This window comes from Netta rufina (assembly GCF_964035555.1).
Source record: "Netta rufina genome assembly, chromosome: 9".
NCBI classification, from domain to species: domain Eukaryota; kingdom Metazoa; phylum Chordata; class Aves; order Anseriformes; family Anatidae; genus Netta; species Netta rufina.
In genome coordinates, this window is record NC_140132.1 from 8,540,252 (window position 1) to 8,595,849 (window position 55,598).

The window sequence follows — 55,598 nt, forward strand, 5'->3', positions numbered from 1 at the left end:
TCCCACCAGCCTGACCTAGTGACTGACTGGGGATGGGAGTTGGAGGTGTATTTGCTGCAAATGGAAGGAAGAAAACCCAATTTTCTACACCTTCTGCCTTGAAACTAAAGATTTGTGTGTCAAGCTTTCTCTGCTGCTTACCAGAAGTACTGAGAGATTTCCGTCCCTATTCCCCCAGCTGGCATCCTGGGTTTGTGTCTTTTCTCATTGATGAGAGCAGAGTGCTCTGTGGACTGTTGGATGGGAGAAAAATGAGGTACGGTAGCGTTTCTCGTACAGAAAGCTGTATGCCAGGAAGAGCAGAGCTAAAACAACTTTTATTATTATTATATTTTTTTTAAGGTAGGGCCAAGTCTATGCCCAGCAGTTGTGAATGTAGTAGAAAGCAGGATAAGCTGGTGGATTTTGTAGAGTAAGGCACAGGAGGAATTTCTGCCCCTCTGCTTCTGTTCTGGACACTTCCTTGCCCTGGAGCTGCAAGCAGTGTCATTTAAGATAAGCATTATTACTGCAGTTAGCCATCGGTGTCTCGTGTTCTGCATGTTCAGTGTCTGGATGTGGCTGGAAGTGCTCCTGTCGGCAGAAGCTCGGGACCATACTGTCTCAGTCTGCCCCTTATCTCTGCGTGAGCTGAAACTTGCAATCCTGATGCAAGCTGTACCCACGCAGTGGGGTGCGGGGAGGATTAATGGTTCTAAATATTGGACAATGACAAGTCAGCACTGTGTGCTAGTGGTGTGAGTCAACTTTGAATCCTTGCCAAAGATGGCTTTTGCAAACAAAATTTAGCACTAATTTGTCAATGGGTTAGTTTGTAATATGATGTAAAGCACTCAGTCATATAATGAATCCTTCTGGATTGAAAGAAAAATGCCCATAATTACTTTTATTATAAATAAATACTATGGTTAAGTGGACAAAATCGATGTAGGGTATTTCTGTGTTTTACCACTGACAGTTCGCTGCATTCCTTACTACCTGTGTCTGCCTGGGAGGACGAGAGGGGTTTGATGAAGATTTTATGTTTTTTTTTTTTTTTTTTTTCTCCTAATTTTGTCGCCTTAACAAAACCATCAGCATTTGTTCTTCACTCCTTGCTGTGCGAGTGTCTCAGTGAGCCCTGCATCCAGCCAGGTAGCGCCCCGCTGTTTCTGCAGCTCAGAGAGCCTGTGCATCCACAGCCCTCCCGGGCAGCTCTGCTCCCTGCTGCTCCCCAAATGCAGCCAAACGGCACCAGGCCAGCATTGGCGGCACAACAGCAGCTCTCTACTCCCTCTCCCCCTTCTCTTCTGCGTGCAATGCTCTGCTTTTTTTTTTCAGATTATTGTCCCCATGACAAAGATGATCCATCTGTTTTCTGCTTTCTGGGGTCGAGACCAGGTTGAGGCCAGGGCAGCTGTGTTCCCCCAGCTTTCCCCAAGTGCCCCCCTCTCCCTGCGCCTTCCCTTCGCGTCCCTTTCCTGCAGCCTGTGCACGGGGCTGACCCAGCCTCAGGGGCACCTGCGGTCAGCAGCGGGGGGAAGAAACCTGCCAAGTTTGAAGGAAATGAGGGCAGGTGCCCCCTGCCCTTGCACTTCTGCCTCTTCCACGGGGTTCCTGCGGGTGCACCTGGCTGGTGGCGTCGTGTCCCCTCTGCTCTGCGGTGGCATCCCCTGCCCGAGGCTGCCACCAGCGCTGGGATCACACCAGCAGGACTCCAGCGGGGCAGGGGCCGGCTCCCCGGGGCGGTCTGCACCGCACCGAGCATCTCACGAAGCTTTGGGCCGAAGCTCCCAGCCTGGGGGGGGCCGAGGGAGGGAAGGAAAGGACCGGGGGCGGGCTGGGCGCGGGGCTGCGGGCGGTGCCGGCGCCTCCCCGGGGCGGTGCCGACAGCGGCGGCGGCGGCGGCGGCGGCGGGGCCATGGTGAAGATCGGCGTCCAGCAGCCGCCCGCGGCGCTCAAGCCCGAGCAGGAGAAGGAGAAGGCGGCGGGGGGCGATGGGGCGCCGGGCGCCGTGCTGCTGCCGCCGGGCACCGTGAGTGCGGGGGGCTGCGGGGAGCCGGGGGCGGTGGGTGGCCTCGGGAACGCTTTGCTGTTCGGGGACCCCCCCCCGCTCGGCAGGTCAGGGTCTGATCTACGCCCCTCCCGAGTTTGGGGTTTGCTCCGAGGGGCGCGCTGAGGGTGGTGGTGGCGTGCGGGTGCTTGGTGAGGTCCCGGAGGGTGGGGAGGGGACGGTGTGAAGCTGAGAGGCTTCGTGGATGAGGGGCATCGGGGCGCGTCCCTCTGGTCCGGGCTTCTGCTTGGGGGAATGTGGTTGGGGTCTGGCGGTCACAGCCGGGTTTCACGCCGTATCAGCTCGGGAGGCTCAGGGTTGGCATGGAGAGGAGGTGATGGGAACGCGGCGGCTGGTGCTGGAGCAGGATGAGATGCAAGGGCTGAGAGCGCAGGCAGCTCTCTTTGGATGCTTTGCAGGCTCCGGGGTGGGAATTGATGAGCAGAAGTTGGGTTTGCTGGCTTCAGGCAGGGGGTGTCAGAGAGGACAAGGGGCAGAGGCGTCAGGGCAGCCCCAGCAGATGCTGAGAGCGGCCGAGGCCCAGGGCAGGAACCCCTCCAGCCCCAGCCGTGTGCGGCTGGTGCCCCTCTCCAGGAGGGAGCGGTCGCTGCTGGATGGTGTGGCCGCTGTCCTGCCCGGCCAGGGCTGAGCATTTCTGGAAGGTCTCTCCTGCCGGTAACCCCCAGCTGCCAAGCTCCTCTGTGAGGTCAGACCTGCCAGGGTAGGCAATGCTTTGGGTAAGGGTGAAGACTCCAACCAGAGAGCTGGGCCAAGTCCGTCTTGTTCCAGAGGTTTGATATCAGAGGATGAGGTTTGAACAGCACTTCTGGATTCCTCTTAAATGCTTCACACTACGCACGCGGTTGGATCATTTACAGAGCCCCAGTATCTCACTGACCCAAAATCCCCAGGAGGGGCTGTGGCTGTGCTGTGTTGCTGCAGCACCGCAGAGCATTCCTCCTCATGTGCCTTGCCAGGGGAGCAGCAGTTACCTGCCCCAGAGAGCCAATTGCAGGATTGCCAGCAGGCTGCTCAGCTGTAGGCAGGGTTCAGGGAGTCACCTCCATCACAGCGACCTCTCCCATCACGCGCTGGTGTGCTCCAGCACGCTTGCCTGTGCTGTCAGGGTCTGAATGTGCTCAGTCTGTCGCCGTTGCACCTATTAATGTAGCTCCTAGAAGCTCTCTGGAGACCTGTAATGGGGAACGTGGCCAACTGTGTTCTCAGTGATTTCCAGACTAGGTCTTTTCTTGTTACAAACAAAAGAAGGTGGTAGGTTTCTTCCCACCTTTGATGTCTAGCTCTGAAAAGGCAGCCTGAAAGTTGAATGTCACGCTGGACCTCGAGCTCACGCAGCCAACAAACCAGCTCCCTGCAGCTGGGAACTTGGTCTTTCTGCTGATCCTGCACAAGCTCAGGCAGGATCTGGCTCCTTCTCACAAGCAGTGTGCAAACAGCAGTTTAAAACCAGTAAAATAAAAAAAAAAGTAGCAGTAGCTTATTTCCATTGTGAGTGCTGCCAGATCCCAGCAATCAAAATTACCCTGATTCAGGTCCTGCTGGATGAATGGAATTGTTTTAAGTAGCAAATTATATATTTGGGGTTCTTGTCATTTCCTTGAGCGTTTCTCTGACTCCTGGGGAGCACTGTGTTGTTCTTTTAAGCCCACAAGAGCTACAAAGGAACGTAAAAATATGAATTTAAAACAAAGGCTTTTCAACAGTTTCTTAATTCCAGCAAATGGGCTTGTGAGGAAATCAGCATCAGAGCATGACAGCAGAGCAGGAGCAGGTTGCGGTGAGTTGGTGTAACAGGAGGGTGTTCGGGGAGCACAGCCACTGACAAGGTGGCCCCCTCCTGATGTTATTTTTCAGGGTATTTATGCCTCTGGTTTCTTCAGTAGTGGTCTTTTGGGTGTAGTTTGCGCAGAGCTGGACCGAGAGGGTGTTGCTCTGTGAAACATCTGACCTGCGAGGCTGATCTCTCAGGAGTCAGGCTTTCTAGCCATGCTCTCTCCTGCTGCCAATAATTCCTGTCTGTGTGTGCCTCGCTCTAGCTGCCTCGCAGCAAAATGGCATTGGTGACATGCAAACAAGATGCTCTGCATTCCTTTCCTCTTTGATCTCACAACTTCAATCCCAATGATAGGAGCGGGAGCTGGGAAATGATTCAGCGGCAGCTTCCACAGCCTGTGAATTTTGGCAGGTGCTTCGTAAATGCAAAGATGCGGCAGGCAGGAAGATGTCTGTGGTACTAACGTGTCCTGAAAAGTGGTAGGTGAGGAGCCCTGACAGCAAGCTTGCACGTGATGAGCCTTGTGTTTCTCTGCTGTGCAGCTCCCTTTGAATTGGAAAGAACGTGCAATCTGGACTCAGCCAGAAAATCCATGTGATTTTGAGGCAACTGCAACATTTTAAGGGCTTATACCAGAAACTGTCCTGCTGCCATTAGTAGAAGCTGGGAGGACATAGCAGCCTCAAGCAGACGGCAGTCTGAGGTTATGCAGTCAGTAAAATAATTTGTTGTATTTATTGGAAAATATTTTCTTGGATGCAAAATAGTATTCAGTGAGTTTTAATTGAACTCCAGATTTAGAGTCTGGAGTGGAAATACATATATCTGCTGTATCATTAAACGCTCTGGGATACACGCTCCATGTGTTTGTGATTCATTGTATTTCATTAAAGTTTTCTGCTTCGTGAGGGGTGAATGATAAGAGCTGGAGGGAAGAGAGTTCTCTCACCCCCCTCGTTCCATACGTAACAGACCAGCTGCTCAGCTCTGTGCCAAGACCCCTGCTGAACGTGCCTCCCTGCCGACCCGAGGGCAGCATCTCTCACAGCAAGCACAACACCACAGGCTCGGGGCCCGTGGGGACCAGGGCAGTTTGCTGAGGATGAGATGTCTGTGTGCATCAGGGCATGCTTAAAGCTTTGGGGAGAGGAAGCAGAAAGCCAAACCTGTTGTTGTGAGTCTGGAAAAGGCTGTGCTGAGACAGTGCATGCAGTCCTTCATCTTCTGCTTGCTGGGAAGGTGAATGTGGAGGGAAGGACAGTATTTTTGCTCAGGCCCTGGCTGCTAGCTTTGCCTGGTGGGAGCAGAGGGCTTGGTGACCGAGGCAGGAGGGAGGGCAGAGCTCTCCCTGCCTGCAGATACTGTCGAGCCCATGGGAACACCTTGGCAGCAGGTCAAAGCGTGAGGGTTTGAGGGGCTTTCCGGGATGCACGCAGCAATGCCCTGTGGGTGTGATTGATGTTTCACTGTTGGCTTCAGTCACAGATAGCTTTGATTTAATGCCTTTCATCTCATCTGCATTCCCTGAGACTCTTCCTTTTGGTGGGCCCTTCCTGTTAGTCTGGGAGGCAGAAAATGCTGCTCACAGGGACTGGTTTGCTGCCCACAGCAGGAGCCCTCCAACCCTTCTGTCTGTCTGTGTGGTCTCTCTGTAGGCCGTACATCAACCCAACTATCTAGTGGGGTTTCTCAGCCTCCTTGCAGCGGGGCTGCCCCAGCTTGCACCCTGGTGTCTTGGGATATTTCTGGCCTTTCCCAAGCCCTCCTGGATCCACGTGGGCTGAAAGGATTGTTGTCGCTTCATCTCCGTTTGCCATGGTTTGGGGGTGGTGGGGACTGAATTGGAAATACATCTCTGGACCCCTACAGGATCTGCTGTAGTGAAATGTGAGACTTCAGGCATTAATATTTGATAATCCAGCTGAGCATGACAAAGGATCTGGCTAAAACTGGAAGGGGAGATTAAGAGAGGGAATAACTGCTTCTAGCAGAAAAGTTATAAATGGGACTGAAATTGGAAACACAGAGCTCTCTTTCACCAAAGACGTGTAGACTGTAGAGCTGCAGATGGAGAAACATGTAGTCTCCGTCTCGAGATGTGTATTCTCCCAAAGCTAGAAGAGAGCCGAAGCCAGCTCAGCTTTGCATGTAGGTGCTCTCGGTGTGGAAAGAAGCTGTTGTACTTACCTGTTTTGGGCACAGTCAAGTCTTTGGAAAAAAACACAGAAAACTAAGAAACATCTTTGAAAAGAAGCAGATTTGAAAGGAACAAATGAACATTTGCCAAATGCAAGCAAGTGGCAGCTTCTCTGTATAAGCTGCGCGTAAAAATACTGTACTGCTGTAGTCTGCTGGTAGTTGTTGTGTATCACTGCTCTCCTGTACAGCAGTAAGCACTAACTGCACAGCTGGAGAGACAACTTCTAAAGAAGCAGTTGTTCTTGCATGTGTATTTGCGATTCCTGCTTTTGTGCTACCAAATCTTTGCTTATTAATGGGTTTACAGGAGGTGGAAAATGCATTTTCACTTCTGAGTTGGTGTTTTCTTCCCAGTTGATGTGTGAGAACATAAACATGTATATTTAATACCAGTGTTACCTTTTGAGGGAGGACAGTGAGGTAGAGGCTGTTTTTTTGCTTTTTTGTTGTTGTTGTTTGTTTAACACATCCCTTTAGATATACTTTGCAGAGTTTTCTTCCTTGCTGCTGTGGCCACCCACTGAAGTCAGATTAAACAATAAAGCTGAGAAGGGCAAATTTGTCTTCTCTCTGTCTTGCTATTGTTAAACTAGGCACCATGTCTTTGTGGTGAATTTTCAAGTGTAGGACTGACTGTCAGGGTTTTCCTATGCTGCTCTGGGGGGAAGAGGTGAGCGCTGTTAACATTTCCGAAAGGGAGCTGTGATTTCATTTCATGTTGTGACACTGATTTTCAGGGTACGGCAAGTGTTGTAACCTGAAATCCAGTTCTTTGTTACTGTGTTCAGCTGGTCCAGCTCATAAGCATCTTGGGCACAGCCACGTCTTCCTTTCTGCTGCCCTTTCTTGAGAATCAGCCACCTCCAGCTGGAGGCTGAGGTAGATAACCAGGGACAGACATGGCTTAATTTGCCCCAACCAGGTAGCAGGGTTTAGCTTGCCTTTGGGGACATCCAAAATGGCTAATTTGCTCATGGTTGTCTCCCCCTGCTTGTTTTATGTTTGAGCAGCTGTACAATGTTAGTGTGGGAAGTGCTGAGTATGTGGCTGTCAGGATGGAAGCCTGTCCACACGAGCGCGTGGGCCCGCTGTCCGGCCGTGTGGCGGCTCCTCGCTTTGGTGGCATGTGTGGCGCGTTAGGAGGTGTCTTACTCCGCAGACTTGGATTTTATACCCACTTGGCACCAGCCTGAGCATACACATGAGACTAACCCTTTGTAATTATCCCCAAGAGCTGTTCCCTGAGTGCAGCGAGCCCCAAGGCAGAGGCGCTTCCCCGCGGTGTGCAGGTGACGGGAGGGGGCAGAGCCATGCCGACATGGCGGCGGCCAGGCTCATGGCCTGCGTCCCCCAGAGCTGCACATCCCGGCTGGCAGCCAGCAGGCTGCCTTCGTGGGCGAGGAGGAGGAAGGCCCGGCTATGCTGAGAACAAGCTGAAAGCTGTTGGCACCTCCTGGTCTCAGTTTCTCAATGTTTTTAAGTGTTTTTGATGTCGGTCAGAGGTCTTAGAAGGAGTCAGGTGTTGGCCCACCTGCATGTGTCTTCACCTTTGAATCAAGTCTCTCTCTTTAACTCTGCCAACCCCTGGATTTACGAGCTTTCTGTACTCCTAAAGCAGCCCTCTGCTTCGCTCTTGCTTGAGCTGCCTTTTGTCTTTAATTACTCTGGTTAGGTTTTAGACCCAGTGCCAAAGCTTTGCCTGTTTTCTGCTCCTGAGGAAAATCCCCTTCCCTTTAACTCCTCACTCCTGGCTTTCACCTGGCCGTGCTTGCTCCTCCCTGCTCCCAGGTGAGGTGTGCTGAGGTGCCCCAGAGGCTGCAGCGGCAGGGCTGCTGGGGATGCTGCCGCGGCTCAGTGACGCAGGGCTGGCTTTCCCCAGTGTCACCATGAGCGGCTGCAGCTCCTGTTGATCTCTGGAAATCAGGCTGTGTTTACCCAAATCCATATTTCGGCAGTCAGACTGTTAAACAGGTTGGGACATTTTTTGCCTCTTTGTCACCACTGTTTATTTTTGCTCTGTCTGCCTGTCGCTTCAGTGTGACACTTGGGTCTCTAGCTAAGTGCCTTGTAAGAACAGCCTTGTTTTTACAACAGGCTTTGTTGGCTCTGCTAATGCCCTGAATGGTTTTACTCCCAGGAAATAGAAGAGGGAGGCTGGAAAACCTCCAGCTGGAAGTTGTGGTGCCTCTGCCAAAAAACAAAATACAGAGAAATGAATTCCTCATTCCTGCGCAAAGAGGGGAGACTAAACAGCCCCTTACTTCAAAAATCAGATGGAAAAGGGAGAAAAGAGAAGGTTTATGTCTCTCTTGCTGACGGAGGAGAAGGAAAATATGATCGTTGGGTGCTTAGGAGCTCTCACATGCTAGGCTGCATTTTTAACATCCTACTGGCTTTGTCGTATAGCAACAACAGTGTGGTTTTTAATTAGCCAGTGGTTGTTTTTGATATTCTAATTTCCAGTGCTGCAGAGTGACTCCTGAGGCAGGTGGCTTTGTTGCTAGTCATGTGCGGTGGTATCGTTTAAAGATGTGATTAGATTCATTTATTGCAACCTTTTTGCCTTCAGCTGTGATAGTCTCTTAATTACAGCCTTTTTTTTTTTTTTTTTTTTTTTTTATCCCCCTCTGGTTTTCAGGCATCAGTTGTCTTCTCCGTGGAAATGCTGCTGCATGGCCCTGCACAAGCACTGCTCAAATACAGCATGCAGAAGTTGCCTTGGAAACTGTGTGCCATATATATATGTGTGTGTGTGTGTATGCATGCACACGCTATTTTCTTTTCTGATCTAAAGTCTCGGGAGGGCCCGTCAGTCTGTAAGGAGCGTCCCGTTCTGTTCTGTTCCAGGTCCCAGGATTGTTCAGAGCTGCCACTGCTGGTGCTGCACACTGACCCCTGTGGTTCTCTTTCAGGGCACTGATCTCCACATAGTGTCACCTGGTATTTCTCCTCACTTCACTCCCTCTCCTCCCTCCAAGCGTAAATGCTTTTGAAGACAAGAGTCTCTAATAATTTTTTAAAAAAAATTTTGGGGAGGTCATCTGGCAGAGAAGCCCTTTTTGGGACATGAGAGATGCTTACATGCATACAGGGTGCAAATTACCTTTGCTGCGATGATTTACCTCTTTGACCCTCTCTCCCTTCTTGTCTTCCACCTTCCTTTCCTTGTACATTGTCTCTCCCTTTCTGTTCTCCAGGCTCTGGCTTGGTCAGGGCTTGACTCCAGTCCCAAGCCCTGGCCAACCATTCCTACTTGCTCTGCTCATTCCTGGGAGCTGCTCAGCACTAGCCGCCCTGGGTCTGAGTGTCTCCACGTGGGAGCAGTTGTCTCTGGGAGGCAGGTCTACGTCTCCTTGCCCCACCAAACTCTGCTGCTTACCATGTGAGACAGCGGCAGAAAGTGCCCAGCAGCTGCATGTGGGGTGCTGCCCGCAGGGTGACTTTGCTTTGCTTGCAGGAAGAACGGGCTGCTTTGGTGGGGTTCACTTTCCTGAGAGGTTTTGATGCTCAAAGCCAGGTCTGGCGACAGGTCGGTCCCTATCAGCTGACACCCACTGTGGCAGCACTGCAGTTTACCAGCAATCAGCTCTGATTTTCTCAGTCTGAAGTCAGTGGAGGTGTTTTAACTGCAGGTCCTTACATTCTGTGAAGCAGTACCACGTACATGGGACTTCATATGCTGTAGGTAGAGACCTTGAACTTATTTTTCATTTTTCTATTTTGGCCTTTGGTTGCCAAAAAGTACTAACCAGCTAGATCAGTTAGATTTTCTGATGTGGATTTCTGAGGGTTTGAGCATGCTTCCTTTGAGGAAGCCACAACTACCCATGTCAATGGCTGTAATTACGTAAGCACATCTTCCACATCAAGAGCTCAGGCAACTTCCTTAAAACAAGCAGCCTCCTAGAGATGGCTGATATTTTTTTACTGCCTTTCAGATAGAGCTCCTCTCAAAACTGGATCCCGTTGAGTATTTACTCTGCATCATATTTCTCTCCTCACTTGTCAGTCATCAAAATCACATCTACTATTTTTAGTCGCCCCAAGCTTCTTTGCCTGTTGGGGGTGTGTATTAAGACACTTGCCAAACTTTGTCTCCTGCTCATCAGGCCCTGCTATGTCTAACATGAAAGATTTGAAGTCTGTGTGATTCCTAAACGCAGGGGAAAATGGTTCATGGAAAACTCAACAAATGCATCCTTTAATCAACTAGCTGTGTACAAGCAAATCTGGCTTTAGGCTTATTTGGATGTTATGTTATTGATACAAATATATGTGCTTATTTTACACTCATGTCAAGTTACATAAAAATGGGGGAAGAACACCTCAAATCTTAGAGCAACCAGAGGGGGAAAGACTGAGAGAAGTGATGGCTGTGATGTTTCTCTATCTAAGTAATTAGATGTCATTCTGGAGGGAAATGGAGTAGAGAAAGCTGATAAGCTCTGAAAAGCTGCATGCCCTTAACTCTTTTCCTGGAGAAGCTGCTATATTGTTTTGATCTCCTGGCAGCGGCTGACGAAGGGAGGCAGACAGAGCTGCTTCAAAAGCTGAAGAAACAGGAAAAGGGCATGAGCTGAGCCCATCCCTGCAGAGGCGGTGTGCGAGTCAGGAAGGAGCAAGGCATGACATGACACCTTTAATTTCCGCACTTTGTCATCTTCAGCAAGATGCTGGTGAGGAAGAGAGATTGAATCAAGTACCTATTTTTCATAAGCCTGTACTGTATTTGTAAGGCGTATCAAAGATGACACCTCATCAAGTTCTTGCTATCAGCTTGCGCTAGGATTGTGTTTCCAGTGGCCCAGGACCTTCAAGGACTTGTATATATATATTTTTAAAGTTCTTCAAGAAGATGGAAGATACCAGGCCACATCACTCCCATCTGCACAGGCCTTCCTTTAAGAAAGACTCCCGTGTGGATGTCAGTCCCCTGCGCGGGCTGGGGAGGGATGCGAAGAGCAGGCGAGGTGCTGCTGAAGCCCAGTCGCTGGCACTTGGGAGCAAGAGGCAGTGAGCAGTTTCCAGCCCAGAGCAAATGCTCACGGGCTGCCACCTTCCCTGGCTATGGAGGGCTGGAGCTGCTGCTGACCTCCTGGCTCGGAGCTTGACCCCAGGCTCTTCTTGACCCCATCCCTGCAGAGCTGGGGAGCCAGAGGGGTTTTGCTCAGCTGTGAGAGCCCTCGGCAGTGCCCCACAGGCACGATGGTTTCTCTTCATCGTGTCCTCAGCAAGCCCTGAAATTCTGAAGAAAATCCTGAAAGACTGAATTAGGACATATTTTTGTTCCCAGACTAATTTCAAGCCTCCTCTACCAAACGCTCTCTAGCACAACCTCACCTCCTCCCGTCTGGGTATCTGCTGCCTGTGCTCTGCTCCTGCTCTGTCCCTGCAAGCTGGCAGGGCGCTGAAGCGTATCGAATACCCTGTTTTATCCAAGAAAATGAATTCCTTTTTATATTCCAGTGTCCTGCCTGCTGCCGAGTGCTGGTCTGAGCATCTGCAAAGCGATCACGCCTGCACACTGAAGCCGACTCAGCGCATCTGGGTATTCAAGCTCGCATGCTGGAGCTGTCTCTGTCTCTCGCCCGGTGGGATGAAGTATTAGCAGGACAATGCCTGGCAGAAAACCAAGGCACGCAGGCGCTCTCCTTGAGAGATGGATGCTTTCCCCATATGGAGGAAGAGCGAGCTGTGCCTTTCCCTCGGGCCACATGGGGAAGGAGCTCTGCCAACTCCCACACACAGGCCGCGGGCCGTGGCCCCCTCTTGTTGCCCTGAAATACCTGTCCCTGCCTCTGCCCAGGGATGGTTTTGACCCCAGCCTTTCCGATTCTCTTGACCAAAAGAAACCGTATGTGCTTGAGGCAGAAGATCAGCGGGGTGGCTTGTTGCAAGAGGAGCATCTGGCTAACGAATTCTGACAAAATGTTAAACATCTGGTGAGCGCTGTTAGTGCTTTTGTGTGTTAATATTGTGATTTTTGCCCTCAGTGAAAACACGTGTCTCAAAGGCATTCTTTGCTCTCCAGGAGAACTGTGCTGCTGAGTCTTGTTTCACGTCCCCACTGCCAAAATTGAAGGGGGTCGGCAGTGCTGCTAGATCTGCAAAACCCCCAGTGCTGCGTGAGCGCGGCGTGCCCTTCTGTCGGCCCGCTGGTGGCCCGGGCCTTCACGGCAGGGTGCCTTCCCTGCAGCTTGCTGCTGGGACAGGCTGGTTCCCTTTATAACAAGGGCAGCATAAGGGAAAACCGCTCCCATGCCGGGGAGCCAGGCACTCCTACGGCAAGAATGGATGGAAACCAACTGCGATGAATTTTCTGTTTTTGAAATATTCCCGTTTCTGCGGCAGGGAGAGGCTGTCCTGTGGGAAAGGACGTATGCTGCACCGCAGGGAGGGAGCGGCCTAGGGAAGAAGCCTCCTGGATTCTTCCAGCCTGGTGAAGCTTCCTTATCTCAAACGAAATGCTGCTAGAGCAGGTTGGGCAGAGCTCCTTCCACCATCTGTCGGCACCGAAATGCCTCCAGCCCAAAGCTCAGCTGCCGGCTGATGTGTGGTTGGTTGCTTTTTAGTTATGGCTCATGCATAGTGACAAAGGCCGGTGGCCTTTAGGTCTGGAAGGAGAAGTACATTTCAGTGAAGGTTTGTGCTGGTGATTTCTGCACATTGTATTGCAGGGCTGTGGTTAATTGTTCCCCTTGGACTGCATGACACCATTTTGAACCTCATTGCCTTCACTGATGCTCCATCAGAAAAGTAACTGTTGAGTTGGTTTTTTTCTCTCTTATACTTTGAGGGTTTTTTTTTTTTCACCTTGGTATTTCCTAGCTTCTCCCAAGGCAAAGCCCTGAGTAGCTTCTCCCAGCTTCTCCCAGATACGAAGCTCGGGTGATTCTCCCTAAGCCACGAAGGCTTTGCAAGGAGCCAAACCCATCTCCTACTGCAGCGAGGGCTGAGATGTCTCACTGTGTTCCTGGCTGTGCAAAGAGCACAGACCTGCTTAGCAAATGGCAAACCAGCAAGGGCTTATTTTTCCCTCCCTGCCATTCTTCAGACAATTTTTTTCTTTTTAGAGGGCTCCTCTCAACCCTCTCCCCAGGCTCACTGGGGAGTGAGCACTTGCAGCTCCTCGAGGCAGCAACCAGCGCGTTATCCATCACGGGAACCCGGCGCCTTTTGGATGTGCTGCTCTTACTGAGCATTAAGCGTTTTCTCTGCTGTGTTTCAGTGGTTAGTAGCAGGAGAGCTTTTTGTTCCTTTTCACCCCCCGTGTCCGCACGCCTTCTCTGATGGCAAGTATCTGGGGAAATCTGTTGTTGTGAAATACTTGACATACAGCATGACTTTCCCATCCGAGCAGTTCATGGCAGAGAGCCTTTAAACAGAATTGTGATTTGATTTTTCTTTTCTTCATGGCTTGTCACAGTTGCCACCCCTCGTCTGTAGGAGGAGGGGGAGGGAATAAGAGGAGATGAACTTCAGATGCTTTATTTTTCAGTTCGCTCATCCTGTTGTTTGCTGGAGGAGTGGCCACAACCTAGTTAAACACTGATCCTTCAGTGTAGGGAGCTGGCAGAGTTGCTACAGGTCTTTCCAAAGCTGGGATGAAGAGGAAATAAATAGAGATTAATTTCTTCTGGAGGTGTGCTAGAGCTGCAGCTTTCCTAGAGCTCTTTGGTCAGAGGCCTTGGGGCTTCAGCTCCTGCACCACCACCCTGTGAGCCTTGGCCATGCTACCCTGGAGAAGCTACCTCCTCCTCTGCTGTTGTCATGGGTATATTAGTGATGCATCTCAGACATGAGAGGCTGTTGTTTTCTTTCAGATCTGTTCCTCCAGCTTGCATCAATCTCCAGCTAGCCATGGTGAGAGTGTTTTTCTAATCAAACGCCTCAGATCACAGACTGTGGAGAGGGAGATGAGCTGCAGGAGCCCTCCCTGGCGTCGCTCCTCTGTCTGCTTGCTCATCTGAGGGTAGCTTTCCAATTTTCTGGGTGGAAACTGGGGCATCTGTGAACGGATTTCTTTCGTATGCTTCTGAAAGCCCTTACATCCTCCTGCTTAAGTTTTCAGAGAGTTATTTTGGCAGGAAAAACAAGAGCCTTGTGGGCTGGGATGCATGCTTCCCAGGAGGTAGCCCTGCCATCGCACTGCCCTCCTGTTTGAAGGGTGTAACAGGGTGAGCTGACTCCTGCCTGCAGTCAGACAGCACTCTGAAAAAAGCAGGTATCTTTTCTTTTGATCCTTGGACCAGCCTGCGTGTTCCTGGAAGGTGTGACAGAGTCTGCCTGACAATGAGGCGATCAGCGCAGCTGTTTGGGTAGGCTCACCCCACCAGGGAGGTACCAGCAGGTACTTCTCTCACCAGTCGTTTCCACATCAAAAATTTCCCCTGAAGAATGCTGCAACGGTATCAGTATATCAGCAACAACAGCAACAAAAAAAGAGTAAAAATACAAAAGCAATGTACTTTTATCCAGCAGCCATCCAATTGTAACTTCTGCATCCCTGTTCCTTCTTCCTGATAGCCTTTTTCTGATTGATCCTTATCACTGCTGAAACAAAGCTGGATTTTGTTCTGAGCCGTTTGTAGGAACCAGGTCATACATGTGTGTTTGTATGTTCACACGTATCCTTATATATGTGTATATACATGTGTATATATATATATATATAGGGTGGCAAGAGAGGAAAATGCATAAAAAGTGTTTTACTCTTGCTGGAGTGCTGCTAGGTGTGAAGTCAAGTTAAAGGACACTGCCCTCGTTCTTCAGTTGCACTTCAGAAGCTCACGCGTGGCCTCTACATGAAATATTGCTGATTTTCTGCTCTCTCTTGCAGCAGCTGACCGATGCTCTCATTTTTGCCTTGCAGGAGGAGCAGGCTCCTGCGGTGCAGAGCCGGAGGTCATCGCTCAGCGGGGTGTGCTACCTGACCATGGGTCTCCTCGTACTGCTCCTCGGCTTGGTCTTCGCTTCGATGTATGTCTACAGATACTTCTTCATCACCCAGGTATGGGTGAGCGAGGAAGGGCTGCTGGCTCCTTGACCCAGAGCAAGCAGACAAGCTGCTTCAACCTTTGGTTTGCTGCTGCTGTTTCTGCCTTTGTGTGGTGGTGATTCAGGAGCCAGTGTTTCTGGGCCCCGCAGATGGGCATGTCTGAAGCAGTGGGTTCAGACTCACCTCCATCCTGACCGTCAGGAAGGGCCTTCTGGAAATCCTCCTTTTCTCCTCCTTTGTGTTTTGTTTTTTAACTCGTATAAAAATATCCTGCAAGTTCTGCTTTGTGAACCCAACATTACTGTGGTCTGCGGTCAGCCAGCTTTCAAGCATGACTGGCTGTGAGGGTTGAGCAGGCCCTGGAGAGAGCAGGGGGGACAGGCAAGACAAAACAGCTTTTTGCAATGTTTTGTTGTTCTTTTTTCTTAGGCTCTAGCACAGAGAAACTGTAGGCATAACAAAAATAGGTGCTGCTATTAATAAAGCAAGCAGTGAATAGAAAAGTGAGCAGGAGACGGTGTGGCAGGTGGGCCTACAGCCTCTGTTAAATTCAGCACCTTTTCCTTCATTCAGGCTCTGCATAGCCTGGCCTGGTAGAGGCACCGGGCTTGCAGCATTGTGGATTTGAGTAACAAGGGTCAGAGCATGGGGCCTGGGACACGGTAGAGCTGCTTTTTAAGTAGGAAACTGCTGAGCTCTGTGGCTTGCTGAGTGTTTAGCTAAGAAAGCCTAGAGCATTGATTTGCACTGAAGACCTCATTCTGCTGTGGAGCAGCTCTTAGTGAGTGAGCTCTCCCAGGACTGCCGGCTGCATTCAGCTCTGCAGCCAGCACTTATCCACTCAGCAATACAGGCTTTTTATACACTTCCTTCCTCCATATATGTTCGTGCTGTCAAATTAATTTGCAGTCCTTGTTTTCAGATACATCAATTCTTTATTACCTGTGCTCATTTATATCTGGTCTGGAATCCCTGTGGCAACAGTAGGGCTGCTCACCCCTCCCACACACCAGTATGAATATGATGGGCCCATACGCAGGGATTTTGGTGCAGGCATTTGTTTATGACTGGGTGGCAGCCACTGGTGTTGAGGGCTGGTTTATCACTGGGTGAGGGACAGTGTTTGGTCCATCAACCAGTTGATAACCTACCCTCGATGCGTGCTGAGTGGCACTGGGAAATGTCAGCTGCTCAATTTGGGGCTGCCTGTTGTTACCCCACTGCCTGCCTGTGATACCAAATGAAAGCTTTTGTGCCATTACATGGCAGAGCTCCTTCAACATAGTCAGAGATGGTCCGGGGACCAAGGTGATGGAGCCTTTATGCTCCAGGTCCCCAATGGCTGCAATTTGTCTCCGTGATGCTAGTGCTCAGACTTAATTGCTCACCCTAGGGTAGCTCTCTTACCTGTAGTTTGTGCTTCTGGAGTCCCAGAGGGCAGCAGCTCCTGATGCTGTCTTGGTGCATTTGCCACAGACGAGCTACAAGTGCCTTTAGAAGTGATGCTTGGCTTGCTTTAAGCTTACATGCCTTATACAGAAAAATGCAGTTGCCAGAAGCTCTATCTACAAAAGAATCTGAACAGGCTAGTCATGAAATTTAAGAGCCTACTGACAGAAATTTTACCTTTCTGAATTGCTCTATATGAAATCCCACAAGGGATCCTTTCTTCCCTTTGGACTTGGCTAGCAGAAAGGGAGACATGGTCATTTCACAAGGGTGTTTTGCGCTCCCTTCATCGAGAATTTTGCCAACAGATTTTGAAATATTCTTATGTGCTTGTTTGATAAGTATTTTTACCCAGTTTGGGGACTTTTTTTTTCTGTGTTGGCTCTCGTCGTTAATGGGGTGTGGGGTGTACGTGTGTTCTGTCTCCAACCAGATCTCATCCCCACAGCTTCCCCGCGAGAGTGTGTTTCACTGCGGCGTCCTTTACGAAGACTCGCTGTACTCCCCGTTCAAGGGGCAGCTGGAGCTGCATGAAGACGTCAAGATTTACATCGAGGAGAACTACGAGCAGATCAATGTCCCAGTGCCACAGTTCGGGGGGAGTGACCCTGCAGATATCATCCATGATTTCCAGAGAGTAAGGCGCTCTTTCTGAGCATAGCATGGAGCTGAGCTGGGGGGCTTCAGCACAGTTCTCATGGCCTAGCACTATTGCTGTTGTCGCATATCTGTACGATGATCTTGTTTTTGAGCTCTCCTCCTTCTCAAGGCCCTGCCTGAGCTTTTCCAACCTGCTCGTCTTGCATGTTAGGCCTTGCTAGGGAGGTCCTCGGGCAGGTTTGTTGCTTAAAAGAATTTCCTGTCTTCCCTGAATTTTTCTTTTGGCTGTTTAATGTCAGTGGGAGGTTGGTGCTCACTGAAGTCAGGAGGCAGCAGGAGGGCCTTTCCTGTGAGCTGGTGGGATGTGCCAGTGTGGCTGGGCGTTGGGCATGGGGTTGGAGGGTATTTCTGGTGGAAATGCAGGACAGCTGCTGGCACAGCCTTCAGGGGCGAGTCGGGTGCCTGCAGCCACGTGAGGAGAGGTGGTGAAGTGCATGGAGAGGGGAGGGAAAATACAGAAGAGAAATGGAAACTAATGTTCACCAGGAGTGCTTCCGACAACGAGCAGAACCAAGGGCTTCTCCAGGGCAGGTTGAGGGTGCTTCAGCCTGGAGTGCTCCTGTTTTGCTTTTTTGCCCTGCTCCTCACTTCAGCCTCTTTTCAGCTACTTTCACAGCCATATTTTATTGAGAAGGGCTCAATTCCTTAATCTCTCTGCTTGGAACACAGGGTCTGACAGCTTATCATGACATAACGCTGGATAAATGCTACGTCATCGAGCTGAACACCACTATCGTGATGCCTCCACGCAACCTGTGGGAGCTGCTGGTTAACGTGAAGGTACAGCTGCAGTACTGCTTTACTTTGTGTGCTTTCCTTGAGTTTGCTCCTGGGTGCTGGTTAGAATCTCTTGGGAAACAAAAAGCAGTGTCTGTGGAAGTAAGCCTTGGCTCTGACAGAGCTGAGTCCTCATGTAGAGGGAAAGCTTCAGGGGCTGCAGCTGAAATGTGAATTCTGCAGACAGCACGGTAACACTGGCATGATGGATGAACCTGACCAGGGTAGCCCAGAGAAGCAGCAGATTCCTTTCCCCTGGTGCTTACTGATAGGAGTCAAAGTGGGGAGAAAATTACCCTCTTCTCACTCTTGCTGCTGTGTTTTGCCATTTGCAGAGCTCTCGGTACCCTGCGGGGAGCACCAGGCCTTCTGCTGTTACCCCTTTGGGGGTGGAATCTGTGCTGCTTCCCTCGCCATGCTGAGGGCTGAAGCACAGCGCTTGGTCTGATGCAGCTTTGTGCACAGCAGGCATTAATTGGGTCTAGTACCAGCAGTTTTGTTCAGTTCAGAAGCCCGTTCTGGTGTGTTGCAGTGACTGAAAACAGCCTTAAAATAGAGCGCTATTTAATCTTAACAGCAGGAAAAAAAAAAAAAAAGAAACAACAGGATTTTTAAGGCTGAAGAAGATAAAGCAAAGCACTGAGTTTAGCTCTCAAACTCCCTTCCAAGACAGCCTGTGTAGAAGAAAAACAGTGCAAGTCTTTCTCTAATTCCCTTCAGTCAGTGCTGCTGCATGCAGTGTGATGAACTTTGCAGGGTTAAGCTGAGAGGTGAAAGGCTGGGCTTGAGAGATGCCTGATCTCCCATAAATGTCAAACCCCCAGCTTGTTTCTCAGCAGTCCTCACAATTTCGTGCACTCTGCCCATCTGTTAAGTGTGCTGGGAACACCACTGGGGCACAACACACGGTTATTTACCGTCTCTCCAAACCAGCCACTGTGGCAGGTGACCAGTCCCTTGGGCAAAGGGAAATGGAAAAGAGAGGAAATGGAAAAGAGCAGACCCTTAGCAGAAAACTAGGAGGTTGGAAATGCTGGTCATGTTCTAAAATAACGGCTATAAAATTACAGGAAGTGAAAATGATCCTTTGTCTTTATCAGAAATTGAATTAAAAAGGGGGATAAAAATATGGTTAAAGTGGTCTCATGACCATTATGACCTTAATTCTTTAAAAAGAGTGTAAAAGCAGATGTGGGTTTAAATAACTGATTATTGGGACGGACACATGTCCAATCTGTCTGTGCACTTTAGAGTCACTGTTTTCAAGCGCTTAGCTTGCTCTTGAGCTCACAAGAAGCTTCTCATTGTGAGGACAGTGAAGCAGGGGAACAGGCTGCACACAGAGGTTGTGCTACCTCCATCAAGGGGTAAAAAACAAAACCAAGACTGGATATAGCCTCGAGAAACTTGGCCCGATCCCGTAGCTGCCCCTGCTTTGAGCAGGAGGTTGGACCAGACTCTTCCTGCGCTCCCTTCCCAGCTGAATTATCCTGTGAGCCGTGGCAGCAGCCTGTGTCAGGCAGAGAGGGCATGTTTCTCCTTTTCATTGCCTAACGAGGTGCCCTGTGCTGCACGTGCCTTGTGCCTGCTCTGTGCTCCCAGCTGCGTGCAGCCAAAGCTGTGCCAGACCCTGCTCAGGTTTCAGCCCTGCAGTCACCTCTACGCCTTACTGGGCCTCTCCTCTCTCAGCTTTTGGCCTGCAAATGGCAGTCGTGCTGCTTCTTGCAGGCTTACACGTGGATATGTGTAATGGCTCAGTGAACAGGGCTGTGTGAGTATCCGAGAGAAGAGGAGGGAGGGATGCTCCCGCTGTGCGGCAGCAGGAAGCTGGAGATGACCCAGTTAAATGATGGATGATCCACATCTTTTGTAGAGCCCAAGACTAATTTCCCTATGGAGATGCTCAGAGCTCTACTTTTCTTGAAACCGTTAGCAGAGAATTGAAGGTAACATACTTTTTGCACAGTCCTGTGATGGAGGAGCAACAGTTCCTGACCATTTCAGCTCCCCCAGCTATTTAAACCTAAAACAATGAACATAGTGGGTTGCACGCGTGTGTGTCTGTTTCTAAGATCTCTTGCCTTGTCAAGGATGTGACAAATCCTGAGCCCCAATCTCACGCGTTAACATGACAGCTTGTGTCAGTAACTGCACGTATCATGTGCCCTCTCCTGCACTCTCCCGCTGAGAATCAATAATTGAATTTCTTGTGGAACTGTTGTGTTGGTGTAATACAGACTTCCACTAATAGCCTAGCGCCCCAGCGCTGGAGGAGAGCTTTATTGATCCAGAAGGCTGTGCCAGCCCAACAGCACGGCGCTAACTTAGGGCAGTGTGTTTCCAGGTGTGTCTCTGTGGAGATAACCAGCCCTGTTGTGGAAATTGAAGAGATGAAGTTTGAAATGGCGCTGCTGTTGCTTGCTTTTTCCCCTGCTTGTATTTATATTGGTCCCTTTTTGCGGATCTGCTGATTCTTTTATTCCTTTGACTCGTCTTAAGCAAGTGGGACCATAAATGAGTCTATGCTTCATGGCCTGGTTAGCATGTGGCTTGCTCAGAAGTGGTCCCCACCCCAAGCTGGACTTGTAGCACAGCTCCCTATTGCCCTTGTGGTGCCCAGGCAGTGGTGAAATGCCCTGAGCACCTGGGCCCCTCCACTCTGCTGCCTTCACGAGGTCAGGCACAGCTTGCAGAGTCTTTGCTGCCGAGCCAGATCTCTTTCCTGCAGCAAAAGAGGTGGCCTCCATCCCTGGGAGCTCCATCCCAGCTCCTCCATTTCCTCTCTCCCATTTTTTTGTAGCTCCTGGTGGCTCTCTCCTACATTTCACCTACCAAGCACCCCACTTACCACCCTGGTCTTCAAAGCCACCTCAACCTCAGCAGCAGGGAGATGGGGTGTGTGTCTGTGGTCATTGCTAGTCTCCGTCCCCATTACTGCAGGCTGTCAGGGCAGGAGGTCACTGGGGCTGTGATGAATGGGTCACACAGGAGGGGGAATTGCAGGAAAGTTGGGAATCTGTTGGAATCTCAGCAGGGCTGGGGCTGGGGGATTTTGTCTTTTGAAGCAGAAGTAAAATCCACATTTTCAGTGGAGCTTCTGGTGTTTCACCTGAGCCTGGATCCCCCTCCAGATGGGTTTGCCATGCTCTTAGAGTTACAGCTTTGCACGCCCTCCTGTAAAACTGGGTTTAGTTTCTAACAGGGTCAGTCCTACACTGGCTTTACCCCCTGTCTGAGTATTCAGCTTTTGAAGCTAATCTGTTTCGCGTGCCCTGTGCTAGTAGCAAGGGAGAGTTGAATGCAAGGACAGGTGAGCACGTTACCCAGCCTCGCTCAGTGCAGCTGGAGCCTTCAGGCAGCGAGTTCCCCCTGGTGCGGCCATCGTTGGCACTCCCTGTGAACCAGGGCTTTGTTAACAGATCGCTGGTCATGCTTTTTTTTTGTGTGTGTGTGTGGAAACTGTCATTTCAGAAAGGGACGTACCTGCCTCAGACGTACATCATCCAGGAGGAGATGATCGCAACGGAGCACGTCCATGACATGGAGCAGCTCGGCTCCTTCATCTACCGCCTCTGCAGCGGCAAGGAGACCTACCGGCTGAAGCGGCGGAGCGCCAGGAGACGTAAGAGCCCAGCAGCTTTCAGCCACCCTAACTCGCCTTCCCCCTTCATCCCAGTCATTATTTCTGCTCTAACAGCCGTGCTGGCCTCCTTGTGGCAAGAGGGGAGGTTTCCCTGTGGGTGTAAGCACACAGATTGTTTTGAGGTGTTCCCCATTTAGTTCAGCTGAACCCCAGCCTGTGATGGTGCTGCTGCAAATGGGTGCTGGCTGCTGCTGCAAGTGTTTCTATTGCTGTTTCTCTCACCCTAATCGAAACATTAATAAAGATGCTTGCAGGAGCTAGCACTTCATTTACATGTGGACTCCTGGGGCTGAACTAATAGCAGTACTGTGGGGAACGGTCTGGAAAATTTCCCTAATGTAGATACCTGCTTCAGTGGCAGCTATTCAGAGCAGATTAGGTCTGCAAATTGCCTTTAATTAATTAAGCTCTCAATAATATGGAAAAAGTTGTGAGGAGGGAACAATAGACTACCTTAAAATGACTTCATGAAATCTTATGTATGTACCTTACATACAAATGCTAATGTCTTGCAAAAAACTCCGTAGTTTCAGTATCTGTAGTTACTTGTTTTCAGATACTGGCACATTTAAAGCCTCACCTGAAACAGCTTAAGGACACGGGGAGCATTCCTTGTTCTCCAGAGAGGCTGAAGCCATGGCAGGATCAGTGAGCCCGATGATTCAAACAGCCAGAGGAGGATGATTTTAAGCCTTCCTTGACTGCGATCAGGGCTGTGCTCTGTACCAGCCTGTGACTTCTGCTGGTTTTGTGAGGCTTTCTGGTCTGTGAGATAACACTGAGATGCTGTCAGCTGAAATCAGCTGTTTCCCTGTGGCTTCTCCAGCTCATGGCAGCTCTTATTGCAGGGCTAAGGCCTAGATAATGTGGTTATTCTTCCAAAGAAGAGATTATGCTGCTTTTCATACAGGCTGTGTTGTTCCTGCATTTCAGTGTTCAGTGGTTGCATCCCATCTGCTTTCCTTCCCCCACTTACTGCAGCTCTTGTAAACTAACATTTGTTGAGTTTTCTCCCCATCTCTCTCTCTTTTATTCCCTTGTAGGTATCAGTCGACGTGAGGCTGGGAACTGTCATCGTATTCGTCACTTTGAAAACACTTTTGTGGTTGAAACTGTTATCTGCAAAAAATCATGAGGCTGCTGTCCTGTTGTAACCTTCCTTGGCTTTGCTTGCACACACATGCTCTCAGCCCTCTTTTTAGACATGGTAATGTGTCTTACTTTTTTTTAATTTTTATTTTTACTCCTTCCCTTGCTTGTGAAGCTCTAACCTCTTGGGTCCATCGTGGCCTCACAGCTGATTATCTTTTTCTCCCTCCTGCCTACCTGAGACATTTCACTGGGCTTAAATTTACACAGTGGTCACAGCCTGGGAGTGAATGCAGCCTCTTCCGTGCCACAGGATGGAAATCTCTTTTGGGAGCAGGCTTGGGGTAGAAGGGATGGCCAAGAAATAGGATGCTGGAAACAGGTGCTCTTTTCCTGGCTGAGCAATTTCCTGCTGGCAGTGTTCTGAACCTGCCTTGGCACCAGGACAGAAGGTGTGTGACAGGAGGAGGGCTACCAGTTTGATGCTGACGTAACTACCAGAAATATGGAATCAGATGCCCTTAGGGAGAGAACAGATGTTACGCTACAAACAGTGACTCGGAAAACTCAGCAGAGGGAGATTTCTGCCCAAACTGTGCTTTGGTACTCCCAGCTTGCTGCTTGCTGTCCTCCTGAAGGCCAGGTTATCAAACAGAGAAAGCAGCCTGCCCGTGCTGCCCCTGTTAGTACTCGTTGCCACATGGCAGTCTGCTCCTGAGCCTGGCATGGCTTGGCACACCCCTTGGAGCAGCGTGGGGTGCCCTGGGGTGAGCCCCTGGAGGGTGGGTATGCGGGGCTGGTGTGGGGTGGCAGCAACATGGAGATCATAGTGCTGCTTGGGGGCCACAGAGCGGGGAGGCTGCGTAGCCACATGCAAGGCTGCGTAGCCTTACTGTCTCTTTGCAGAAGAGGCTGCCATGCCTGTGTGCAAAGTGGTGTCAGCAGCAGAGTTGGTAGTTACTGGCGAGTACAGAAGCACATTTTTTTGTTTGTGCTGAGAGAGAGTTTTCTTGTATAACTCCTCCGATGAAGGCTGTTTTGATAGTAATTCCTGTAGCCCTACTGTATATCACATCATCTGAGGGCATCATTTTAGTACAGATATTGATACAAGGAAAGATTCAGTGCATCGATATGCTGCAGGGAAATTGTGTGAACAAAATTGCATTTCTATTGATCATTGGAGAGAAGAATTGCAGAGTAATTCAATATTCTTCCCTCTGATCCATAAATATAGTTAAAACTAATTAGGTTCTTAAAATGCAGGCAGTTTTTTGGCTTGAAAGAACAGCATGAAGTTCAGCTTGGCACATTCTTGTTAATTGGTTTCCAGCAAATCTGGACTTGTTCATCTGTTGAAATGAGCTTGTTGTTTTAGAAAGGGGAAGGATAAAGTAAATGCAAGTACAATCATTAATTCAGCAGGACCAAAAAGTGAATATATTTTAGAGTAAAACTTCTAATAGTAATACTGTGAGCTAGTTACATGAAAACAAAACAGTATCTCAAAGTAGTCATCTAAAACAAGAGGAATTAGTATGTCCTTAGAGGCTGAGAGTTTATTTTTTCGTATAAATGTAGAGTCAACCATAAATATTAAATTTTAACAGGTATAGGAGGAGATGTTGGTCTCCTGCTTTAAGCTGGATGTAAAACGAAGAACTGCATGTACTTCATGCAGGTTGGTAAGGAAAGTTTCCTACTGCCAGAAGGTATTTGCTTTTTTATAGTACAGCTGTGTTTTTCCAAATATAACTTGCTATCAGCCCTAGCCTTTCCTTGCGAAGTGCATGAAGAGCAAGTCAGAGAATTGGTTTGCTTGGTGGAAGTACCACAAACTGGTAAATTTAAGCCCTGTGTTTCTCTTTGTTTCTGGGCACCTAAGCCTGCACTCAGGTGAGCACACAGACCTTTTCCCCCTTCCTTCTGATTCTGCATGAATTAACTGGTCATTGAATATGCTAACTCTGTGCAATCCCGCAGCTGTAAGGACAAGCCCTGGTTCTTTACGATGAACTGACACGTTCGCTGTTTCATAGGGTGAGAATGCAGTTGTCTAGAAAGAAAACACAAAATGCTTTGTATATTTTGTCTGGTAGGACTCTTACCTTTTAGGAAACATCCATGGGATAATAAAATCTTTTACCTCTGATATGTGAAGTGTGTGTTTGTTGAGAATGAAAGCACATCCCCTCCGTGAAGCTATTGCCCATGCCCCGAGGTGTGGAGGCTCTCCCCAGGGCGATGGGATTGCTGTGCAGGGATGCATCCAAGCTGCCAGAGCCTGCCCATACCTGCAGGCTTGAGGGCTTCCTCCTTGCCATGCCAAATTCAGCCAGGCAGGACTCTTCTGAGCTGTCTGCCCCGCTTCCATCCTGGTGAAGAAATGTCTAAACAGTGTTCCTGAGCTGGAACATTGGAGCTCTTTCCAAAATCAGTCTCTAGTCAATCAGTAAGGAAGTCAACGTAAGGCATTTTGCTTGTTGCAGTCTTTGTATTTACTTCTTCAGTACCTGGATGCCTTTTCCATTGTTGGGGTTCTGTGGAAGAGTTTTGTGTTCTACAATAATTGTGTTTGCCAAAGCCTGTTCTGCAGCTAAACCTAGTAATTTGGCCTGATGCAAAGATGGAAACACCATAGCTTGCAAAGGTGTTTTTTTGGAGTAGTATCTGACAAATACACTGTTCCTCTGTGTCCATGCCTCAGAAAATTCCTGTGGCTCTTCCAGAGGAGAGAGCAATGAGGAGAAAGCTGTGACCTGGATTGAGCGCTGTCATGAGATTGTTTACTGTGAAAATGAAAATGTGTTGCTCTAAGAAATAAATGCTGAGGAGATGATTTCAGTATGCACCCCTTAGGACCATCTGTCACAACATTAGAACAAGAAATGGGCATATTCTGGCTGTTGATGACCAGTGCCTGGAATACCCTTCATCATTGCTTCTGATTTCTTTCTTTTGCATCTAGCTAAACATTGGAAGAATAACAGAGGTAGTTATGTAAGATCTGCCCCTACCATGAATTTTAAATTCATTTGTTTCGACCATGTGTGACTACAAGTTTACAGAATAACTGCCTCTACACTATAATTTTAACCAGTCTCCCTGTCATGTAGCATGAGCAGCCCATCCTAACACCCTTGAGTGCATTCCTTGGAAGTACATTTGGATACGGCTGGGACAGTTAGTTGGGTCTGGGGGTGAAATCCTGCAAAGCTTGCTTCAGTGTTTTTATCCAGCCCCCTCTCCTCAACATGAAGAGCTGATGCACTATTTCACAGAATTTCACAGAATTTCTAGGTTGGAAGAGACCTCAAGATCATCGAGTCCAACCTCTGACCTTACGCTAACAGTCCTCCACTAACCCATATCACTGAGCTCTACATCTAAATGTCTTTTAAAGACCTCCAGGGATGGTGACTCCACCACTTCCCTGGGCAGCCTGTTCCAATGTCTAAAAACCCTTTCGGTAAAGAAGTTCTTCCTAACATCCAACCTAAAACTCCCCTGGCTCAACTTAAGCCCATTCCCCCTCGTCCTGTCACCAGGCACGTGGGAGAACAGACCAACCCCCACCTCGCTACAGCCTCCCTTGAGGTACCTGTAGAGAGCGATAAGGTCGCCCCTGAGCCTCCTCTTCTCCGGGTTGATGCCACATCAAGCTTAAAAAAAAAAAAAAAAAAAAAAAAGCCTCTTCTCACTCCTGTGCATACTTACGTACCTAAATTAGGATGTCCAAGTTGTTCCTGAACATTTTGCTCCTGTTCTGAATTCCAGCCAGGATGTTATACAAGTAAGTGTGGACACTGTCACAGCTTCCCAGGGCAGCTTCCCAGGGAAAAAGGATACACAGGCATGTTTGGACAGCTGTATAATCTCATCAAATGTAGCTTCCCAAACTAACGTCTCAGGTAACTGCCCGTTTCTTGACCTTCTGGTAAGTACAATTTGTGATGGTGGCTTTCAAGTCCTGGTGAAGGCAATGAGGTGCTGGAGCTCAATCAGAGGGAAGGTTTTCTGGGTTACATGTACAGAAAGCTAAGTTCCAGTGGAGAGAGGCCCTCACAAATATTGGCTGAATGTATTCAGATTAAAAGAAAATGGAGAAGTCCATTATTTTCTATCTAGTATCCAGCCTTACTCTTAGTAGGGCCAAATGAGACTGGAAAGGGATCTGGAGCTTGAGGTGGTGTTTGGACCATCCAACTTGTCATACTGAAACTGGAGCCTTTGCTCTAGAGGGTAAGGGTATTTCTAGAGGGTGATTTTTCCATGTTCAGTTTAAGAGTTCGCTCATACTGTAGCCTCCTAAATTAGTGTGAATGCCCCCATGTAGCAGGTATTTTTATGACTGGTATCTTACAAAACAAGACTGGCTTCAGGACAGGGCGATACTGCCTGTTGCTTTTCCTGTCAGCTATGTAACAGCTCCATGTACACAGAACATTTCTGTTTCTCTGCAAGAGGACTAGAACTGATTGCTCTGATGTGCAATAGGCTCTCTGACTTGTGCCTGCAGCTAAGGAGGTAAGTGCTGAGCAGCCGTGTACCCCCGCCTGCTGGCTTGGGGCTGCTGCTTCCAGTGTCTCTGTTGGTATTCATGGAAAATCTTGTTTTAGGCCAGAGCCACCCCCTCAGCAGCTCCAGGTGATCATTAAGTGGCTTTCCCCATCCACGTAAGTCTCCTTTTGTATAGCCCCTCTTCCAAGAGAAGGCTATTCCAAGGGGTGCCGTGTGGTGCCCACCACAGGGGATGGTCCCCAAGAAGTGTCTCTTGTTGAAACACCTGCAAAACAGAGTGCTGCAGTGCAGCCCAGAGCCTCATCCTCACAACCGGTTTGCACTGGGAGGAAATGGGAGGATGCTGCAGAGCTGATAAAACATGCAAGGCAGCGCTGAACTGGACTGATTATATATGCTTATATGCCCCTGTTGTAGGCAGGTCACGTCAGAGGACAGGCTGGAGCAGAGTGTGTTAGTCAAGCAGGAAGAGCATGTGGTCTATAGATTCTGTAGTTGCTGACATTTTAACTCCTTCAGTCTTGCTGAACCCTTAAATGGGTGGGGATCAACAATCCAGAATCAGCTGTTCCCTTAAAATGGCTGAGAATATTTGCTCTGGGAATATTATCATTCATAGTGAATGTGGGATGTGTTTGTGCCAACTCTAATTAACCATTCTTGCTAGCACAAAGATGTTCTCCAGTGGACGCCAGGATGTTGTTCTATTCATTTGGATTAATTAATCTAAAAGGCCAACTATGTAATTTCATACTTGAGCTTTTAGATCTGTATTTGAGCTGAAATCATGTCATGCAATGATTGAAATATTCTCATAGTCTGACCAGAGAAAGAAGCTTCAAAACGAAGAACAACTGATTGGAGGATGTTGAAGAAAACCTCTCAAATTAAAATTCACTGTCTTCTAAAGAAATTTCCCCAGGATGTCACTCTGTTCTTCTATCTGTTATTCATGGAACAACTACTTTTTAGTCTTGCTGTTCTGCAGGCTTTGTTCTCCTTTCTTTTAAGGAGGTAACAGCAAATAAAGGCTTTGGCTCAGGCCCCAGCTACTTCTTACTGTTTTCAGATGGTGGTATTGCGATTGCCCCTGCTAGAACAAAAGTCACTCCACATGGGCTATTCTCCCTTCTCCATAAATTGGTGTATGTTAAAACTTAGAGAAACAGATGTGAGTTGACTGGCTTTGACACTGTGGATGCCTTCTGGAAACACCCTTGCTTCACGCATGGCTCTGTGTTGGGTTTTGAGTGCTGAAAGCAGCAGCTTCAGTCAGTAATTTGTATGGGTTGGCTGAGTCCAGTGTGGTCTCCAAATGGACTCATTGCTTTCTAGGTCAAATCTCTCTCAGTACAGCCGACCTCTGCGTTGTTGTTAGACATTCTACAGATAAACAGTGGAGGTCACTGCAGCATGCTTGTGTAACCTGCCTGAGCCCAGGATCCACGGAGGACATGGAGGCCCATAGAGCAAGTTCTGCCTCTCTCCCTGTTTTGGTCACTTTGATCTGTGTAGGTGAGGACCTGTCTCAAGGCTGCCTCTCAATTCCACCCTGGGTGTGCGCATGTGGGGTGTCAGGGGGAAGCACCGGTGAATCGCCTGGTAACAGCACTTGGATGGGTGTTTGGCAGTATTTGGAAAGAGGGTGTTTAAAACTGATGCCCATCTGCCACTCTGAGGAAAATGAGCACTACCGAAGTGCAGGCCCCTTTGAAACATGCGGCAGGTTTGCAGTAAGCATTTCAGACTATCCCTCTCTGGGCTCTATAGCAGCTTAAAAAAAAAAATTCAATTAAGATGTCATGGATATAAATGTTCTCTCTTCCTCCCCACCACAGTACTTTAGTGTCAGCCCATGAAATGGACCAGCAAATAGCAAAACAAACCACACTGCCTTTACAACTGCAGGTACCAAATAACAAATCTGCTGGCTGAGATGTTGAGTGGGGAGAAGGAAGCACGTCGCTTCGGTAATGAGGTTTACAAAGGAAATGCACTTTGATTGCATCCAGTACTTCGGATGAAGTTGTTTAATTGCACTAAATGCACTAAAGGGTAAATATTTGGCATTAATCTCCTTGACGATTTGAACTCATTCAGCATGGAGCGTAGCTGTTTCTGCAATGCTGCCTCTCCCCAGAGCAGGACTTTGTGCTCACCCATAAGAAATAACTGGGTCTTTAAATCTTCAGTTTGCTTTTTGCCCCCCAGTTTTTCATCAGCCACAAGTGCTCAGCTATCTTTGCATAACTGGAAGAGCCAAGGAGCTGGGCTGAGGGCATAAATCAGCATGTCATTAGCACCCCAAACAGCCCCGGCACCTGCAGGTTTCCTGGTCACCCTGCAGCCTGGCCATGACTGCCATACTGAAGGAAGGTGGGGGCTGGAAGCCATGCGCCAGCCTCCCAGTGCTCCAATCTTCACAGAATCACAGAATTTCTAGGTTGGAAGAGACCTCAAGATCATCGAGTCCAACCTCTGACCTAATGCTAGCAGTCCCCACTAAACCATATCCCTAAGCTCTACATCTAAACGTCTTTTGAAGACTTCCAGGAATGGTGACTCCACCACTTCCCTGGGCAGCCTGTTCCAATGCCTCACAACCCTTTCAGTAAAGAAGTTCTTCCTAACATCTAATCTAAAACTCCCCTGGCTCAACTTAAGCCCATTCCCCCTCGTCCTGTCACCAGGCACGTGGGAGAACAGACCAACCCCCACCTCGCTACAGCCTCCTTTAAGGTACCTATAGAGAGCAATAAGGTCGCCCCTGAGCCTCCTTTTCTCTAGGCTGAACAAGCCCAGCTCCCTCAGCCGCTCCTCGTAGGACTTGTTCTCCAGGCCCCTCACCAGCTTCCTCGCCCTTCTCTGGACCCGCTCAAGCACCTCGATGTCCTTCTTGTAGCGAGGGGCCCAAAACTGAACACAGTACTCGAGGTGCGGCCTCACCAGAGCCGAGTACAGGGGGACGATCACCTCCCTAGCCCTGCTGGTCACACTGTTCCTGATACAAGCCAGGATGCCGTTGGCCTTCTTGGCCACCTGAGCACACTGCTGGCTCATATTCAGCCAACTATCAACCATCACTCCCAGGTCCTTCTCTGCCTGGCAGCTCTCCAACCATTCCTCTCCCAGCCTGTAGCTCTGCTTGGGGTTATTGCGCCCCAGGTGGAGGACCCGGCACTTGGCCTTGTTGAACTTCATGCAGTTGACCTCAGCCCATCGGTGCAGCCTATCCAGATCCTCCTGCAGAGCTTTCCTACCCTCAAGCAGATCGACACATGCACCTAACTTGGTGTCATCTGCAAACTTACTGAGGCTGCACTTGATGCCCTCGTCCAGATCATCGATGAAGATATTAAAGAGGACCGGCCCCAGCACCGAGCCCTGGGGGACGCCACTAGTGACTGGCCTCCAACTGGACTTGGCTCCATTCACCACGACTCTTTGGGCCCGGCTATCCAGCCAGTTTCTAACCCAACGAAGCGTGCGCCAGTCCAAGCCAAGAGCAGCCAGTTTCTTGAGGAGAATGCTGTGGGAGACGGTGTCAAAAGCCTTGCTGAAGTCAAGGTAGACAACATCCACAGCCTTTCCCTCATCCACCCAGCGCGTCACTTTGTCATAGAAGGAGATCAGGTTCGTCAAGCAGGATCTGCCTTTCATAAACCCATGCTGACTGGGCCTGATCGCCTGCTTGCCCTGCAAGTGCTGCGTGATGACTCTCAGGAGGATCTGCTCCATGAGCTTCCCTGGCACTGAGGTCAAACTGACAGGCCTGTAGTTTCCCGGGTCTGCTCTCCAGCCCTTCTTGTAGATGGGCGTCACGTTTGCTATCCGCCAGTCAACTAGGACCTCCCCCAATAGCCAGGACTGCTGATAAATGATGGACAGTGGCTTGGCCAGCTCCTCTGCCAGTTCTCTCAGTACCCTTATCTTCCTCACTTGTGGTTTTGAAACCGCCTGTGTAAATGTTCACCCAAGCATGAAGTAAGTGGGGAAGTTAAAAACAAGTAATTCAGTGCCAAAGGCTGCCTCCTTTCCTCACAGAAACACAGCCTTGGTGGGTGTGTTTTGTCATGGGAGCCGCAAGTGTTTCTGTGCAAAATCCTCCCTTGAGGATCCTTTAGAAAGTTTTTTAATGTGTTTTTTTGTTGTTGTTTGTTTGTTTGTTTGTTTTTGATTGAAACTGTTCTTAAATTTTGCACATAGCTTTGAGGAGAATGAAGAGAAATTCTTTGCTGTCCGTATTTAGAAGAAACCCACTGTCCGCCATGCTGAGGTGTGGTCTGCCCGGGGCCTGTCCCTTGTCAGGCACCTGGGACTCCCTGTGGAGGCAAGATCCCAAATGTTGAGTTGTATTTAGGAAAGTATTTCAGAATTGTTCTTTTCTAGGGAGAGGATGATACGGCATTGCTGGTTTTCATGATTTTTTTTGTTGTTTTGAACAAACTGGCTATGGCAGAGGGCAGCATGAAGAGGAAGGGCTGATGTTGTAGTGTGCTTTCAGGGGGTGTACAGCACCATGCAGGGTGACATTTCTTTGTTGTTTGTCACTGCTTTGTCACTTGCCACTGCTTTGTCATTTTCAAAAATGTGGTTAAAGCAGCAGCTCGCCCTTGTCAGAGTGAAATGCTGTGTGGCAGTGGGTGCTGGGTGTGACTTGCTGTGCCCTGACGTCAGTGGTGTAATTTACAGTTTGTAGGGGAAAAAAAAGAAAAAAGTCTTATGTCATCAGGGCTTAACATGGAAAAAAACCTGCAAAGCCAGGAAGAGAAATACATGCAAAATGCATGATTTATTCAAAGCACTGTCACTGCATTTTGTCACTTGACATTTTCTCTCTGTGCCAGTTCAAGGGCAGGAGTATTTCCCCACTGATTTACCAGTGCTTTGAGAAAGGCTGTGAATGCTCTCAGCCTCTGTGGCGGGTTGCTCGTCAGCTGGCCCTCATCAGCCCCTGCAGCCACCACGGGATGCTGCCTCAGCCCTCCACAGTTTCCCTCAACCAGCACTCCCTGCACTGGGGCAAGGGTGCTGCTGCCAAGTTCTCCCAAAGCAGCTTTTCAGAGCTGGGCAACTGCCAAGGAGAACTGCTGTTATTTACTACTGCTGTGCTTTTTACCTCATTTCTCTTTTCTTCTTTCTTCTATTCTTTTTAAAATTTCGTTCTCCTTTAACAGTTTAGTAACAGATGATGAAAATCGGCCTCATCTGAGCATATGAATAGGAGTTTAGTGACAAAAAGAAAGAGCAAATCTGACACTTGCTTTGGTTGCATCTACCAGCTCCCACCTAGGGCTGCAAAAGCAAATCCCAAAACGCTCTGAGGTTTTGTTTACAGTTTAAAGAGTAGCTGATGTTTCTTGAAAAAAACTTCAGCCCAAAAGGGTTCTGCTGCTTTATCTCTAACTTTCCTTTATTTCTTCTTCATTGCTCTTCCTAACAAATGCTATTTGTATGAAAACAATACCTTTTGTTTATCAGGAGCTGATCCATCTCTACTACTTATTCCTCATTTGGACATTGACCATTAGAGTCTACCCATGGAGTGCAATTGGGTATTCAATCAGAGCCTCCAGACTCTAATCGTCTGGGATACTGGTTGCATTTCCACAGCTTCTGATTATGATATAGAAAAGGGGCACTAACTTCAGGTGGATTAAGTATGCAGCAGAAGTTGAGGGAACACGGTTGTAATGAGAGTGGGGTGCACTAATACACAAAATGTAAGTTTCATCAGTGAATTACCTGTCCAACAGAGATGTTGCCCCAGCATCTCTCCAAGAGGGCAAATATATCTGTTTAAGAACTAAAATGTGCCCGTGCTGTTTGCAGCCATGCTTGTAACCCTGCCTCTTCCCAGGAAGCTATGAATTGCAGAGCCATGGATGCTTGATCTGCTGCCTGTTCACTCCAGGAGGCTGCCTGCTGGAGGATGTTTGTCACATGTAATAGGCTTGCAGCGCCTCTTCTTCATCTCATTGAAACTGGGAAACTTGCCTGTTGATACTTTTCTCTGACTTCATTAACAGTCAAAATGTTACAAGACTTCTAGGTGTACTCAAGTTGATCTGCAAAGTTCTTCCATTCCCCCAGCTCCTTCAGGATGACCTTCAAGCTTTGCTACTTTGACCTTTTTTTATTTATCTAAGAAAATAATTTGTACCATGGACAGTTTTGCCAAAACTTCGGTAAGTGAATGTGACCTACATGGTTCTGTTTGTATCTGTGTTTAATGGACATGTAAACACTAGGTATGAGCTGGACCATAGACCTAATGTGACTTGTAAGAGTGTTGAAAATAAGGTTCTTGTGTGTATGCAGCTGAGTTCTGGAGAAACAACCACTTCATCTGATGCAAACAAAATACTTTTTGTTTAGCATGAACGTTTAGTATGGAGACTGGCTGCCTTGTTGTGCAAGTTGGACAAGCTGGTAGACTAAATGTCCAAATATTTACCCACAGGATCAGATTTTTGATAGTCAAAAAGCAGGAGTGAGATTTGGGACAACTTTTAAAGGTGTTTTTTAATAGGCATATGTGGGGATCCCAAGGCAAGTGACCCAGGCTGATTTAAGAGAGCAAAACCACATAATAGCATAGCATGAAATATAAAAACAATGTGAATGCTGTGATTATGTCCCGGAATGAAGTCTAGGGTAAGATTCAGTGCTACTGCATGATTTCTGCCTTGTTGTTCCAAAACAACCTAACATATTATTTCTGTCTCTCTATTTTTTGTTGCAAAAGTGGGGGGTATTAAACATCTCTCTGTTGTTGTGGAGTATAGAGCTAAATTTTGTCTTGCAGTTATTGCATGGAGTGCTTTATGAACACAAATGGCATTCCAGCCCATTATGTTACTTCAGCCTACTCCTCTTAACACGTTTTGCTTGTTTGTTTTTTCCCTGAAGAATCACAAGGCAAAATGCGTCAGATTTAAATTGTACGACCTAGCTCCTTTCTTATGATTTTTGCATTATTTTCTGTCATTGATCTGGATGCTCTCACTGGTGAAATAAGAGACTGCCTGTCTCTTCCCTGCAGTCCTGGCTGGGGCAGACCCAACCCTTTCTAAGTGGCAGTGGTGGGGGCAAGGGCACAGAGCAGCTGGGACGGATGTCGTTGGATGTGCATGCACAATGCACTCTGGCTGTTGCTCGAGGGGAACTGTTTAGAATCCTCAGTAGGTCTGTGCCTCCTGGGCAGCTGCAGGCAGGAGTGGCTGCAAGAGCCTGAGCTCAGAGTGAGAAATGTATTTCAGAGCTCAGCCTTTCTTTTGTCTTCTCACTACTCACATAAAATGGCCCGCATAAACATATTTATTATTAATACCAAGTTATTTTGCTCTTGATGATGGAAACCTATCTGCACAGGTTTATAGCCTCTCTAACCTTGGTCTGTTGAAAGTCCTGGTCAATTATTTTTGCCCCTCTTCCAGCTGTGATGTTTTTGAGCCACTGCACTTCCTATTGTCATGAATAAAGTTGGACTGGTCTCTGCCGTCTTCAATTTCTCATGCTTTTCTAAGCTCCTCTTTAAACTACATAAAGCTATTTCAAGTAGTGTCCTTCATTGTCTCAGTTACTGTGGCTGGCCGAGTGGGCCAGGTTAGGTGCTGCTCTCTGGGAGATGGCTCTACTTGTAGTCTGTCCTGGTTTCAGTTAGAACAGAGTTAATTTTCTTCCTAGTAGCTGGTGGAATGCTGTGTTTTGGCTTAGGATGAGAAGAGTGCTGATAACACCCCGATGTTTTAATTGTTGCAGAGCAGTGCTTACACCAAGCCAAGGACGTCTCAGCTTCTTGCTCTGTCCTGCCAACAGGCAGGCTAGGGGTGCAGTAAGAGCTGGGAGGGGACAGACCCAGGACAGGTGACCCAAACTAGCCAAAGGGGTATTCCATCCCATCTGGTGTCATGCTAAACAATATATAGGGGTGGCTAGCTGGGGGAGGGGCGCTGGACTGCTCGGGGTTAGGCTGGGCATCGGTCAGCGGGTGGTGAGCAATTGCATTGTGCATCACTTGTTTGTACATATTATTAGTCGTAGTACTATTATCATCATTGTATTATTATTGTTGTTATTATTATTATTATTGTTATTGTTGTTGTTGTTATTATTATTTTCCTGTCTTATTAAACTGTCTTTATCTCAACTCACGGGCTTCACTTTCTGTTTCTCTCCCCCGTCCCAGAGAGGGAGGGGGGAGGGTGAGCGAACGGCTGCGTGGTGTTTAGCTGCCGGCCGGGTTAAACCACGACATAGTCACAAAGTTAACACTGACAGGGAATGGTCAGGTTTGCATTGATGCACTCTGAAGTGCGTTCTAAACTGGATTTCCTGGGTTTGCAGTGCTTAGTTTTGGATTAACAATCAACTGCCATGTTTATAGCTCTAAAATGCTAATATTTGCTCTCAGGTATAATCCCAGTTTAATGCCTGGGATTTTTTTTTATTTTTATTTTTTTGGTCTTGGAATAGAGAGAAGGATTAAAAGGAATTTGTAGCATAAAGCAGATGAGACGTTTTATGTCCTTTAGTGTCTGTTAATGGCACTGATTCAGCTTTTCCTCCTGGGAAACATTTGTGATTCTTCGTAGAGTTTTGGCTGTATTGATATCCCAGAGCAATTGTTTTGTCATGTTAGAAAATGTGTTAAATGTCATTCTTGTGGAGTGACAGAGTATAAAATTTGGAATAAGAGGAATGATTGAGATGCAAGGAAGGACAGACAGAGACATAGTAGGTGTGCTTTACCTTCTGTAGTAGCTAAGAGGCACCTATTCACTGGAGTTTGTTGCCAGAGGTTTCTCAGCCAGCAAACTCAGTGGAGGGAAAAGTCTTTGTTGTTCTAGAGAATTCAGTGCCTCTAAATTCTGGAGTTAAAGACAGAAATGTAAAAGGGAAGGAAGTATTAAGACACTGAGAAGACACCAAGCGAAGTGGTGTGGTTGGTACAGCAGAAGGAAGGGATGCCAACCAAAGGGACCTGGACAAGCTTGAGAAGTGGGCCCACGTGAACCTAATGAGGTTCAACAAGTCAAAACGCAGGGTGCTGCACCTGGGCTGGGGCAATCTCAGTCATGAGGACTGAGAGAGCTTCCTCCAGAGAGCTGGGGCTGTTCGGCCTGGAGAAGAGAAGGCCTTGGGGTGACCTCATTGCAGCTTTTGAATACTTAAAGGGGGCTTATAAAAAAGGTGGAGAGCAACTTTTTGCTTGGGCAGATAATGACAGGAGAAGGGGGGATAGATTTAAACTAAAAGAGGGGAGATTTAGATGAGATGTTAGGAGGAAAATCTTCAGGCAGAGGGTGGTGAGGCCCTAGAACAGGTTGCCCAGAGAGGCTGTGGATGCCCCATCCCTGGAGGTGTTCAAGGCCAGGTTAGATGAGGCCCTGAGCAACCTGGTCTAGTGGGTGGCGTCCCTGCCTATGGCAGGGGGTTGGAACTGGGCGATCTTTGGGGTCCCTTCCAACTTAGGCAATTCTTTAATTCTATGATGAGACAGGGCTGAGTAAGGCAGGCTGCTGCACTCAGCTGCATTGTAGTTTGCACACTGGCCAGCTGCAAATCCAGGAGCAAGCTGCAGGGATCACATCTGAAAGGCAGAGCATCCTCCCACTGAAACCAGGCTCGGCCAGGCTTCTGTATGTCTGTCTCCATCATGGTAGTCAGCAATGGGAGTGCTCTTGTCACTGTGTCATGGCACTCAGGACATTACTGTATCCTCAGGGGACTTCTATCCCCAGTGAATGCAGTTGATGTAGACAGCACACACACAGCTTTGCTGTGTAGGGATGTAACTGTGGAGTGAGGTGGGGCGTGATTTCTGCCTGTGCTCTTTCATACAATTTTGCTTTCAAAGCAAAGTGAGCTATTTCACACTTCTCCTCTGAGAGAGGGGTTTCTCAGATGCCTTCTCCCTAGCATCTAGTGTGCTGTATGTTCATCTTTGTCTCATGGTGATTTCTTTCTGCAGAGAAAACAGGACAATTTTAACCCACTTCACTGTCAACAGAAATGTTAAAACCACTTTGAGAGGAGTGTATGCATGCAAAACTTTCTGACCACAGATGTGTCATTGCTCATGGCAAATATTTTGTTCCTTTCACCGTATGTGGATAAATCACAAAAAGCAGTAGTGAAATCTGTAGGGCATACTGCATGTCTGGAAGCTGGGCTGATCCTTTCTTTTGGGGAGATAAAATCTTTGGCTGGGATTTTCTCGCTTACGTGCAAATATTGGTGTTTTTCTAATAAATATTTTTCTTTCCTTACCAAAACAGATACTTCCTGAGCCTGAAGCACAAGCTAATAGCTGTATTACAAGGAAAGTTTAGAAGGCAGAGGACAGATGCCCAGAGCTGGTAGACACCTAAATTAAAGCCTGACTTCTTTCCCAGGTGAGTAAGGCTGCAGGAGATAGGACATTTTGCTCACTTAAGTACGAAATATCAAATCTGCTGAAACACAGTGTCCAGCCTCTTAGTGAGACATACAAATGAGTGAGTAAGAAAGTTACCCGTGAGTATAAACCGTATGAATGTCTGCAAGACAGGTGTCTCAGCAAGAAATCTGGAAGCCTCAAACTGTGTTTTGTGAAAGGCCTCTCAAATATAATAACTGGTCTGCAAAACTGTATGTAAGCAGGAGTTGTACTGACCTCTGTAGATACATCTGGGTGGTAATATTAGGAAAGGAAAGCAATTATTTCAATTAAGACAAATACTGAAATAAGAGGAGATGGGTGGGAGCTGTCACCCCCATGTCCGGGTGGAAGAGGCGTGAGGTGCTGGGCGAGGTGGGCCCAAAAGGTGGGGCAATCCACAGCAGGATTCATCCCAGCTTACCAGGTGCTTCCTTCTAGCTTGAATTCCAGGGATTTGGGCAAAGTCCCTCAACAGAGCAGCTTCACCTGCCCATCCTGCGACCCACTATGCTTTCAGTGCTGGTTTAAGCCCTTCCCCTTTCACTATCCAAACGCAGAGTGAAGTGCAAGTGGGGATAAAAAACGCTGTGCAACAGGTCTCCCTTCCCCACTCTCATTCTTGCTAAATAAACTAACGATTTTTGGCAAAGAACTGTACATGTTAGGAATAAATCCTCAGTTCTTAGGGTTGAATTAATTCCAAACAAATCCTGGATTTTGCGCTCTTTTTCCCTCAGATAAATCATTAGCAGTATTCTGGAAAGCCTGTGATGGCTTTAGATTGCAGGTTTTCAGATTTTTTTCCTTTTATTTCTTAGCAGTGTGTGTCTTCAATATCCTGCTGGTGCAAATGGAAGTCTCTGCAGATTTCTTACCAGATACCCAGTGTCATGATTTGGATATAAAGCTCTACAGATGAATAAGCTGTTACAGCTACCCACCATAGCAAAGGGAAAGGATCAGAGCATACCTGATTTGAGATGGAAAGAGGTTGTTCAGAGGCCTGGAAGATCCAGTTGAGACCTCTAGAATGGAAAATGTTGCCTTTGCAGAACTGTAATTTCCCCCCAGAAATCTAGAATGGAAGTTGTCACCTTACCCTGGTAGTCAGTGCTTCCACAGAGCTGGCAGGGGCACCGTGAGTCATGTGCAGAGGCAGGGAACTCAGACAGGCAGTGGCTGGCTCTGTACTGGCTGTGGGAAGACAACAGCTCTTGCATTCCTCTTTATTTTAGGGGGGAAGAAATCAATACAGAAACTTATAGGATGGGGCTTGGGAGAAGAAGAAATGCCACAGGCACTTTTAACTTGTCCATACAGTTTTAACTATTCTTAATTTGGTCAAAATCTCTTCTGTGCAGCGTGTTATTGCCGAGGGTGATAGCCAAGAAGCCAAAAACTTCTGCATTCAATATTAATCTGTGTTGTCCACAGCACTTTAAGTGAAATTACTGTTAAAGTTACTTTGTGATCTGTGGGACCAAGAACAACAAATGAATAGGAGCAGGCATAGCAGGAAATGGGGGGGGGGGGGGAAGAAAGCTGATCAACAGAGGAAACAAAACTACAGGTCAGATTTTAGTCTCAGTTACAGCAGTGTAAGCCCAAAGTAATGTCAGTAAAACTAATAGAGATGCCCCAGGCTATAGAGATGCAATTGAAATTGGTTTCCTCATATACTTTGGCATTTTCTACATTGTGAGGTGCTGAAAATATCTCTGTTCTTGTGTTCAGTCATTATCAGTTAAAGTGGAGGACCTCTTGGCATAGCCCACTGATTTTCTTCTATTTCTGAGCACTATTTTCTTCTATTATGCACTTACTCTTCTTCTAAAAGGACTCTGAAATTTCAATAGTAAAACCTTTGTGTCCATTGAAGTGCAGTTTGTTAAGGGGTAAGTTATGAACAAGAAGGTGATAAGGATTCAGTATCTGCTAGCAGAGAATCTAGCCAGATTTTCTGAATTTACTGGGGTAGTCAAGGGAAGTGGAAAGTATTATGGAGAGAGACTTCTTGCTGCAGTATCCTGGTTGGTTTTATTTTCATGCACTTGGACATAACGAGGACATGCACCCTCAGAAGCATGACTTACATGCCGAACATCAAAAAGATGCTTGCGCTTATGTTTATGTCAGGTTCTTGTTTCTCTGTTCAACAACTGGATTTCTTTGGTGCAATCTCACACATAGATGTACCAGCTTCAGAATATTCCACTTCTATACTCTGGGGTCTCCCAATACCAAGCTGCCAGCTCGGGGAAGAAATCAACACACGCTTTGTGCATAATCCTTCTCACAAGCGTACAGAGAAAAGACAGCTCTAAGGCTGGGATTAATAGCCCTGCCTAGAAGATATATTGCAAGGATCCAGCACAATGTGAGTATGAAAACTAATTGCTTTGGTTGTCATCATCCTCATCCCTTGGGAAGGGGGCTGTTGGCTTCCGGAATAGCACCAGGGGCAGCGGTAGCAGCTGCCTCTCTCAGGCTGGGAGCACGTTGTCATTAGGTTTATCTGGGTACCTGTGAGCACTGATAAGAAGTAACTGACTGATGTGTGAGGCAACTGCCAGTGGATTATTTTTTATTGCCTTGTTTGATTGGGAAGTGGTAGTGCTTAGCTTCCTCTGAGGTCTGAAAGGTTGCTTTCCCTGGGGTGCAACGGTGCAGGCTGCTGCTCTGGGGGTCAGAGCTACTCTTATCTTACTCCCCAGCAAAGTGGGGGTTGTTTCTTCAGATTCATGTGTTTGCTGCTACACTGGGCTCAGGCTTTTTATTGCATACTCTTGTTTGGTTTGGCTCTGTTCATGAAACTAGTTTTGTAGTCAAGCAGGAAGGAACAAATACGTGAAAAGTCTGCAAGGAGAGGAGCTGGTGAGGAAATCTGGAACTGGGATAGTCTGTAAATCTGGGCTTCCTGGTACTTGGGGTCATTGCAATATTAGAAGTGCAAAGTGGTGGAGGCAGGGTTTGTACAAAAAGGATTCCACTTTGTGCAGCAAGTCAGCCATTGGAAGAACGGCACAGAGGTCTTGCTGTGCCCATGTTAACCTAAAACTGCCTTTGGATTAGAGTTACAATCACATTTTTAAAATAACACGCAAATCTAAAACTGGCATGCATGTGTGTGTGTGAATGTAAGCAATGTGATCAGGGCAGGAGAGGCAACAAAATTTAGTTGGCAGCCTTTTGCCATAACTCCAAATCTGTTTCTTTGCAACCCAAGTCTGTAGTTACTGAAGGCTTGTGGGGGTTACAGGTGTGGTGTGGACAGGGAGGGTGAAAAATGCTACCATTTATAAGACAACTCTTCCCCCCACCCCAAATAAAGAGGAATAAAATCCAAAGAGATATGCATAACCGTTTATGGGAAAAAATCCGTTTCTGTTTTCCAGAAATGCCAACATAAAACATTATGGATGGGAAGGAAATAAGTTAGGATCAGCCTCATGGGAACGGAGTTCATTCTTTTTTTCTTTCTTTTTTTTTTATTTTTTTGTGAAATATTTTCAAATTTGGATATTTAAATAATTTAGATAAGTAGTTCAGGATCCTGTTTTCGTGAAAGCATCTCCAAATGTAGCATGTGGATCAAAGTTTTTTCTGGCTGTTCTTTCACTCTTTTGTAACGGGCTTTCCAAGGACTCCTTTAAAACAAAATAATAACAGACCCCATCCAGACAGCAGTTCAGGTTTGCCCAGCAAAGGGTGATTTGAAGGATGTCTCGTAGCTTTGGCTGAGAAGCGATGTGCATGATGCCATTCTTCACCAAAAAGTACAGGAAGAATGTCACATGGTAAGGTGTGAAACAGACCAAAAACGTGATGCAGTTTGCCACTACTATCTTCTCTGCTCTGGTGGCATACGTGTGGGGGTTGTCTGGTTTCCTGCGCTTTCTCAGACACCTGACGATCTGAACGGTGCAGAAGGCCATGGCTGTCATGCTGCCAAAGAAGGTGGTCTGCAGGGCGCTGAACAGGGCTGTGTTTTCCCATGTGCTTTTGGAGAAGTTGTGGAAGCAGGATGAGATGTTGTGGCCCTCTTCATGCAGTTGGAAAGTAGAGACAGTTCCAGCTGAGACCCCCAGGCAGATGACAGCGCAGACCACAGCAGCTTTCTTGGTGGATCGCAGGGTGGGAGCTATGAAAGGGTGCCCGATAGCAATGTAGCGATCTATGCAGATGCAGAGGGAGATGAGGATGCTGCCATACATGTTTACAAAGTAAAGACTCTCCAAGATGGAGCAAAACACAGACCCCAGTTTCCACGTGTTTGGATTGTGATAGGAAATGATTTTAAATGGAAGAGTGAACAGCAGCAAAGTATCCAGGAAGATGAGGGCTATCATGTAGACTGTAGCTTCTGACAGCTTCTTAGCCTTGAAAAACAGGAACGACAATGCCATCACGTTGAACAGCAATCCCAGGGTAAACGTGGGAGTGTACATGATCAGCTGGAACAGTTCTACTTCGGGGCTGATGTTGTTGGTACTGTTGTAATCCATATCTCCAGGCATACTGCAAGAGAAGAAAGTCACCTTCACCACGAGGAAGAATGAAGATCACATTTAAGACCTGGTACAAAGGCCAGTGAGGTCTGTAGGTGTCTACAGACCTGGAGATGCTTTTTTCATCTCGGGCTGGTGCGTGCTGAATTGCAGCTCCCAGTAACGTGGAATTACTGTGCCCAAGGGATCTTAGAGCAAGGTTGTAGCTCAAGGAGAAGCAAGGCTTCTTGGGGTCCAAGCCCTGCTTGCACTACCACCCACTACCCTGAACTAGGGTAGGCAGAGTATGGAAGTGTCTGCACCATCCCCACGGAACGGTGAGATCCCTGTGCAAACACAGGGCACCAGCCCCTCCTTTCAGGATTACATGGACTAAAGAAATGGAGGCAATTAGCCACATCAGGTTTCTGGGATCAAGCTATCACAAGAGACCCTGGGGAGCCGAGAGCACAAGGGTTCCTTGTATTTATTAATGTGAAGAACTCGAACAGTTATAGCTAACCTGCAGAGGTTAAGTCTTCAGAAGAAAAATGAGCCTTAAGAACCCAAGCATTTGCTTAAGTCAGCCAGACTTACCACAGCTGATAAACTGCTGTCTGCTGAAATAGAGGTGGCAGCAAAAGTGCAGAGATTTTCCCTCCTCCACAAAGAGGGGACTAAAAATGTTGAGGTAGACACAGCTGAGCAGGGGTCACAAAGTAATTTTTTCTTTTAGAGGAAGGGTGCTGGTTTGATCCTGCCCTCAGATTCTGCTGATAAGGACCACGAAGGCTCTCATTGGTTTCTGCAGTCCTGGTCTCAGCTAGAATCACTTACAAATGCAAATACAAGGGAATACCCAGTTCTTTGTTAGCCATTTCTCTCACAGCAAGTGTAACCTGTAAATAAATCCTTTTAAAGATCTTTCTGCTAGTGCTCAGAAATCACCTTCATCTGGTGCTCCATAGCTGTTATTACTTTGACCTGGTGCCTTTCCTACAGGAGTTACTGATTTTGATGGTTTTTTTTTTTTTTTTTTTTTTTTTTTTTTTTTTTAATTTCAGATTAGGAAACCTGTCATCAGCTGTGCAGTAAAAGCTCCTGTTCTGCAGATCAAGTCACTTCCTTGATATTTCAGAGGTAAGCTCTCCTGTGCTCTGCTTTGGGAGAAAGATCAGCATAGGGAAAATGTAGTTCTTGGATAAAAACTAGCAATTAGAAAGCAAGAGGAGGTTGGCAGTTTGCTCCTTGAGGACACACTGATGCCAAGTATATGATTCTGTAAGCTTGCTAGTTTATGCTATAGAAATGAGAAAACCAGTGCCAGAAACACAGCCTGATGAGGAGAACAGGCTGCTGGTAGGGCTGCAGGAAAGCACACCTCTGCTGGGGTCAGACACAGGGGTCTGCAGGCTGTGTGTTGCTGCAGCAGGCGCAGGGTTTATTCAGGCTGCCTGCCCAGGTGTGCAGCCCCAGCTGGCAGTGCTGCTGGCTGCGTAAAGCACTCCATGGCCCCCTTCATGGCAGGGCACCACTGCCTGTAAAGCACGGGGGGACATGGCTCAGAGGAGCAGCAGCCCCATCAGTTGCGCCTGCTCTGCCGCCGTCTGTAAGGGACTGAGGTAAGTTTGAGGGGAAATGAAGAAAATCCCTTGGCCAAATAAAAAAGTACAGGAAAGCCTGCGCCTGGGGGCATCTGAGTGGCTGGAAGGGAGAAGCATCCCCAGAGATGTTCAGCCCTCCTGCAGCCCTGAGGCTTGGGGTTTCACTGGGAGCTGTGCTGGGTCACTGAGCCTTCAGATTCAGGTGGGGTCCCTTCATTGCCCCTGTAGGAGATTTCATTAGTCCTTTTTTTCCTTCATTCCTTTTATTTCAGCTTCCTACCAAGGTTTTTACTTAAGAAAAATTTAGTTATGATAAAAAGGCATTTCATAGTCTGTCATGTTGGTTTCTAAACAAAAGAAGAAAATGGATAGCTCTGTTCATTCTTAAAAAAAAAAAAAAAAAAGTCAATACGCTATAAGGAAACCAAATTATGTAAAATATTTAATTTCCAGATCTTGTAGCAAGAAGAAAAGAAAGCTTATGAGGTAAGGTTTCCCTACAGTGAAATACTATCTCTGGTCATCTTACCTTTGGGCTTTCTCTAGCACTGTAGCACAGTTCCGGGACTTTTTCTCCTTCTTGGCTTGTAGTGTGCTTGAGTCTCATGTGTTCTTTGAAGGCTGTGGAGTGAGCTGCATGCAAAATGACATTCAGTGCTGATGTTAGAAAGCGTGACGAGCTGCTGCTTTTCATGTCATCACGCTTCCGTTACAGCAATGGTTTCCCCACGCTGGCTGCATGGATGTGCTGTGTACGCAGTGTGTCACACACAGCTCATATAAGGATGTAAACAGAATGCTTTGCGGGGCTCGCGTCTCCGTGAGTCACCCATTCAGAACAGTTTCTGGTAACAGAGAAAGGAATTCTGGCCCTGCAGACCTTTGTGATTCTTTTTTTACAAACAGGATTTTATGTGTTATGTGTAACATCTGCGAGTAGTGTTAGCTGTTAAAATGTTTGTGCTTTAAGCTGAGCCCTGAGCTATCGCTGTCAATTTCTCTTACTTTTCACAATACCGGAATGGAAAAAGAGATTGTCGATTTCAGTGGTGATTTGATATGTTCATTTTCAATTGGTGTTTAAGAAGAAGAAGAAGAAAAAAACCCAAACATTTACTCTTAAATCTGTTTATACTGATAGCAGGGAATGTACCTACGGAGAGTGTCAGGTGCTGCTTTTGTTCAGAGGCAACAGGAAAAAGGTTTATTTTTTTTTTTTGCCTGTTGTATGTATTTTTGCAATCTTACCAAAGATGGAAAGAAGGGCTAAAGGGGTAATTTTGCTTGGTCTTCTGCCTATCCCTTAAATATCAGAACTAAGGATTGTCTTGGCTGAAAAAAACTGTGCATTTTCTGGGGAAGAGGGGAAAAAAAATAGTACCTTGGGGTTTCTGCGTGGTATTTTAGTTGATATGACTCAAGGTTTAAAAAAAAAAGAAAAAAAAAGAGGAGGAGGGAGGGGAGGGGGGCGGTGGTGAAAAGTAACTTATCTTGTCCTCAACTGGGTTTCACTTCTATTAATCCCACTGTGGTCTTGTAACACTGCATTTTGGATATTTAAAAAGAACCCACAGGCAGATACCACAACCCTGAGGAGGCATCAGTGGCCTGAGGCAGCCTTGCCGGGAGCATAGGACGGGAGCCTGGCCGTCACAGACCAGGTCGTGCTCCTGTCCTTGTCCTGTGTGTGCAGATGCCAGTCCTTATGGCCACCAGTGCTTGTAGAGTGTGTTCTCTTCGCCCCCGTCGCATGGATTTCCCCTCACGTACTTGAGGTTTTCTGTTCTCTCTCATATTCCCTTTGATACATATATTCTCATGCTACCTAAGTGCTGCTTGCCTGACCAGAGGCTGCCCAGAAGCACGTATGCTTGGCCAAAAGCCTTGTGTGGCTGCATGTTTGGAGAAAGCTGCTTTGGAAAGGGGAGGATGAGGAAGCAGCAATGCCACAGTTGTTCTTGGCACACCACAATCCAGCCAGTATCAAGGGCCAGGATGCTTTTTTTTTTTTCTTCTTCTTTTTTCTTTTTTCCCTCCTCTCTTCTCTCCAGCGAACATCCTGGGAAGCTTTCAAGGGAGGATTCTGAGACAGAGTGGCCAGGACAGCATGCGAGTGGTACTGATGCACATGGACGAGGTATGAAGGCTCCTCTCCCTTTCTCCCTTCAAAACTGAGAGTAGAAAAAAGTGACGCTGAGGGTTGGTGTTAAGGGGGAAACGAAATAGTGTGAGTAATGTACAGAAAGGTTGGGATAGTCCACAAAGGACTCTCAGGCTGTTGATGAAAAACTTAACTTGTGATGCGGGGCTGAGGAAGCTGTGGGCAGGCAAGGTACCTTCCTTTCTCAGCATGGGCCCTCCTCTGTGCTCGTGGGCTGTGACTCTTCGGTAGGACCTCAAGACCGAGTGCGCCAACTCCCTTCTTGCAGCCTGGTTTGCTGCATGGTGGGGAGACGAGGGCTGCACCCTGCAAACGCTGTTCTTGACGCCTCTTTGCATGTCACTGATGACACCACTGGTGAGCAAAGCACCACCTGATGCTGAATGTGCCACCTTGTGCCTTTCTCCTGAAGAAGGAGTCATTTCACATGCGTTTTTGACTTGCCTTGTGAGGACTTTGCCCTATTTCTACGGATTCCACTCACACCTCTCCCCTTCAGCCTGTGCAGGTGGCTCTGGTGAAGCCCTGCTGGTTCCCAGTGCTCGCCCTTGGGGCCAGCTTGCCCCTTGCAGTGTGGAGCTGTGCCAGCCATCCCGAGGTGCTGCTGGCCTCAGGCACCAGACGGCACCGCAGGCAGCATGGCCGTGGTCTTGGGTCTTCAGCCGGTGGTCCTGGCTGTCAGGGAGGATGTCAGGGTGGCGCTGGAGCTGCTGAGATGCTTCCAGTCTGGGAGCCAAATCAGTACCAGTTGCACAGCACAGGGTTGTGCAGTGGAGACGTGGCGTTTTTCTGTTGACTCAAAGCAGAGTCTAACCAGTGAGAAAAATAATTGTGCTGCTTGAGAGAAGAGAGGATCCACTGCTGTGGTCCCCGTGCTTTCCTCCTTGATTTCCCTCAGACGCTCTCCAACATCTTTTCCAATTTTCAGTTTCGTTCACCTCCACATCCCCAGGCCCCTGGATTTTTTGTTCATTGGAAGGGCTGTGCTGGGGAGGCAGCTTCAGGAGCCAGCCAGGAGGGAACAGCAGCAGGCTGGTGGACAGAGGCCACAACAGAGCGATGTGCAGAGCCTTGGGATGGTCCTGGGGAAGCTTCTACTGCAAAGAGAGTGTGTGGCTAGGATTGCCACGAGGGGCTGACAGCATGACTTGGTCCTGCCATGAGCCCTTGGTGGGTGGCACCCAGGAACAACAACCTCTCCCTCCATCCCACCTGGGACCAGGAGGCTTTGGGAATTTGTTCCTGCCCGTCCTGAGACACGGGCCACATCCCGACCTCGGGCCACAGCATCCCTCCGGGAGTGCCTGAAACCTCCGGGCGAGCCAGGGCTGGGAGGAAATGCACCGTTCCCTGCAAGCGGTCTGTGCAGAGCCATTTGTTATTGAGCTGCTCCCTCTCGTGGTTTCAGGGGGAATTAGAAACGTGGCTTCACTCCTGTGCTGTCTCAGCCTCCACCTGTGTTTGACCACAAGGAGGAACAGTTCATCCCATGGCTCAACATCTCACAACTGCCCCCACCAGCCAAGCACTGGGCTCTCCGCATTCACCAACCTCAGTGTTTGCTCCACTGCCCACACTGTGCATGGCCCGAGAGTGAAGAGCACGGGGAGAGACAAATGCTCGGCCCTTGGTGGTGAGCAGAGAGGGCAGGAGCATAGAAACAGAGGAAATGGAGCTTTCCTGTGCAAGAGGTGACCCTAAGTGTTGCCCAACGGTGGCTGGTGAGGGCAGAAAGCTGCTGTGCTTACAGAGGTCTGACCTGCTGGCCTCCTTGCCAGCCTACGGGGGACCCTGCAAACCAGCTGTGCAGCAGGACCACGAGTGTCTCCATGAGGAGGGTGCTTCGATGGTGGACGAGCTGAACCTGCTGCCTGGGAGAGCAGCTGAGCTGATCTCTCTGAGCTCTGGCATGTTTAGTTGTGAGGCGGTCTAGTGTTTGTTGGGATGGGTGGCTCGATTTCAGCAGAGATACCAGCTGGGAATGCTCCCGTGGGACTCCCAGGGACGTGACACTAGGAGGGTTTTTTTCTGCCTCAGTGCTCTGAGACTGGTGAGACTTGAGACCAGTGGAATCTGAATGAACTGAAAGGAAAATAAACGTTTTTCCTCGGTCTTCTTTGTTCTGATGAAACACCTAGGCAGCTCAGGAGTTCCGCTATGTGCTTGTTCTGCCAGCTCTGCAGCTGCAGCACCAGCTGGTGCCAGCGTGGCAGAGGTCTGCCTGTCCTGATGCTGCTTTTGCACCTTTGGGTGCTCTCCTGCTCGGCAGAGCGGGCACCCAAGCAGTGCTGGCACACCCCAGCTGAGGGCCCTGCACACCACAGCATGGACTGCGCCTCTTCCCAGCCTAATGACTGAGTCATTTTGACACTTCAAAGGTAATTTGCTATTATTTTTTTTCTGCTCAAACCATTAGCTACATTTGTCTTCAAGTCATATGTACCTTTGAAAGTCCTGAAACAGCACTTTTTTTCATAGCTCAACTATTTCCCAGCACATCATACAAACCTCCAACTCATAAAACTCCTGCCCCTGGCCTGACAAAGGCCAGGTTTCAGCCGTAATTTTGCAAGGTAGGAAAAACTCTGTTACTGAAGATGATCAAGATGATTTCACTTTGTTTTTTTTCACAGATCCAAAGTTCACATACCACTGTAGGAAGGTAGCTGCGTAATGAGCATCCTTTCCAAAAGGTGCCTGCACACATTTTGAGTCAGCTGAGCTGCTCGTATTAGCAAGGGACTGCGTCCTCCCGGTGCCCAGCCTGTGTTGACTGGGAGAGTCTTGGTCAGCCCCCACGTGTCATTTGTTCTCAATGGGAAAGGTCACTTTTCCACGCCTCATTTCTGGGGCCTGTGAAATAGCACAATGTGTGTGTGTGGTGTGTGAGAAATTGTTACTGCAGCCTGAAGGTCATTGAAAGTCATTGTGAGAAAATAGTTAACTGAGACAGAACCTAAGAGTCATTTTACAGAATCACAGAATCACAGAATTTCTAGGTTGGAAGAGACCTCAAGATCATCAAGTCCAACCTCTGACCTAACGCTAGCAGTCCCCACTAAACCATATCCCTAAGCTCTACATCTAAATGTCTTTTGAAGACTTCCAGGGATGGTGACTCCACCACTTCCCTGGGCAGCCTGTTCCAATGCCTCACAACCCTTTCAGTAAAGAAGTTCTTCCTAACGTCCAACCTAAAACTCCCCTGGCTAAAGAGAAAAAGGCAAGAGAAGGCCTTTAGGCAAGAGAAAAAATACTTCTTAGAGGGCATCCTGTCTTTGGCTGAAGCCAGCAGCCATGGATATTTAGGGGAAGAATGTAAGAAACTGGGATCCTACTGCTGACAGTACTTCCAGCAGTAAGCAGCTTAAAAAATAAGGAAAGGGTGGTCATAAAGGCTCCCTCAGTTAGGTTCCACTGGTGACTTTCTTCTTCCCGGTTCCCGTAGTGTTTTTCTGCTGAGGTCTTTTAGATCCATGCTGTGCATTTAATTTGTGTCTATTTAGCAGACAAAGCTAGCATTTCAACGTTGAAAAAATATATATACATGTATATATAATAATTTCTTTAGTATTTTAGGAAAGCAGTTAGATAACTATAAATTGTGTTACCTAACAACATGAACAATTCTTAAAAACAAACAAAAAGCAGCCTCAGCCTATGATACTACCACTTAATTTTTCCAGCATTTAGTAGAGGTAGTTTGTATGTTAGAACTGACACTAAAAGTAGGTAGGTTGCCAGCTGAATTGTGGTTTCTGGTCTTCCTAAGGTGGCAGAAACTGCAGGACAGCAAGTGTCCAAGTGAATGTTGTTGAATAACTAACATGAAAAGATGAATGAGAGATGCAGTCACAGCAGTCAGAATTTGGCAACACCACTTTTCCCTGAATTTACGTTGAAAACAATCCTCAAGGAAAATATTTTTACAACAAGATGATACAGTTTCAAAAAAAAAAAAAAAAAAAAAAAGTTTCATTCTTTTTTTAAAAAAGCTGTATTATTTCATTATCCAAGCTGTGTGTGCTGCTATTGTGCTAAATGTCAGGTTGTGGCATACTACGAACTTAACAGGCCAGCAGCAAGGCACACGTTTATTCTATCTTGAAGTACTCCTTGGATTTAGCTTCTTTGCTATCACCAGAGTTACAGTGCACAGAGGATTTGGCCGTTAATAAAATTCACTGTCTTCTAGTCTGGACCTGTCAGTTTGGTGCTTTGCTAACCTTATAACTTGTTGATCAAACGTTGCCTCTGCCAAGCGCTGTGCTGTTGTGGTGTTCATTGTGCCGAACCAGGCCGATTTTAGGGTGATTTTAGGGTGTCTGCACAGCACATTGCAGTGCACCGTGGTGGACTTGCATGGTCAGGCCCTCAAGTCTGGGGGTTTCCATCCTCTCCTAAATATAACTGTTCTGGTGTTATTCATCTTGGTGACAGTGGTAGGGTCTGTTATCTTTTCGGTTTTACACATAGGAAATTGAAGCAAAGAGAGAGACAAAAGGACTTTCCAAAGGTGATATAAAACATCTGCAGTGGAGTGCAGTTTCCCAGATCCAAATAGATTCTCACAGAGGCCAACTCTGGTTTTAGGTAGTTCCTACCCAGGGACTGTCTCCATGTCTGCAGCCCAGCAGAGACAGCACTGCCTCAGTCATGCCTGGATGTTCACACTCCTTCGGGAAGTCCTGCAGTCTTCAGAAATGATTGGTGCGCCTGCCCTTTCATATGGAGAATTAACTGTTCTCAGCTGGTAAGTGCATTTCTTAACTGTGTTTAAGCTGTGTATCAACATGCAAAATGAAATAATGAAGAAAAAGGCAACATATATTTCATGTCATCTTCCATATTCAGTGTTCTCTTCATTCGATTTTTTCAATCTGTTTATTTAACTTCAAGAACATTTTATTTAGAGAGTGACTGTGTATAGGTGTTAAAAGCATAAAGAAGATCCATTTGCAGTTACACTGCATGCAGATTTCAGCAAGGATTAAGAGAAGAATTTCTTTCTTTCCCTCTTTTTTTCCCTAGCTGAACTCAGGAACTGGTGTCCTTCAAGCAGGTCCTGCACTATTGTAGGGGTGTTGATGGCTTGGTGTTTGTGCAGAAACACTTACTGTTTAGTTACCTGATATGGAAATTTTCTGAACAATCATAATTCATCATTCCTTTTTCCTTTATTACTCCCTTTAAAACGCTCTAGCTTGGAGAATTTGTAATTTGAAATATTTGCTTTCTTTGACTAAGAATCTCTTGTGCATTTAGTAGAAGGTTTTATTTCTTTTCTTTTCTATTTTTTTTTTCTTTTTGTGCTGTGCCTAACCAGCAAAGTTTCTCACGACACACACAAGCACCAAAACACCTGTCTGGTTACGCTAAAGCCTACTGCAGTGCTGCTGATGGTTTTTAGACTACGGTTAAGCAGTGGTGTTAAACACTTGCTTTCCCCTATGTGAAAATGCATGTGGCGTCCCACATGTTTCTGAATCACAGAAAATTGTCTGAAATAGTCCACGCATTTTTGTTTCCTTTTCACACATTTCTAATTTTCTTACCTTTGATGTGATATTTTTTAAGTGGTGGGGTTTTTTTTTTATGTGCTGCACGGTATTTTTTTTTTTTTTTTTTAAAGCTCTGGTTGCTAACAGTAAGAAGGTTATGTGGAGGGAAGTCCATTCCCTCATCCCAGCCATGTTCAGATGAAAAGCAAAGGAAGAGGAAGACTGGAAGACTTCCGATAGCTTTGAGTCCCTTCTTGTCGTTGGTTTTGTGTCTCTTGTCATCGGTGCCATTTTGTGTTAGGATTCAGGTACCTTTTCAAGGGCTGGCTTCTGAGCTGCTGTCTTTTCTCAAAACAGCTGCAGAGCGGTAACTACATTTGGGCTCAGAAAGGGAACTCTGAAGTTCCAGCCCTACTTTGAACACAAAAGCCTTTAAAAGCCATTGATTAATGATCTCATGGGCATCTTCCCCTAGCTTGCAGAGACTGATGGGGAGGGACAGGGCAGAGAGGGGCTGTTCTGCAGGACACTGGGGATAGGAGCTGAGACCCTGATGGCATGTGTTGGCCAGGACTTGGTGAGGCATTTTGAGCAGCGGTCGCTGGCTTGTTCCTGACTTGCTGGCTGGCACAAGTACTTGTGGAGCTGTGTGGTAAAGCAAAGCAGGAGACAAAAATGCCTGAAAAAGCAGCTGGCCAAACAGTGGCCCCATGGTTTGGCAGCGTGAATGTTGCTTGATGTTGGTTTACCTATAAAATGAGAAACTTGTGAGGTTTAATGTTGGTGAGGCAATAGAGACAGAACTGTTTTGTATCACGTTATCCCTAGAAAAGCATTTCTTGAGCTGCAAGAAACTGGCAGGCTTAACAATCTGTCCAGAAAAGCATTCAGCAAGTGGTGTGTTTAACCATCTAAGCCCCCTGTACTGCAGGAGAGTGAAAAGTCTCAAGCAACAACCACTTTTAAGGGAAGCAGTTCTTCCCAGTACCCATTGCTTCACCATGTTGTATTATGCCATTGAATCCCACTAAGCTCTTGGCTTTGAGACATGAACAATGCAATTTAATAGATGTTTCATTTTTATACTATTGAAATGGTTGATTTCTGTCACATTTCTAAGTAAAGACTTCCCATGTTATTGCTTAGGCGGATATTTGTTATGCTTTTTGGTACTCCTAATTATTCAGAAGAGCAAAATTTGGGGCTTTTTGATTTATTTGTTCTCTGTAAGACAGACTTCTTAGGACTGCTGGAGACTGAAGCAGACAGGAGTGATGGATCTTCTTGTTGTCTGTCTGTCTGTGTGTGCTTATAGGAAATGACAGGACACATTGGGAAGGAGAGGAAGGAGGGAAGTAAGGGGTCTGATGGCCTTTCACCTCTTCATGTTCATAGTGTGGCACATACACCAGATTGTAAGGACAGAGCACGCCGGCACAGCTGAGCATCCCTTCTGTTGCCCTGGGTCTCATTAGCCCTAGGCAAGCTGAGTGGGCATTTCATCACCCAAATGTTGCCCCTTTGGTTCAGCTTTGCCTTGGATCTACCTTTCCATTGTTCATGATTCATTTACTCATGTCAGTAGGTATCCAAAGATTGGGGGAAAAAAAAAAAAAAGAAAGCTGACTGTATGAATTTTCATTATAACAACTTCACAGGAGTCAGCTGAAATTGTGGGTGATTTTCTGACCTTATGTCCCTTCTCTATGTGTTTCTATCTCTCCTCGCTACAGGTGGCACGAAGTTCACGTCACCTGGACTTTGAGGTAGCCTGTATACCTCTGTGTAGTTGTATGTTGTTGTGTGTTTGCACAGTTAGATATGTAGCCCCTATGGAAGGGGATCTGCACAGCACCACAGCTCGAGTTTCAATCAAAGGAAATGATTGAACCTCTCCCTCGTGGCATCTCCCTTTTCTTCTTTCCTCGGGTCATCTCCTGCTTGCCTCAGAGGGCTGGGGTGTTGGAGGGAGCCTGCACCTCTCCGTGCCTTTTTTCTGTTTTGTTTTTCCTGTGCCTTCAGAGAAAGGTTTAAAGGGCTTTCATCAAAGAGCACTTGCCATGAGTTTAAAAAGGTCTGACGAGGCAGTTGGACTCATAGATTCAGGAAATCATGTAGGTTGGAAAAGACCTCTGAGATCACCAAATCCAACTTGATGATCTTTGTAGGTCCCTTCCAACCTAACTATACTAATTTCTAGTCCTCCTGAATTAAAATATTCATTTAACTGCTGATGTTGTACCTTTGTATGGTACCATTAAGACTTTTCATACTCATTAATTCTTAGTGAAATCAAATTCATATGAATAAATACAACCCTGATGAAGCTGTTACTAACATTTATCAGGCCACATCCTTTTCCTGTTGTTTTCCTGGTAAGCAGTTTTAAGACAAGTATTTAAACATTTTAGCATAAAATTTCTCTGGTATTGAACATTTCTTTGTAAAAAGCCACAACCACTGATGCAAAAGTAACTAGGGCTGTAGCTTTGATGCTTAGTTAGCAGTCAGGCTTGTGATCTGAATTAAGGGAGGGGGGGAAGTGTTAGAATACATATATATATTAATATAATTTAATTAACTACAGGATTTTTAAAAATTATTTTAATCCTCTTACCCTCATTCAGCTTCTGCAGTGTTGGCTTCTGGTTGTTCTGAGTAAATTGTTCCAGCATCCAAAATATTGTTTCTTCCATTCTGTTCTCACAAACTTGTGAAAAGTACATTAGATCAAACTTGAGATCAAGATGAGTCCAAGCTTCTAAAACTGAAGTCTGGTGACGTTTTGGTCAAGTTAAAAATTTGTTTCTCTACTGTAGGAAAAAGAATAATGATCCTAAATTTGTGCTTGCTTTCTTCTTCTTTTAACCTGTTTATCAAACTAAGAAATATTGACCACTTCTATGTAGGAAAACTCCTGCTTATGATTCTGAATTGATGAGGAGATGCACATTTGGAGGAGAACCAGTACATGTTAGTTTAAGTGTAATTCCCCTAGAAACACATGGATACACTATATAACAGTGGGTTACCACTGTTCTTTCTCCTCGAGAGCACTTTCCAGGCCAGGGTCCAAGGGGACTGCTGGCAAAGGGAGCTGCTGCTCAGGAGAACAGAAATTTACAGCCTGCTCCTAACAGCAAATAAGCAAGAAGCAAGGAAAAAATAAACACAGGTACGTGATGCTGTTGTAAACCTCTTTGTATTTGTTAATTTGGTGCTAGCTATACCATGAGTCTTCTTTCTGTACATACTGGAACTGCAAAGTGCTGAGAGCTGGCTTGCGTCTTGCATTCAGCTGAGTTTTCGCAGCTGCCTTGTGTGGACAAGCCCTTTCTGGCTGCAGCAGCCTGCAGGCACGCAGGCAGTGCCTCCCCAGCCCCGCTCCAGCTTGTAGAGGCTCCTGACACCCAGCACTGCCCCAGGAAAGGGCAGGGAGAGCAGGCAGCCCCCCTGCGTGAACCTGAATATTGCCACTTTGCACCTTCCTCCTGGTGGAGCAAACTTGGGAATGAGCGAGCTCCTCTTCAGAAATCTATCTGTGATGAAGGGCTGTGTTTTAAGGTGCTTTCATGGCAAATATTGCCATGTCCGTCTGTTTTCCATTGTCTGTCTGTTCTCCAGCTCATGCTGCCCCAAGGTGCACGGGGCATCTGGGCTGTGGCATGCTGCTGAAGGTGCTTGAGAGCGATTGAGAGGGGTCTGGGTACTGCACACAACCTCCCGGCAAGAAGGAAGCCCAGACAGATTTTTCACATTGTTTTCATGTTGCGTGCCACTCATTTCGCTACCCCCAGTTCTCTACTTTTTACTGATCACCACATTCTCCACCCCCAGACACACACGGACGTTCAAGTCTCCTGATTCACAGAAACAAGAAGAAAGGTGACTCTGTCCCAGACTTTCCAATATACAGGAAAAATCAGCCTTTTCTGAACACTGAGGAAAATCTGGGTCAGATTCTTTGTAGAGTCCCAGCTGTGGCTTTCAAGCAAACATAAAATCTGAGGAAAGAGCCCCATGGACAGGCGAGTCCCCGAATGGGCAATGCCAGATGGAAAATGGCAGAGGACAGCTGCGGGGCACCCCCTGTGCTGGGATGAGGTGAACAGCTGCTCAGGGTGGTGCTGGAGGGACAGCGGACCTTACCTTGGCCTCAGGTTGGCTTTCTACCTCAGGTGGAAGCTAGGAGACAGGCGAGGTGGGATAGTTTATTAACAAGAATTATGCAGTTTAAGCAAATGAGTCACAAGCCA

The 55,598-nt window shown here is 47.4% G+C and overlaps 2 protein-coding genes across 2 annotated transcripts; one reads left to right on the forward strand and one right to left on the reverse strand.

Moving 5' to 3' along the window:
- Window positions 1–1,900: 1,900 nt before the first annotated feature.
- Window positions 1,901–22,688, forward strand: ITM2C (integral membrane protein 2C; the record flags this gene model as incomplete). Its single annotated transcript, XM_084292413.1, has 6 exons — window positions 1,901–2,014; window positions 14,899–15,036; window positions 16,922–17,110; window positions 17,803–17,913; window positions 21,382–21,532; window positions 22,597–22,688. 6 exons carry the CDS (start codon window positions 1,901–1,903, stop codon window positions 22,686–22,688), a joined length of 795 nt encoding a protein of 264 aa, XP_084148539.1.
- An 18,446-nt stretch (window positions 22,689–41,134) lies between these two features.
- Window positions 41,135–46,263, reverse strand: LOC311212613 (G-protein coupled receptor 55-like; the record flags this gene model as incomplete). Its single annotated transcript, XM_084292109.1, is given in 4 exon segments — window positions 41,135–42,107; window positions 42,674–42,708; window positions 42,710–42,753; window positions 46,017–46,263. Coding segments are annotated over 4 exon segments (1,299 nt in total).
- Between the last annotated feature and the right edge of the window lie 9,335 nt (window positions 46,264–55,598).